This window comes from Eleutherodactylus coqui, chromosome 7 (genome assembly GCF_035609145.1).
Source record: "Eleutherodactylus coqui strain aEleCoq1 chromosome 7, aEleCoq1.hap1, whole genome shotgun sequence".
NCBI classification, from domain to species: domain Eukaryota; kingdom Metazoa; phylum Chordata; class Amphibia; order Anura; family Eleutherodactylidae; genus Eleutherodactylus; species Eleutherodactylus coqui.
In genome coordinates this window covers 89,226,597-89,298,685 of record NC_089843.1, presented here as the reverse complement: position 1 = coordinate 89,298,685, position 72,089 = coordinate 89,226,597, and the positions used below count along the sequence as shown (strand labels likewise).

The following is a 72,089-nucleotide window of genomic DNA, read 5'->3' as shown; positions in this document are numbered from 1 at the left end:
CATAGTAAAAATGTACATACCTTTACAGAGATTGTCGAGGACTTTTACTACTGATGATCTATCCTCAGGATAATTGATTGGACTGCTGCCGTTCAACTATTGATGATCTATCCTGAGTCCCAAAGATCTCCTCTAGATTGATTAAACTTTATTAGTATTCTTACATTATTGCCCTATTATACTGCAGTCATGCAGGTGATGTTCTTTACAGTAATGTGTAATCCACTGATACCACTCTAAGTAATTGCTAAAATCCCTTGGTATGCAGGAGTATGTCAAAGGAAAGCAGGACCAATTGACTTTTTTTCTCGGATACTTTCCATATCACACTATGAGAATATTTCAAAGCTGCTGCAAATTCCAGGATCTGAAATCAATGTATCAATCTCATAGCAAGGAGGAGGATTGACATAACTAGATACGGCTGTGCAGTGTTTTAAATTAGACTTTAAAGAGGCATTACAGATTCAGTAAAGTAAAGTTTATTTATTACTAGAGATGAGCGAGTATACTCGTTTCAAGTAATTACTCGATCGAGCACCGCAATTTTCGAGTACTTCAGTACTCGGGTGAAAAGATTCGGGGGCGCCGGGGCCGGGGGGAGGCGTGGCGGTGCGGGGACCAGGGGGGAGCCCTCTCTCCCTCCCTCTCCCCCCCACTCCCCGCTGCAACCCCCCACTCACCCACGGCGCCCCCCGAATCTTTTCGCCCGAGTACGGAAGTACTCGAAAATCGCGGTACTCGGGCGAAAAAGGGGCGTGGCCGAGTACACTCGCTCATCTCTAATTATTACATAATTGGAAAATTAAACATTCTAAAATATGTTCTGTATCAATTATTTATAGCTTTCAAGATCTGTGCTTGCTGTGATTGTATGAAATCCTACATTGTTTATGACTAGTGATAAAAATCTGTCCAGGCCATGTGATGGACACACAGCTGTATGGATCGTACAAAACATGATTGTTCTCAGTAAGACAAAACCAAATAAATAATCTTGTAGATAGGATACCTTTTAATGGCTTACAAAAATACATGATGTTATAGCGAGCTTTCAAACCTACTTAGGGTTCTTCCTCAGGCTTAAAAGAATAAATCTGAAGAAATGTGTGTGTATAATATATATATGGCACAGACATGATGTGATTAGTTAGCACTTAAAGCAATAGCAGAACAGGATGAGTAGAGGAGTAAATACTTAATTAGTCCACCGATAAGGATGTGAAAGTTTTATGGTCTTTAGGTTACCAGGCCTGTGTGTTACCTGCGCTTCATGTGACTGTCCCAGGGATCTTCTATTAGGTAAAAAAAAAAGTGTGGTACCATGTTAGCCAGTGGAGCAAAATGTGATTGTTCTCAGTAAGAGAAACCAAGTAATCTTGTAGATATTATACCTTTTAATGGCTAACAAAAAAACATGATGTTATAGCGAGCTTTCAAACCTACTCATGGTTCTTCTTCAGGCTTAAATAACATATAATTTGTACTTAAACGATACCAGAACAGGATGAGCAGAGGAGTAAATAACTATGTCACAACATAAAACATATGAAAGTTACAATACTAAATGGCAATTTTAAATCTGTACATCATAGAAGAATTTGGGAGTACAAGTTTATAACCATCATTGATACTCTGAAGAACGGAATGAATCGCGGAGGTGGCTTATTGAATCAGTGGAGAAAATGAGAAATCTGGAGCAGGAATAACACACTGGCCTGGTGACCCCCTAACGCCAATTCAAGAGACCATAAACAAATAACCCAATAACACTGAACAAAAAATGCAGCCTGCAGTACTAGTTGTTCCATTTAAAAAAATGGAAACCAAATGGGATGGAAACAAAAGGAAAGCTGATTTTTAAAAAGACCCCATTGAAATCTTGCATTGCATATATATGATCTGTATACTATGTAATTATATACACACACATATACACACACACACATATATATATATATATATATATACATATATACACACATATATACACACACACACACACACACACACACAGAATATACATACCTTTTCTCATTCCACACAAGTCCTACACCAACTGGAGGACTTACCCACCCCCGGTCAGCTTTTTAGAAATAGAGCTCAGGGGCTAGACAGAGGCTTAGTCTACCCACTAATTGGGACATGTTAAGTCCTCCAATCAACAAATGCAATATAACATAAGGGTAAGTTAAAATGACATACAAACATTTTAATAAAACTATAAAAACAATTTAAAGAAACAAATATTTACATTAACTGTACATACTCTATATAGTGACAACTCTGGGTCACTACACTGTGTATGAAAAGCGAGAGTGTCAATTAGGGGTGGATAAGACCATTCTTCAGGTAGATGGTGAAGGCACTATAGCAGCACTCCCTGCACTCTAAGAAGGTATTGCACCCTTGAAAGGCCAACCCTGCTTGCAGCCACTCTAGTTGCTTCACACAAAAACATCACCACCTTGGTTTGTGCCAGACGCAGGCATGCTGGAACAGGAAAAGATCTTCCCCAAATGGTTGCCACAAAATTGAAAGTGAGAATTGTTTAAAATTTTTTTGATTTGTGCAAAGGCGGCATCCTATGATAGGGTCACATTTTAAGTCACAACCAGTGTCTATGGAAATTGCTTGTGCTTGTTATTATGCACCTATTTGCAGTGGGTGTTGCTGAACCACCTGAACTTAATTAGTAGGGGGGTCCACATACTTTTGAAACACTGTATGTAACCTAAAGTGAAGACTATGTTAATAAATTAATATGCACAGAATTTGAGACCTGAAAACGTCCAGATGGAGGAATAATCCTGGTAGAGCTTCTTCAGCCACCTGTCCCTTGTCCCAGACTTCGTATGGGACCCATTTTCTGTCCAGCTACTCTATGGCAGCCTGACGTAGGCGACTTATGCCAAGAATAGGACTTAAAACTTTGTAATCCCTCACAATCATATAGTTCCTTATAATATAGTTGGTTCAGAGCAGCTCCTGAATGTTTGCTACATAGTAAAGATGTGCATCACAATGTTACATCATTGGAGAGTAGAAGTAATGGCAGATCCCATCTTCCTCCCGAATCCACTAAATAACAAGTAGCCAATCACTCGCTCTGGTTTGTAAGATATTGGCTTTCTAATCAGTGAATACTACGGCTTAGATAAGCAGCGGTTACTATGGTGTCATAGTGAATGTGCAGAAACCTCATTTAAGAGAGCACGTCAAGCAGAACCGGTGCATTTTATCAGTAGCTGAGGAGAAAATTGATTGCTACTTGCCCTTGACATTCACCGTAAGAGTTTTATATTGCGACACTTGCTACTTTTAAAGAACAACTCCAGTCACATATGAAAATCCTCTGGTCTGGTCAGATCCATATACAATGCTGTTGTCTATAGGGAAGTATCATAGTTGGTGCTAGCGCAGTTTTCCATTACTCCTATCTCGTCTTTTATATCCAGGCATGCTATCTTTTCTCCTTATAGACATATATCACATGCTGGCTGCTCATCAGAGGTGTAACTTCACCTTCTTGGGCCCAAATGCAAAATCTGTAACAAGGCCCGTATCTACCATATGCCATTTATAATATTGGCGTCTTCCTACGTTACAATGGGCCCCTTTGGGCTTCCTCATTCACCAGACCCAACTATAGCTAGGCCCCCACTGCTCATAACCATCAGGTAGAATGAAAGCTGCAGACGGACCTCCACTCTATCCAGCTGTGTTCTTATTTGGGCATAAATCCACTAAAATATTTTTGTGAAACCTGCAAAAATGTAGGCCAACATTTAATATGCAACTAATGGCAGTTTTGTGTAAAATGCATCGCTCAACTGTTGCTAGTGATGATATGATATTTTAGTGGTAAACTTTGAGACTTTTCTAGTCAGAATTATTCTTTATAACCAGAGGAAATGGTGCAAATTGCATTTCCTCACTACAAGGGCTTATTCCCAAGTGTACATCGGCCACGTTTTTACGGCCAGGCCATACATGCGACCATCTGATGCATTGGATTCCAATGCACATTTCAGATTGCCAATTTTCGAATGCATAAAAACAGTTGGCCGGAAAAGATAGTTCTGGGCCTATCTTTTCGTCCGGAATAGAGTTGCTGGTCGCAAATACTTCTGTGGGAGCCTATGAGAGCTGCTGGAAAAGGGAGGTGGGGGGGGGGGGAGTTTAGCAGCAACTCGGCTAAACTCCCTCCCCGCCCGACGGTATCTTGGGCTCAATGTATACTCGCCGCACCTGGGCTGTCTGAAAGGCGTGTAAATGGGAGATGCAGCTGTGACGTGGTCACGGCTGCCTCTCGTTCATGCGATTTTCAGCCGTGCTGCGGCCATGACACAGCCGAACTAAGATCACAGTGCCCGTGTGAAGGAGTCCTGAGGGCGTGCAAAATGCACCAAATGTTGTGAAAATTTATCCCTGTGGTTAACTTTCTGTGGTCCATTGCTATCAACTTCATGTTTGTGAAGTGCCACAATCCCATCTTACATGACAGCAGGGAATGACAGGATGGAGTGAAGGCCCATTTAGACGAACAAATGTCAGGCAAACGATGCCCGACACTCGTTCTCGCACATACTCGCTCTCAGGCTGCTGCACAGGAGCTAGTATTGCTGGCTCACAGCGGGTGGCTGCAGGAGATTTCTCTCTTTGCTCTCCCCCACCCCTTTCCATTGACTTAACATAGCGGCCGTTCAGTACTGAACAGCTGCTATTTACACTGAACGATCATCGTTCAGCTCATCGTCCATCGTTCATACTGCATCATTAAACCCATGTGGCCGGCACCATTTCCTACTTCCAAAGCCCTTACAACCCTCCCCAGCAATGTAGTCTTTTTGGCCATAACTCCTCACTTGCTCCACTGAGATTAGTTAAACTGGGTCCAGACGTGGTGGATAATTTCTGCGAGGGATTTTGCTCATTCAGATATTGTAGATAAAAGGTATATTGTATTACACAGCGAAAGACACCATAGGCCAAAACAATCATTAAATAACATACAAATACTCATACATATTTAAGAACTATGGCTGCTTGCTTTCACTTTATTGTCCACTACTGAGCATATGTGGAGCAGCACAACTGTAATCGGAAAATAAATGAGCAAGAGATTTAGTATTACAATGAGGAAGATATAATAGTTGATTTTTCATACTAAACATGCAGAGAGTATTGTGAACATTAGCATTATTCAAATTAGTATTAAAAATCGGACATTTAGATGCAAAAGTACATAACTGGATTAGTAAATGACAGAAAATGAATAATCAATGAGTAGGTTACGTTTTGGTGTGGAGCCGTATAAATTACAATTTGGAATACACTGCAGCAATTGAAACGGCTCCTTTCACAAGCAGGTCTGTTATTATTATATAGAGCAGAGAAACAAAGCTAAAGTGCCTATGGCTTTCCCACCAGCAGATGGAGGTTGTTTTACAGAACATTTTGTTTTTGTTAGGCTACATTTGGAAGATAGATTTGCAAAAAAGATTGAGAGTTTATTGCTGTCTTGTAGATATGATAGCTTTTAATGGCTAACAAAAATACACAATGTTACAGGAAGCTTTCAAACCTACTTAAGGGGTTGTCCTTAACGGGGTTCTGTCATTAAAAAAAACAAAAAAACTATATTTCCCTATTCCTCCCCGGGCAGTCTTCTTACCAGATCTTTACCTCCCTGATCTTCTCCTGGCTCCTCCAGTCCCCCGGGTCACCTCATCTCCAGCTGGCCGGATCCTTTTCTTCCTGTGACGAAGCATACATTGCTGGCATTCTTCTTCCTGCAGGCCAATGTATGCTACATTACTAGTGACAGTGTTCACTGCCTAGCAGGAAATGATGAACCCTCGGCAGCCTGCTTTAGCACGACTGAGCATGCGCGATGTCTCGTCGCTAGCGTTTCATATATTATATGAAAAACTAGTGGCGAGATATCACGCATGCACGCTAAAAGCAGGCTGCCGAGGAATAGTCATTTCCTGCTAGGAAGTAAATGGTATGTCATTCTTAGCGTTCACTGCCCTGCAGGAAATGAACTGTGGCTAATGGACGCTCCAAAACATGAAGAGGAGGATCCGGCCGTCTGGAGGCGATGTGACACGGGGGACTGGAGGAGCCGGGAGAAGATAGGTGAGGTGAAGATCTGGTCAGAAGACTGCCTGGGGAGGAATAGGTAAGTATTGATTTTTTTTTTTTAATGACAAAACCCCTGTAAAAAAGATCAACAATAGTAGACAGACCCCTGCCCATCATCAGGGACACCTGCTGATCAGCTGTTTGCCCAAGCTGTCATGTTCTTGCACTGAGCTGATTTCTATAGGAAGTAGACAGCTCTGTTCTTACTGCAGTGGCTAGGTGCAGTATTGCGGGTAAGGTTTCCATTTATTTAAATACCAAGCCTAGTCACTGCAGTAAGAATGAAGCTGTCTGCTTCTTACAAAAATTAACTCACTATACATGCACACGTGTCAAGAGAAGAACAGATAGGCCATCAATAGTTTATAACTAAAGAACTCCTTTATGTTTCTTCTTTAGGCTTCTAAGAGAATATATCTGAAGAAGCATATATACATATAAAAACACACAAACATGGTGTGATTAATTTGCACTTAAAAACAGCAGCAGAACAGAATAAGTCAATGAGTAAATACTAAAGGCCCATTTAGACGGCAAATGATGCCCGACACTTGTCCCTGCATACACTTGCTCTCGTGCTGCTGCACGGGAGCTAGTATCGCTGGCTCGCACACAGAGCGGCCAGCAGGGGGGCGGGGAGGCTGCAGGAGATTTCACTCCTTGCTCTCCACCACCCCTCTCCATTGACTTAACATAGCGGCTGTTCAATACCGAATGGCTGCTATTTAAACTGAACGATCATCGATCAAGCTCATCGTCCATAGTTTATGCAGCATGACCGATGGACTATGAGCTGATCGATCATCGTTCAGTGTAAATAGCAGCCATTCAGTACTGAACGGCGGCTATGTTATGTCAATTCAGAGGGGCGGGAGAGAGCGAGGAGCGAAATCTCCTCCAGCCACCCCGCTGTGAGCCAGCGATACTAGTTCCTATGCAGCAGCTAGTATGTGCAGGGGTGAGTGTCGGGCATAGTTTACCCAACATTTGTCCCATCTAAATGGGCTTTTAATATTAGTCCACAGATAAGAATGTGAGACATGGCTAACACAACCACTGTATGACTACAAAGAGTTTTTATTATCAGATGAGGCACCTACCATTGTCGTGAACCTTAACTTGACACAAAGCATTAAATAGACAGATAGAACAAAATTTAAATGGGCACTAACTTTTCAAACAATTTGCTTATGTGATTTCCAGTGTGATCTTTAGCAAAACTCCTATGTACCTTATTTACCTAAAATAATGTTTTTATGCTCGCAAATCACTCTAGACTGCTGTTTTCCTTCCACCATCTTGGTCTCCACTGTCTACTCTCACATTATTGACAGGGAACACTATGAAAGCAGAGCAGGGGAATGAGTTATCCTGCTCATTAAAGGGGTTGTCCCGCGCCGAAACGGGGTTTTTTTTTTTTTTTAACCCCCCCCCCGTTCGGCGCGAGACAACCCCGATGCAGGGGTTAAAAAAACAACCCGCACAGCGCTTACCTGAATCCCGGCGGTCCGGCGTCTTCATACTCACCTGCTGAAGATGGCCGCCGGGATCCTCTGTCTCCATGGACCGCAGGGCTTCTGTGCGGTCCATTGCCGATTCCAGCCTCCTGATTGGCTGGAATCGGCACGTGACGGGGCGGAGCTACACGGAGCTACACGGAGCCCCATTCAGAAAAGAAGAAGACCCGGACTGCGCAAGCGTGGCTAATTTGGCCATCGGAGGGCGAAAATTAGTCGGCTCCATGGGAACGAGGACGCCAGCAACGGAGCAGGTAAGTATAAAACTTTTGATAACTTCTGTATGGCTCATAATTAATGCACAATTTACATTACAAAGTGCATTAATATGGCCATACAGAAGTGTATAGACCCACTTGCTGCCGCGGGACAACCCCTTTAAACTGTATGCAAGGAGGAGGGGGAGGGGGAGACATACACAGAGGTGAATGCTGGAGCTAATGCGGAGATATCTGCTGCTGTGTATGCACATGTACACTGCTAAATCTGCTAAGTAGCAATTTACTGCTTTCACTGTAAGAATTCAGACTTTCCCTGAATTTCACTTTAAGGTTTTGTTTAGATTTCACTGATTATGTAATAAAATACTCCTTTTTGGATAGTGCTTTATGCCTTTTCTCTCTCTGCAAGTTTCAGAGTTTCTATCTATCGCACCTTTCTTGCATATGAAATGGGGAGCGGAGGTGTTTTAAACATGCCAAGTGACATACCATATTTTGCAGTGATAATTTTAAGTTTGCAGAAACTGTGATCTTAATGTTTTAAGTGTTAATTCATATTTGCTACATCTATAAATATATTGTTGCTTCAATGATGTCTGGAGTTGTATGAAGAATCCTGCCTATTTAATAAGAGTTCTTTGAAAAGTTTTGTCACCATTTTTAGGGCCACACATAACTAAGATAATAAAGAGTAAAAGAAGAACAAATCTTCAGCATTCACAGCTTATACCATAAAGAGAAGAGGAATATATTAGACGCATTGATTGATATTATTACATTACCATTACAGGGAGGATTGATGAAAAACCTAAGCATAAGGAGCCTCTAACCATAAACATTGATTCAATGCGCGCACATATCTAATACAATTTCTGTGTCCGCTATGTTCTCAGAGTTTTCCTCAAGGCATTCTGGTATCTCATCACGGTCCATCAGGTTCATTGACTTCAAACTAAATAGAACTAGTGGGCTTCTGTGATAGAGAATTTATAATAGCCGCTCCACAGGCCCAGGCAGATACATGAACGACTGCTTAAACATTTTGCACAGAGGTAGAAGTAATGTAATTGAACTATGCTAAATCTATAAAGTACAATATAGAAAAAAATGTTATTTTATAGAATACTTTGTCACGCGTGTTAAAATTAAAAGGGGTTTTCTAACAGTAAAAAAAAATAAAAAATAAAAAAGAACTCTACAGCCAGGGAATGGTTTAAAAAAAATAAAATTATATTATATATATATATATATATATATATATATATACACACACATACATACATACACATACATACACACACATACATACATACATACATACATACACACACACACACACACAGGTCCCCTTTGGCCCAGCACTGGAGCCCTTGTCACAAGCCATTCATGGCAGTATTACTGCTGAAGCTAATAGTTGGCTAACCACCAGTTGTGTGCGCAATGAATGAAACGTGACCACTGCAGGTTCTTCCAGGACCAAAGCGTCGGGGAGTGAGAGGACCTCTAACTGGTGAGTATGGCTATGTTTTTTTGTTTTAATATTGACCCATTCCCTGCCCATAGAATTTATCCTTTCTGTCAGAAAATCCCTTTGACCAGTCAGTCACCAGTAGGGTTAGGATTTTTCAGACGTTGTTATTGATAAAATAGGTTTAATTTATGTATCTGGAGAGGCATCAGTTTCACTAAATTTTTGGCTGATTTTCTATATTTACTTCCTCTTACATAGCTGCTTGTTGAACTGCAAGTTCAGAGCTCAGTGGGCATTCCCCATGAAGTATATTCTCCCACTTCCTCCTCTCAGTGTTGTATGCCTATGTCACTTTCATACTTCCTTTCTCAAACTAAAGCCGTATTTACACAGCAGATATTCTCACGTTCTGTGCAATGTGAGTCGTGCCCAAGAATGTCGGGCACGACTCACTAACCAGCCATGTAAATATGGCCTAGCAATAGGACAATATGAATTATACAAACCTTCACTGTTCACAGATGCTCCTACAATGCCTAGAAGTGGGTTAATAAAAAGAGAAGACTAAGGGTGACTACCCACTAGCGTTTTTTTGTTCTGCTGCGAATTGTCAATGGGACTTTCTAATGTTAAACATTAGAAAGTCTCATTGATAATTGGAAAAAAAACGCAGCGAATTCACACAAAAAAAAAAAACGCTAGTGGGTAGTCACCCTAAGGGAGGCAAGGAAGGAGTAACTGCATGATAACACTACGTACATGTCTGTAGCCACAGAGCAGAAACTGCACTAGCTAGTTCACGTAGGTCTGCATAGGAGTTGTATACCCCAAAGGGTTAGATATTTTTCAAATCGGGACTGTTAGTAAGTTGTTTGGAGTACATAATTTGCATTGCAAAAAAAGTTGTAAAAGCCTGTAAAATAGCTTAGACATAATTGTTGTGGGGTATTCACATAATCATGCAACTTTTTAACATTCTAGAAATTTTAATTGGGTGCCACCAATGGCAAGAAAGTTACCTCACTGAACATGTCTATGGATGGAAATTGTAAGCTTGTCCAGTGAGGTCTAATGACCTTAATGGTTAATATCTGAGGAAACTGCCCAAGGAGTATTCAGCTGCACTGTGATTTTTGAACTTCACAGCAACAAACACGCCAACTTCATGAGAACTGTCACAGTTTCTATGCTAACTGGGAAGCCATGTTAATTCACAGTAAAACCATGTGTTTTTTGCAATGCAGTTCTAGACCACAAGGCAAAAACTCCTGGTTAAACCATACGGTGTAAGTAAATTTTAAAGGGCTGAACAGGAGTAGAACCCATACTTACTGTCCAAGGGGAACCAAGTTGAGAAATACAGATGAAAGTCAAATCAATAAACTTTCCACAGTACAGAATAGATCATCCTATAATTATACATGCAAAAACAGCATTCTAAGCATTTGTATACATAGATAATCTTCCTATACACTTTGCTAGGCTTAGAGAGAGTACTGGTGTTATTGAGTAAGCAAGCGTACGCACTTCTCAAATATCTGACACCGACATTCCCGAAACATTTCCATATGTATCTGAGAACCATGCTGACAGCTCTTTCATGAAAATCAGCTGCCATTGAGGTTTGAAGGGATCATTACCGAAATGGTCTATGAACAAGGAACACAACTCTTAGCAAATGTTTACTAGTCAGTTACATCCATTTTAACTAGGATACGGAATTGAATTTTTCAAAGAGCAAGTTAGATAAGTTCATAGGCACATATATACACTGAAAGCCGAAGGGCCAGAGCTATCACACACACACACACACGACATAGCACAGATATAAATCATGGACAGTCATATTTGGTGAATTTCTGTAAAAAGTAATTTCTAAAACCGTTATATGTTATTATAGAGGTTGTCCACCTGGAAAATCGCTACTGCTTGATAGAAGGGTCTATTGACTATAAGCCGCTTACAAAGGGTCTCCCCATTGAGATCACCAATGATCAAACGCAATCTATGGTGAAACCTGTGAGTAAGCTGCATTCACATGTAATGGATTTAAACATCAGAAAATTCACAATATATTCCATGTAAAATCTTCTGTAGTTGAAAATCCACTAGGTGTGAATGCAGCCTACTTTTAGGCCTCATGTCCACAGGGAAAATCAGGCCTGCCACGGATTCTTCATGCAGAATTCTGCAGCGGGTCTCTCCTTTCCTGCGAACATGAGGCCTAAAAATAAGCATTACTTACTTGCCTAGACGCTGCGCATCTGCCCTCCGTCGCGGCTGGATCTTTTTTCTTCGGCCTGGCGGATGTACTCGGCATGCTGGCAGTCTGCCACACGCAGGCGCCGTGCACCCTTTTTTCCCCCGAACTCCTGCTCTTCCGCGCTGGAGAGCAGGAATTCAGCTGCGGGTGTGCCGCGGATCCGGATGACTTCCATAGGCTTCAATAGAAGCCTGCGGGAGCCGTCCCCGCGGGAGACCCGCACTAAAATGGAGCATGCTGCTGGTGTTTTCCCACACACGCAAACCGTGCCTCAAGGGAAAATGACATCCGCAGGTATTTAATTACCTGCGTGTGTCCAATGCATCCCTATGGGGCGCAGATCACGCATGCGGGCGACCCGCTGCGGATCTGTCCCCGTAGACATGAGGCCTTAAAGTTTTTGAACCAATGTGGGAGAAGCCGTCATTTTTTAGAACCACTTTGGTGTACATATGTTGTTTGACTTTCATTCATCTGCTTTTGGTATGGAGGGAAAAGGGAAGTAAATGGGGAAAAAAAACCTAAACATAATTTCCAAGTCTACTACTGCTTTTTTTTTCTTCAGGTGTCCAACCGAAATGCAGTTAAAATAATGTGTTATCTTTTCTTTATGGTTTGTTACGATTGCAGTAGATTATTCTTTTTTTCTTCTTTTTATTTGTGGTGGGGAGGGGGAGGAGCTTCTGTAGTTTGGCATATTTAGTTGAACTTAGTTTTACTTTTTTTGCCCCACCAGAGGGACTACAAGCCGCAATATTTTGATCTATCGTATAATAATACTTTGGTATATTAAGCCTCTGACATGACCTAATAGGCAATTTCCCCTGATCCTCACTGTCCTTTATCTGGCTGGCAGACAACTGGCTGCAGCAAGAGCCTTCCCCTCTGCTCGACCAAAAATCGGAACAGATCAGCAGCACATACAGTAAGCCCATGTATAATTTCTACCAGTTTGTTCCAGGAACAGGCAGGAGGTGCTGCACACTGACAAAGAGGGCAGCCAAGTTAATACTTTCAACATTAAAAAAAAATTATATATTATATTATATATATACACACACACATTATATATATAATTCACCTATATTGATTCATTTTAATTGAAAGAGGAAAGTAATTACTAATTGGTGTTTCAAAGAAGGGCACCTCTCTTCTGTAAGAGTCTCCCTTTTATTTCAGGGGTTGTAGCTGAGAAAGCATGACATTAAACATTTGGTGACATTTTCTGAAGTCCAGAACAAGAGCAGCCATTGCCAGATGCCCTACCAGCATAACTGGTAATTTTTCAGATTTACTTTTCCTAAATGTAACTGAACTTTTCACAACTTTTGGGACCAGACACAATTGAAAGAACAGATCCTGCTGACTTACATTTAGTAAATCGAAGCAGCGACTGGTTGCTGTATATCCAGGAGGCAGCTTAGTGGAGAGGTGACTATACTTGTTGAGGGCTCGTTCAGATGAGCGTGTTTTTAAGCACTGCTGAGCAGCGCTCAGAATGTGCTTCTATAGGAAACAATAGGTTCCTATAGAAGCGTTCACATGGACGAATTATTAGACATAAGTCGCATGTTGGCTGAGGTGCGTACAAAGATAGGACATGTCCCATCTTTGCTGTGTGTTTCCCATAGGTTTCTATGGGAGCCTTGAAAGCACGCAGCATGCGCCTCGGATCATGTGAATGGGCGACTTCACGGAGCTTGAAGTTGCCCGTTCACACGATCTTTTAAGGACTATAGCAGTGCTTGTCTGAACAAGGCCTAAAGAGGCAGCAAAGCATAGACATCAATGAAGGTGTGCACACGTTTTATAACACAAACTCAAGATACATTAGCTCAGCTCTAGTATACCTTTAAATATAGTCAGATACCAGTTCTATACAGCAAGGCCCATTTTGAATGGGCATATTAAGACAGAATTTTTGCCATCGTAATGCGGATCAGTATCTAGCCCGTCTGTAGATCTATTAACCCAAACTTACATCATCAGTCAAATAAGTTCATCTGAAACTGTCCTGAAAATAATTACAGTGCAGTTACCTTCAGTGATCATAGGTGATTTCATCCGATTGGGGACATCCATTTTTGTTTTTCCTCTATTTGCTGGGCTATTTGGGCCCAGACCGCCATGAAGACTTCTTCGGGCCAAGACTAACCTCTGGATACTCTCTTCATCCTGCCTTTATCTGCATTCTCAGACCACCATGAAGACTTCTTCCAGCCAAGATTAACTTCTGCACACTCGTCTTCCTGCCTCTCACTACACCTCCCACTTAATTAAAATAAAAGCTGAGCTGCCATTTTAAAGACGTTTTTCTTCTTCCAGAGAAGACATTTGAGCCCACACCATGGCCCTCTATAACTTGAGACACAGAACTTTTGCCATGGGTTTTCTGCTTATTTACAGTTTTATCACTGTAAACCTTATAGAGCTGTAATTATAAACCAGGATCATTCCTGCTGAGCGGATTGTTGGCTGTAATTATAGTATTGTCATAAAAACCACAGGTGGCTTCCATTGTCAAAAATCCTAAATACTTATCATCTTGTATTAAGTACAGGCTCCTATCAACGGGTAGTGGCCATGATTATTAGCTTTCCTGCAGGTGCATTAGAACACATGGAGTCACAGATGAATTAATTCTTAAGATTCTGCAGAAATAAATTGTTTGTGATGAATTTTGCAGAGTTATTTATAGCTTTCTTTTTATTATTATTGAAACAATAAGATTGAAATGCAGAGCCAGGGACTGACTGTCAATTCCCAATAAGTATGAAACTGGTAAATGACTGGCTGCAGGAGAAATACTGTCCAATCAGCCCTGGACTGAGGTAGTCAAACTACAAATGACCACTTGTCCATTTGTTTGTATGTATGTAGGTATGTGCTTCTCATGCTCCGCCGCTGGTGACGTCATCGCTTCACCCCCTGGTGACGTCATTGCAGGTCTGACAGTATATATAAAACACAGAGCCTGACCAACAGAAGAAAGAACAAAGTTAGGGATCTTGGAAGGGGTGGACAAAAATAAACACAATGAGAATACAACTAAGCCGTTATTATGTCAGACACAACTCATCAGTCCTGACAGAAGACACTGACCTACCTGCACGCATATTAGCTTTTTACACCCCACCTCCACACCATTTGCAACCTGATTGGTTATTTTGGTTGGCTGATTCTCAGTGATTGGTTGTTTAGGTTGGCTGATTCTCAGTGATTGGTTGTTTAGGTTGGCTGATTCTCAGTGATTGGTTGTTTGGTTTGGCTGATTCTCAGTGATTGGTTATTTGGTTTGGCTGATTCTCAGTGATTGGTTATTTGGTTTGGCTGATTCACGGTGATTGGTTGTTTAGGTTGGCTCAAGTAGAGGTGGTGTTGAATAGGGATATATGCTACCTGCACCACAGAGATCTGGCGGGCTGAAGGACCTGCGATGATGTCATTACTGTGGGAGGAGCCATTCTGAGGTTTGGTAGAAAGTACTGTACGCTGGATAAGACGACAAACTACGAGGACTTGTGATGACGTCACCGTCATGTGATCACCTGTGTAGGTGGAGTCAGGGATCACATAACCGGGGCTGATCACTGTATCCAGGAGATGTGTGTGTTTATGTATAGTCAGCATGGATGTAGGACATGTAGCACACAGCCGCGTTTGTAACAGGCGCAATGCATGTTGCACACAGCCGCGTTTGTAACAGGCACAGGGCATGTTGCACACAGCCACGTTTGTAACAGGCGCAGGGCATGTTGCACACAGCCACGTTTGTAACAGGCGCAGGGCATGTTGCACACAGCCACGTTTGTAACAGGCGCAGGGCATGTTGCACACAGCCACGTTTGTAACAGGCGCAATGCATGTTGCACACAGCCGCGTTTGTAACAGGCACAGGGCATGTTGCACACAGCCGCGTTTGTAACAGGCACAGGGCATGTTGCACACAGCCACGTTTGTAACAGGCGCAGGGCATGTTGCGCACAGCCACGTTTGTAACAGGCGCAGGGCATGTTGCACACAGCCACGTATGTAACAGGCGCAGGGCATGTTGCACACAGCCACGTTTGTAACAGGCGCAGGGCATGTTGCGCACAGCCGCGTTTGTAACAGGCGCAGGGCATGTTGCGCACAGCCGCGTTTGTAACAGGCGCAGGGCATGTTGCGCACAGCCGCGTTTGTAACAGGCGCAGGGCATGTTGCGCACAGCCGCGTTTGTAACAGGCGCAGGGCATGTTGCGCACAGCCGCGTTTGTAACAGGCGCAGGGCATGTTGCGCACAGCCGCGTTTGTAACAGGCGCAGGGCATGTTGCGCACAGCCGCGTTTGTAACAGGCGCAGGGCATGTTGCGCACAGCCGCGTTTGTAACAGGCGCAGGGCAAGTAGCACATAGCCGTGTTTGTAACAGGCACAGGGCATGTTGCACACAGCCGCGTTTGTAACAGGCGCAGGGCATGTTGCACACAGCCACGTTTGTAACAGGCGCAGGGCATGTTGCGCACAGCCACGTTTGTAACAGGCGCAGGGCATGTTGCACACAGCCACGTTTGTAACAGGCGCAATGCATGTTGCACACAGCCGCGTTTGTAACAGGCGCAATGCATGTTGCACACAGCCGCGTTTGTAACAGGCACAGGGCATGTTGCACACAGCCGCGTTTGTAACAGGCACAGGGCATGTTGCACACAGCCGCGTTTGTAACAGGCGCAGGGCATGTTGCACACAGCCACGTATGTAACAGGCGCAGGGCATGTTGCACACAGCCGCGTTTGTAACAGGCGCAGGGCATGTTGCGCACAGCCGCGTTTGTAACAGGCGCAGGGCATGTTGCGCACAGCCGCGTTTGTAACAGGCGCAGGGCATGTTGCGCACAGCCGCGTTTGTAACAGGCGCAGGGCATGTTGCGCACAGCCGCGTTTGTAACAGGCGCAGGGCATGTTGCGCACAGCCGCGTTTGTAACAGGCGCAGGGCAAGTAGCACATAGCTGTGTTTGTAACAGGCGCAGGGCATGTTGCGCACAGCCGCGTTTGTAACAGGCGCAGGGCATGTTGCGCACAGCCGCGTTTGTAACAGGCGCAGGGCAAGTAGCACATAGCTGTGTTTGTAACAGGCGCAGGGCATGTTGCGCACAGCCGCGTTTGTAACAGGCGCAGGGCATGTTGCGCACAGCCGCGTTTGTAACAGGCGCAGGGCAAGTAGCACATAGCTGTGTTTGTAACAGGCGCAGGGCATGTTGCGCACAGCCGCGTTTGTAACAGGCGCAGGGCATGTTGCGCACAGCCGCGTTTGTAACAGGCGCAGGGCAAGTAGCACATAGCTGTGTTTGTAACAGGCGCAGGGCATGTAGCACATAGCTGTGTCCGTCAGGCGCATGGCATTAGACAGGAAAAATCCATCATGTTGAGCCTTTATTTCCACTGTAGGCTGCCCTTAGTCAATAGTCTACCATGCTTTAGAGTACTGTTGAATTCCACTGAAATTGGTAATACTGTTTCTTTAATAAATCCAACATATTTTGCACACTGTACAGAGGTGGTTATCAAAATACAACAAGCAGTAGTAACCAGTGAGCCACCATGCTGCACGATAGCCATCTAAACTAAACATCCATACTCCATGGCCAACGTTGTGGTAACACTTTAATTACTGGGTTTGGCTATTGCACCCACTGCCAATATTAAGCAAATAAAACTACAGTAGAATGGTCAATAAGGACAAACTACGTGGCCCACATCAAGAAAAAAAAAAAGGCCAGTCTAGGTAAAAGGAGTTCCTGGGAGGGATCTGTAGCAATTTTTTTAAAAGGCACATGGTAAGCTTTTGCACTACTTCTACCTCTTCTACTTAACCCCTTAGTGACGAAGCCTGTTTGCGCCTTAGTGACGGAGCTAAATTTTGGAAATCTGACATGCGTCGTTCAACGTAGCATAACTCCGTAAAGGCTTTACATATCCCAGTGATTCTGACATTGTTTTTTCGCCACATGTTGTACTTCATTTAGGTTGTAAAAAGAGACCAATATAATTTGTGTATATTTATTAAAAGTACCAATATTGGGAACATTTTGAAAAAAGTGTCATTTTTTCACATTTTCAACCGTAATATCTCAAATATGTCCAAACATACTGTACAAATTTTTGATAAGATATGTATTTCCATCTGTTTACTTTATTCTGAATGCACACTTGAAAAACGTTTGTGTTTTTTTTTTAACCATTTAGAGGACGTACAAATTTAACATTACTTTTCAGCATTTTGAGGAGCACTTTGTTTTCCTGCACCAAGCCAAGTTTGCAAAGGCTCATAAGTATCAGAATAATAGATACCCCCACAAATGACCCCATTTTAAAAACTACACCCCTTAATGTATTCACTGAGGGGTGTCATGAGTATTTTGACCCCACCAGTTTTTTTCAGGAATTAGTTCAATTTAGGGGAGAAAAAAATAAAATTTCATATTTTTGCAAATATGTCATTTTAAAGACATATTTTTTTCCTATAGTTTACATGAAAATGAGGATTTACACCGCAAAATGGATACCCCCATTTCTCCTGTGTTCAGAAACATACCCATTGTGGCCCTAATCTTATGTCTGGATGCACAACGGGAGCCAAAATGAAAGGAGCAGTCGGTGTCTTTCAGAACATAAATTTTGCTTGAAGGCGTTTTAGGCCCCATAGCACTTTTGTAGAGCTCTTGAGTGGCCAAAACCAAAGAGAACCCCCACAAGTGACCCCATTTTGAAAACTAGACCCCTTAACGAATTTATCTAGGGGTGTACTGCCCATTTTGACCCCACAGTTTTTGAATGAATTCAAGCCAAGCAAAAGGAAAAAATTGTGATTTTCGTTTTTTTGTCAATTCTGTCATTTTAAAAACTGTTTTTTTGGTACAGCACACACATGAATGAAGACTTGCACCCCAAAGTGGATACCCCTGTTTCTCCCGTGTTCAGAGACATACCCATTGTGGCCCTAATCTTTTGTCTGGATGCACAACGGGGCCCAAAAGGAAAGGAGCAGTCGGTGGCTTTCAGAACAGAAATTTAGCATGAAGGCGATTTAGGCCCCATTGCCCACTTGTAGAGCCCTTGAGTGGCCAAAACGATAGAGAACCCCCACAAATGATCCCATTTTGAAAACTAGACCCCCTAACGAATTTATCTAGGGGTGTACTGTGTATTTTTACCCTACAATTTTTGAATAAATCTAAGCAAAGCAGTAGGAAAAAAAATACAATTTTCATTTTTTTGGCAGTTGTATCAATTTAAAAACAGCTTTTTTTGTACAGCACACATAGGAATGAAGACTTTCACCCCAAAATGGATACCCCTGTTTGTCCTGTGTTCAGAACCATACCCCTTGTGGCCCTAATCTACTTAAAGGACACATGGCTAGGTCTATATTGGAAGGAGCACCCGTTGGATTTTAGGGTACAACGGAATAAATTCCAGGCCCCATTGCCCACTTATAGAGCCATTGAGCGTCCAAAACGATAAAGAACCCCCACAAATGACCCCATTTTAAAAACTAGACCCCTTAACGAATTCATCTAGGGGTGTATTGCGTATTTTGACGCCACAGTATTTGAATAAATTTAAGCAAAGCAGAAGGAAAAAATTACGATTTTCATTTTTTGGCAATTTTGTCAATTTAAAAACTTTTTTTTTTTGTACAGTGTACATAGGAACGAAGACCTTCACCCCAAAATAGATACCCCCGTTTGTCCCGTGTTCAAAAACATACCCATTGTGGCCCTAATCTACTTACAGGAAACATGGCAAGGCCTGTAATGGAGGGAACACCCGTTGGATTGCAGGGCACAACTGAATAAATCCCAGGCCCCATTGCTCATCATTTGTACGGAATAAAAATTGACTCCCTAAAAATCCCCCCCCCCCGCACACACACTCCGCGCCCTTTTCGGCGTTCCCCAAATCTTAGATAAAAGTAATAACGTGAACTGTGTAGTATTTCCAAAGACGGGTAATTATGGAGGCTGGTTGGGATGGGCACATAGGGCAAGAAAACCGTGTATCCCCCCTCCTCTCATGCTTTTTGGGGGTCATTTTTTGACCTCAGTAGCGGGTATGGGGTGTAAAAAGTGGCGTTCCGTGAGTCTTTGTAAGCTTGATGAGGTGCGGCGGTCTCACACAGAAGGCGCTCAACAAGCTGCTCCTGGAACTGCAGGAAGGTGAACGTTCCTGGGACTCCTTGTAAAATACGTATTACAGGTAGCGGTCTGAATAACGCCGGGCTCACGCAGCCGTAGGTGGAATCAGCTTGCGGAGGCCCACAGCGGATCCCAGCTGTGAGCCCGGCTGTGACCCAGCGTACGGCCGCGTAATGTACTGCGCATAACTGCCTACTCACACAGGCAGTCATTCGCAGTACACATTTTTTTTTTGTAGTTTGTATTTCCCGCACCATCGCTTAGCGATGACACGGGTATCCGCAGCCCGTATACAAGGTAGTTGCGTATGGGCAGCGGGTATATCCACGACCATGGAGCACAATGGGCTCTATGTTGCCGATATCCGCAGTAAAATAGAACCTGCTGCGTTCTCTTTTCTGCGAGTGGATTACGCAATTCCAACCCACTAATGTGAGCGGAATTGTGTAATCCAATGTGATTGATCTTCGTATTACCGCGGATCAGACGCATGCGGAATCCATAATTCCTATCCGGTCATGTGAGACCGGCCAAAGGTAGATCGCTACCTTTTTTTCACGTGACCGGGGACCGCTCAACGAGGCCACCCGTCACTGCTCCATGCTCTCGGGAGCAAGGAGATTTTAAGTTTTCTGGGCTCCCCGACTCCTGCGCATGTGTCCGGTGTTTTGCCGGCGGTCGCATGCGCAGAATACGGGAAAGTTCACGGAAGAAGATTGCGTTGGGGTGCAAATACGGAGGCCTCCGGTAAAAAGTTTCATCTCCTCTCACCGATCGCATCGGTGAGGAGAGATGAACCTTCCCCTTTTTTTAACTTTTACGTGATCGCCATTATTCTTTGGATAACGGCGAACACGTGACGAGGAACCGCTCACCGCGGCCCCCTGTGAAATCTCCAGGCTCTCGGCTAAGTTTTGTAGCCAGGAGCAGGGAGATTTTCAATTACCACGACTTTTGCGCATGCGCCTGCCATATTGGCGACAGGCGCGTGCGCAGAAGCTGGGGTGAGGTCCGCGGATAAATCCGCGGGCCTTAGGTATGTCATTTCATCCTCCCTCACGGATCCGTGGGGGGAGATGAAACGCAAGCTTTTTTTTTAAACTTTTTAAAACTTTTTACCTTTTTTTTTTTTTACTTTTTGCACTTTTTTTTTACTTTACATGATCAGTGTCATCCATTGGATGACAGTGATCATGTCCCCAGTGACATCCCTCTGCTCTTGGCTACACATGGCAGCCAGGAGCAGAGCAATTTTGAATTTCCCGGGGCTCGAGCCCCTCTGTGCACGCGCCCGATGTCAATCATCGGGCGCGCATGCGCAGACGGGGATTTCGGGTCCTGGGACATCGCAGAGGACCGGGGGTGAGTATTTTCACCTCCCCTCATGGATCGGATCCATGAGGGGTGGTGAAACTTTACTTTTCTTTTACTTTTTCAACTTTTTCGCGATCACCGCTATCCAATGGATATCGGTGATCGCGGGCCCGGGGACCGCTTACAGTGGTCCCCGGTAACACCTCCTGGTTCCCCGCTACCTTCAGGAGCCGGGAGATTTTAAATTTGCCGGCGACACCCAGGCTTCTGCGCGTGACGTCATCGTTTGGCGCGCATGCGCAGAAGGCCGCCGGCGGGTCCGGGAGGACCAGATCTCCGGGGGACACCGCCGACAAGCCGTGTGAGTATTTTCCGCTGCCGTGATGGATCCGATCCATCAGAGCAGCTGAATTACTACTTTTTTTTCACTGTTTTGTTTACTTTTTTGCGATCGGCGCTATCCATTGCATAGCGCCGATCGCAATACCGGGGGGGACTGCCCGCAGCCTGGGATCACAGCTCCATGCTGTTGGCTACCTGCGGGCACCGACAGCATGGAGCTGTCACGTCCTCAGGCAAGTGGGCATTAATCCAAAGAGGATGCATAAAACTACGTCCTCTAGGATTAAAGCCCACTTACTGAGGACGTAGTTTCCCGATGGGGCGGTCGTTAAGGGGTTAAAGCAACCTTCCTGTCCTGGACAACAAAGATGGATGCACCGCTTCTCTGACTACCAGATGAACACCGTGCATTAGTATGCATCATTAGTCTAAGACACTATATGCTGCTTTGATTGGTCAGTTGTGCCCATGTGAGTTAGCATTGGCCAGACAGAGTAGCGTGTAGGGTCTTAAAATACAGAGAGAGGGTGTTTCCATCTTTGTTTGTCCAGGACTGGAGGGTTGCGTCAATAAATCTGGCCTAAAGTACATGTACGTGGAGACCAGATCCACCTTCCAGCAGAGCAATGACAAATGTTGCAAATATTGCTGCTGAAATATCACACTTCATAATATTTTAGCTGCATGGTTTATGGCAAAAAACTAGCCCACATTGGCACATCCTTTGCCAATACTTTGTCTAATGCATGTCATGCAAGACTGACAAAGGCTTGGTACAAAAGCTCACAGAACAGGACCCATAACTGCAAAAGCAAATATACAATTTATGATAATCTGTGACCAATGTGAAGTATCCCATCCACCCACCAAATCAGCCAATTGTGAGAGGTCAATAACTACATACAGGCAAGGCAACAATTTCATAGAAAATATTTAATCATCACAATCGACCAATCTCTAAAAGGCAACAAACTCATCCTGCCCAATAAAATACAAAACACAGTGAAGAATGTATATGCAGAAGTTTCAGAAATTCTACAATGTGGCTACTGAGGAATCAGAATTTCAGCAAACTCTACAAATGTTAGGCGATTTGGAATAGGGATTCTGCTTTTCTATTAAAATAAATGATATTAATAGGAGGAAATCTGTTTGGACAGATTGAAGGCTTAACTGAAGACATGGGATGTATCAAGATGAAGAGCACATCTGTCAAGGAGCATTTCCTGCAATCCCAATAGAAGCGGGCGCTCTCTGTAGAACGGTCGTCAAGTAGACGTCATTTGGCCTTTCATGTGAGTGTTGAAATGTCTCTGTTTCGGCATCTTATTTCTATCACAGTTCATTGTGATTGAGCCCATCTTTAGACACGCGGCTTGTTAAGTCCTGGAGATGCTTCTTTACCTGCATGGAATGAGAACACAGATGTATCCTAAGAGTTATTTTACGTAATTCTCTGGATCCGACTGACTGCTATGGAGGGAAGGTGAGCCAAGCTGGAGAATAAATGTGACAAGTGCAGTGAACGAAAAGCATAAAAAGGGAGGAATGAAGAAGTAATGAATGAAGAATGATTTATTAACAAGAGACATTAAAGGGGTTGTCAGAGTATAAAATCCTATTATTTTTGTTGTAACCCTCTCCAATCCACTGTCTGACGTCTAAAGACATTATGATTTAAAGCTGTACAGCTTTCAATGTTGGAAGATGTCCATTGGGGTTCTCTTACAGAATATCGGCAGCCTCTCTGCTGTCAGAGCCTAATCCAATGTGTCACCTCATGCAGTACCAGCTTTAGCCAGCAGATAGCACTGTTGTATAACTGAAAAAGAATAAGCCCCCTAGGAAAACCAGAAAACAAATTGGATTGGGAAGGGTAAATGGCCAGGCATGTGAAAAAAAAAAAAAAACTAAATAAAAGGAACAAGAAACAGCAGAGCAGCTCCAGTAAAGACTTTGCTGTAAGCACAAACCAGAAGTTAGGCGATTTCTGCAGCCAATCAGAGGCGGCAACGTCACCACCCATTTTCTTGGCATCAGCGCTCACATTCTGGGCGCCACAAATTCGGAATAGTGACCTTGCGGCCTCTGATTGGCTACTGTGGTCACCTGACTTCAGGTCTGTGCCGATGGCGGGATCTTCACCGTAGCCACTCCAATGTTTAACGGGGAATGAAGAGAGGCAAGTATTGCTTCTTTTGATATTTTAATCACATGCTTGGCCATTTATTTTTTTTCATTAAAACATTGAAAGACTGCAGCTGCATCCGCCCCTATCTTGTCCATTTTTATTTGGTCTTGCAACATACTACTGTTATAGGGAGGAAGAACAGATTACCCAACCAGACTAATGTTATGGGGTATTCCAGATTACACAGCTAGACTGTTGCTATAGGGGGATGGTCTAGACTACACATATTCCTGTCATACGAGGTGTTCCAGGAGTGCTATAGACTATACAACTTCAGTTACTTTTTCTTGCAAGTGAACCCTTTCAAATGACATTGATTTCTGCAATAATTACCGATATGTGATCTGACTGTTTGTTATTCAGGGCACAAGACGATTGTACCGTTCAAGTATTTGATGGAGTAACCATCCATCATGGAGGGAAAAAAGGGAACCTTTGTGTTAAGGACTCGCCAAGGGCCAATTTGCAAAAGGTGTTTCAATTAAGGGGATGAGATTGGAAGCATGGGTTTTACAGGTACTCTACCCATTAAAGACAGGGTACTGACAACGGTTCTGTTTTAACTTTAAGGAAGATTAGTTAGTGTGAACCCATGCCTCAATGCAAAGAAGTTCAGAAGACCTCAGAAGACTGCTATAGAGATGAATAATGATGGAAAAGTCTACAAAAGCACTACTACAAAGAAATCTGTGTACATAAATCCACCGTTTGAAAAATTATCTGTCAGAAGGAGAAAATAGAGAATTTTTGCAATGCTGCCTTGAAATGGACATCTTAATATCACTCCAGGCACACAATAAGCAATCCTGGAAGAACCCAAGGGAAACAGCAAAACAGCAAAAGACCTAGAGGAGACTCTAAAACTACAAAAACCTCTGGTCATGTGTCCACTATTGGAAAAACACTGGCATTCATGAAAGAATACAACAAAAGGAAGCCGCTGTTGTCCAAAAAAAAAATCCAAAAAAGGCAAAAAGAAAAAAAATATATATATTATTGCTGGTATCTCAAGTTTCTCAAGACCATCTAGATGTTCCAGAGTGCCTTTCAGAAAGTGGAAATTTGTAGCATAAATGCACAATGCTGTGTTTGGAGAAAGAAAAAACAAATTAAGTGTACACCAGCGGAAAGACTTCATCGCACCTCGGTATCATGGTTTGCTGCCTCAGGGCTTGGATGCCTTGCAATCATTGAGGGAACAAAACGTATCACAACATTTTACAGGAGAATGTAAAGGGCAGCAGTCCAGCTAAGGCCTTATGCACACGACCGTGACGGGCTCCGCAAGCGAAATACCGCAGTGGAGTCCGTCACGGCGCCCCCCCAAAGACCCAATACTTACCTCCAGATCTGCTGCCCAAAATCCTGCATGACGCTCCGGCGCGCATGCGCAGTACAGCGCATGACGTACCGGAAGTGTCATATGACGCGCAAGTGGTGTCAGATGACCCGCCGGCAGCGTCATATGATGCGTCCAGCGGTGGGCGCGGTGCATATTCACGCCATATAGCGTGACGGGCGGCTTCCATTGACTACAATGGAAGCCGTCCGCGCGTATAACCATAGCAAATAGGACATGCTGTGGGTAATTTCATGCTGCAGAATTCCGCGGTGGAGAATTATATCATCACATTTATTTTGCACTCTGAACACTGTAAAAGGGAAATCTAAAAAAAGGGGCAGAATTTTTTCCCCCCCAATCCTCTGAAAAAAAAAAAAAGTTAAACAATTATGTGTACCTAAAAATGATACCATTAAAAAAAACCAAAACAAGCTCTCATATGGCTTTGTCAATAGGAAAATTTAAAAAAAAAAAAGTTTAAAATAGCTCTAGGAATGTGACGATGAAGAAAAAAATTAAAAGTTAGTTTGTCAATAACCTGCCAAAAGGCTTGGTTACTAAGGTGTTAATCACGCCATAGCTCTGCTTTGTTGTGTTTAATGTACATACGTTTCATCAGCTATAATCTATGACCCCAACCTGATCAAGAGGCCCATGTAGCTTCTAAAGCTTGCAAGTATATTTTTTCTGGTTAGCCAATAAAGGCATCATGTCTGTAATATTTGTCTTTTTTTTTTTAATACAACAGTATTTAACCTCTTCACGACCGCTGATGGGAAATTTACATTGAGCGGTTGTGAAGGGTGTATGGAGCGTTCTCGGTAGCAAAGTCCGCTCCGCACCCGAAGTCTATCAGCTTCTTCTGACAGCTGCTGTGGCATGGCTAGATAGGAAACATTAAAAAAATAGCTATATACTGCAATACTGAGGTATTAAAGTATACAGTGCGAGCGATCAAAGGTTCGCAAAGTTAAGTCCCTGTGATAATATGTCATTTTTACTGCACTGTGAATGCCATACAAAAATAAACCCCCAAAAATGGCACAATTGTTTTTTTTACATTTCTCCCCACTTAAGAATTTCAGAACGTTTTTCCATACATTATATGGCACATTAAATGGTACCATTAAAAACAAACCATCATATGGTCAGGTCAATGGAGAAATTAAAAAGTTCTGACTCTTGGAATGTGGGGACAAAAAAACAAAAATGAAAAAATCTCTAGTCCTGAAATGCTTAACAGCGATTTCAAAATATATGTCATAAGTCAGAGCCCTGGCCTCAACCCCATCGAGAAGCTGTTGCACGATTTTGAAAGGGCTGTGCACGCAAGGCATCCCTGAAATACTGATGAACACATTTGCAAAGTGGAAAATCCCTGAAAACTGTGCAAATCAGATTTACAGCTACAGGAAGCATTTGGGCGATGCTGGTAAAGGGGGTTCTGGGGGGGAGGATCTACAGGTTATTAAATTCAAGGGTTTATTTAAGATCCTGCTACACGGAGCGAGAAATTAGTAGAATAAGTGAACTATGAGTCGTTTGCTTTAAAATGCTGTCAATTATCTACATCTGCTATCAGCAGATGTAGATAATTGGTTTGATTTTTTCTCATTCACTTGATCATTGGTCATTCAGGGCACTATACCAGTGAATGTGAGCAACCGACGTATTACACGGACATATTACGTGAAAAATACACTGCACCGCGGAATTCCGATGGTCGGCAGAAGTCCTTGGAAGGACTTCTAATAGCTTAAATAGCAGCAGCCCAGGTAAACTCCATTCCCCTCTCTTTTTCCCCCCCTCTTTTCCCCCCAGCCCTCATAGGAGTCTATGGGAGCTTCCAGCATTTTTCGTCAAAAGATAGGGCAGCGTTACAAAAATCGGCAATGTTCATACCAGATTTTATTAGCAATCAATACAGAAATTCAAGTAATCCCAAAGGGTTTACTTACTTTCTCTTGCAAGTGTATACTGACGTTATAAGGGGTGCTCCAGACTATATAAGAAACACGTTACATAACTAGCAATGAGAAGGTGAAATGTAAAATCCAGTAAGAGGTGCATATAGTAAATCTCTGTACACTCACACCATGACCGCAAACAATTTTAGAATGGCAGCTGCTCTTTCAATTATCAGGATTATGACAAGGTAAATACGGCACATTAATAATGCAAGTCCCTATTAAGTACATCGACCACATCAGACAAATGTCAGGAGCTGGAGAACATCTTACTGGTGGTGAATACCGATGGAGTTTTCTGTTGGACATTCAAGATAATAACCCAGAGTGTCCTCCTTTATGAGCTACAGTAGAAAATGTATTTATCACCTATAAACTTACAAGGGCACAAACTTTTCAGACAACTTATTCTCATCTACTAGATTGCGTTACGCTTATCATTTCTGTAATATACTTTCATGTTGTTGCTTTACCACTGTAAAGGAACAGTGATATTGGAGATTGGAGCTGTAGTTAGATTATTTACATATTCACTGTGCATTCTGGGAAAAGTGAAGAGTCACTGCGAGCGGGAAGATTGCTGGGTTTAGCCGGGTCTAGTTGCTTGGAGGACAAATCGCCAGACCAGAGATTGGAGCTCCAGGAAGATAATTTACACATTGCCCGACATCGCCAGACCGTTTTTACACTTTGTAGCTTATAGGTTATGAATCTTCACTACAATTCTTGACTTTTAGAAGTTTGGACGTGGACATCAACTGATGTTGATGGAAGAGGTAAGAAGCTATATGGTGAGCTACAAAGTATGCTATATGTTTACAGACCTACCAGAGGAAAAGCCAAACTTCACCTGCCAGAAATCCAAGCTTGTGTCTTTACTATGAAAAGGTGCAAAGTCTTAAGGAGAGAATAGCCTCATTGAAACTCATTAAGGAAGGTGAGGATTTCCTTGATAAAGCAGAAAAAAAGTCTTCAGAATGTCGAAGGAAAAGAAATGTCCAGTGTCCCTGCAGAAGCACAGAAATGGAAGCATGTGACCCAAAGAAGCAGGAGGATCAGGAGTCAGCCAGCACCCATACTGCTCAGGAACCGGTACGAGCTTCTCATGCAGGGGGGCCTGGTACTGGTTCCTGAGCAGAAGGAGAAAGGGGTACAGCAAGAAATGACTCTACCCACAAAGAACCGCCTAGCAAACACCGAGAATCCTCTTGGATGGAGAAAAAGAAATGTTGTGAAAAAGAAAAGGAGACTGGTGGATGTGGGGGATTCCCTATTGAGAGGAACAGAGGCCGCTTGTCTGCAGACCTGACACCTCACGAGAGTCGTGCTGCCTTTCAGGTGCACAAATCAAAGAGGTGTCCGATAGGCTGTCAAGACTCTTCAGTCCTACAGAGCACCACCCATTGCTACTAAAAAAAAAAGAAAAGAAGGACCTTGCAACTATCTGTAGAGACTTTGAAGACCTTGGCAGGAAAGTGAAGGAACTAGGAGCACAGGTGGTCTTCTAATCCATCCTCCGAATGGATGGCCATGGAATAAGGAGATAGAGCAGGATTCTAGAGGTAAACAACTGGCTAGGTTCATGGTGCCGTCAGCAAAGATTTGGATTTCTAGACCATGGAGTGAATTACCTATGCGACAGACTGCTTGCTAGAGACGGGTTGCACCTTACAAAGACAGTAAAGCATATATTTGGTGGGTGCCTTGCTTCACTCATCAGGAGAGCCAGGTAAAAATACATACAGCGAATACATTTAAGAACCTTGCTATTAGAAGTGTAAAGAAAGAACAAAGACAAAAAATTTTAGAAGGAAAGTAGAGGAGCAAGAGACACTGATCACAAACTAAAATGTTTTTACTCAAATGCACAGAGCATGGGAAACAAACAACGAGAATTGGAGCTCCTAACACAGGAAGAGAAATATGATGTCATAGGCATCACAGAAACTTGGTGGGATGATACACAAGATTGGAATACAAGGCTTGAAGAATACAACCCTTTTATAGGAAATAGACCTAGTGAAAGAGGGGGTGTTGTATGTTAGAAAAGCATACGTCTCTACAGAAATTCAAGCGTCAAAACAATGGTAGTTTTGTAAAGAAAAAAAACCCTGCTTGGGTAAGAACACAAGGAGAGAACAACAGAAAGGACGCCGTGGTAGGTAGGCATTTACTATAGGCCGTCTGGACAAGTAGAAGATACGATGAGGGAACACTTAGCTAACTTCAATGAGTTTAAGTCTCGAGGTCCAGATGAATTAAATTCTGAGATACTGAACAAAGCAGCGGAGGTAATTGTTGAACCACTCACTGTATTCTTAGCAAATTAATGCAGAACAGGAGAAGTCCCAGTAGATTGCAAAAGAGCAAAATGTTGTTCCCCCCCCAAAAAAAGTTGATCCAGGAATCCACAGGCCTGTGAGCCTGACTTCTATACTGGGAAAGATCTTTGAACAAATTATTAAAGAAAATTCTGCAAGTACTTGGATGAGAATGGATTAATTAACCAGAGCCAGCATGGATTTGTAACAAACAAGTCATGCCAGATGAATCTAATTTCCTTCTATGACAGAATCAACAACTGGGTTGATCAAAGAAATGCGGTAGATATAGTATATCTTGACTTTAGTAAAGCAGTTGACAAAGTATCTCATACCATCCTTCTTGGAAAAAAAATGACCAAATATGGGATTGACAAGGCAACTGTTACTGTGTTTCCACGAAAAAAAGACACTGTCTTATATTAATTTTTGCCCCAAAGATGCAGTGTTCTATTTTCAGGAAGGAGGGAGGGGGGGTCCCGATGCCTCCTAATGATCTTCGGTGGCGCTGCGGCAAACTACGTCCTCCCAGTCTGACAGCTGAGCTTCTTCCTGGTAATAGGGCTTTGAATACCCCGCCTCCAGCAAAGTGAGCGCTGTGATTGGCTAGCTGGGGCTGGATTAGCCAATCATAGCCACTCAGTGAATGACATTCCATTTTTCTTCCCATTTCACCACACTTATAAATTTTTTCTTTCCAGCATATTCAATTGTTCGATTGAAGAAAGGAACTAGCACTGATAAAGAAGCCCTGAGATGGCCATGTCAATGGAAAAATAAAGCAGTTATGATTTTTTGAAAACAAGGGTAACAAACAAAATAAAAGAATGGTTCAGGAGTGAAGGGATTAATATTGATGCAATATTATTTAAGAAAGTTTAGGTTCTCCTGTTGACTGTTATTGGTTCCGCAATGTCCATTTGTTTCCAAAATGAACGTGGTTGAGGCCTTAGAGGGACGATGTGGAAGGAGGCAGAAGACTGCCATAGCCCTTTTGTTTTTAGAGAAGTCTGCAGTTGAAGCCAACTAATCAAGCATTTATGCAAACGCATACATATATGTTACATACAATTTAACAAACAAAATAACCCAACTGTTGTGTACAGACCTTGTAACCCAGTTGCTTGAACTTATCAGTAAGGGCATTATGCTTCTCGGTGCTTTTCTTCAGATGCTCCACATCTCCAGTCCCTGCGATGTGTTTCAGCTTCTCATGCGAGATCTCAAGCTGCTTCTGATAATGTTGATGTTTCTCAATTTTTGTTTCGAAATGTTTTAGCTCCTCCTAAATCAAAAAACAATATTTTTATTTATACGCATTAATTTCTATATAAAATCTGTATTATATAACAGAATAACATAAGGACTGCTCATGTGACTCCAGGCAGCAGGGGTCTCATTAATGATCTGCAGTACAGCAAGTTTAGTTACATCCCTTTACCTTGAATGATTCCAGTTCGCTCTGAGAAAAGTTTGCAGTCCTTGCCAGGTCCCACAAGTCATTTACTCTTGGCTCATTAAAATCTGAAATAATAGGACAAAGGAGGACAATTATGGGCAAGATTTGACAATCAACACACATCCAGATACTGTGCAATCTATTTCCAAACAAACAGCATTTCAGAATCTTTGTAAGACAAGTATTGCATTAGTCCAGAGTTGCACTTAATTTTGCAAAATTGGAAATTAAAATTAACAAGCACCCCCTGCTAGTTCAGCGTCTGTATCGAGCTTGTACTCTGAGGTGTAGTCCCTAAATCAGGAACATTACAGTAACCGGATATATCCTTCTGGATTGGGAGTGCAGCTCAGCGGTTACAAAAGTTGTGTGTTGACATGGTGTAGACTAGCTCCAGCAGAATTATGAATGTAGCTCTGGAGTGCAACATGGGATTTGACTCAGGATCAACAGAAAATATGTAATGTATTTACAAAGGGACTCAAACGTAAGAAGAATATGAGAACTGTAAATGGAATACTCACCTCTCTCACCACTGTAACCTTCATGACTTATTTTCCGAAGACGGTCAAAGCCTTGGTTTATGCTTCGCAGTTTCTCTTTTAGATCTGTATGTTTGTTGTGCAGGTCTTCAGCCTTGATCTCATTTTCATCAGGACTAATAACATTTTTGTGGATTTCTGTTACCAAGAAGGAAAAATTTAAAAAAATGAAAGCATGAACCATGTGTCCATTCTGTTGTGTCACATTAGCTTTGCTGAACGCCTTTCTGAAGGAACTCAAGAGTTGACCATTATTGTACAATTTGGGTTTCCCCTAATTTTATTTGCCCCTAAAGTATGGGCTGACCAATTGGATTTGCTTACTGCACTTACATCATATAAATTCAACTTTCAAATGACAAGTGACTATTAATGCAACCTATCTACATGGATTATAATACAGAATCCATTCAAGACCTTATGTGTTCTAAGCAGAAGGAATTCCACAGTACATACATAAGAACAAAAGAAGAGCCAACAAGTAACAGATTGGTTGCTAGAGACTAGTTACTTGCCAACTCAATGGTGGAAGGAAGGGCTTCAAATAATCTTGGAGCTACCTGCAGACTGAAAAATGCGGTTGCTTTCTAAATTAACAAAAAAAGCTTTATCAGAGATACTAAGGCTGCACCTTTCATCAGCAGAGGACTCCATTCGTGCTAGTGGAAGAGGTAAAAAAAAATAAGAGCTTCAACAACTTTGGGGTTAAGGAAAGAAAAAGACAAAAAGTTTGACAAAATGTTGCATATATGAAAGAAAATTTCCACAAAAAAAAAAAAAAGGCAACTTTTCAGATCCCTGCTAGTAGATGGTGAGAGGTGAGGGGAAGAGCTTCAAGATATATTCCGCATAAGGAATAAAATGGTTAAAAATAAAATACTCAAAAATATTTTTAAAAGGACGTCAGTCAGCATCCCTGCAGCTACTAAACCAGTAGAAAGGAAGGGACACTGGCATGGGACACATGCTATACATACAGCTGTGTTCAGCATTATTGGCACCCTTTATTAGTATAAAAATATCTTTAGAAACAAGTGGATATGTACTGTATTATTAGATTATTTTAACCCTTTCCAATCCAGGGTCGGACTTCATCCGACATTGAGATTTCCCTGCATAGCTCCACTGTTGCATGAGGTCTGCCACACGTTTCTAACACTATGCAGAAGAGAGCTGCGATGTTGGAGTTCTTTTCTATATATGTATATTACAGCATGCAGAGGAGAGCTGTGATGTCGGACCATTCTCCTGTATATTGTAAGTTATATATCACACAGCTCTCTTCTGTATATTACAGTATGCAGAGAGATCTGACATCGCAGCTCTCCTCTGCTTACTGTAATATTCAGAAGAGAGCTCTGATGATCGACCTCTCCTGCATACGGCCCCCTGCACTTGGGCGGAAATTCCGCGGTGGGATTTTCTGCAGAATTTCCACCTGTGGTAGCTGCCATAGCATTGCATTAGAAAACATAATCCTAGGCAGACGGATGCGATTTTTCCACATGAAAACACGCACGGAAAACAATTCGCGGCATGCTCTATTTCTGTGCGGGTCTTGCAGAGGCCCGCACAGAAATGTCAGTGGTGACGGGCCGGCTCCTCTCTCTGCATGCGCCGGCTGGACAGCAGCCGGCACATAGCGGAGAATGAAGACACCGGGAGTGGGTAAGCTGCAGGCCTCTGCAGGGGCACGGGTCTGCATCCCGCTGCGAGAATTCTAGCAGCGGGATCCGACCCGGCCGTCTGCAGGCGGCCTACCGGTAGTATAATATATTAACTGACTTGATTTTTTAAGAAAATTGCTAATAAAAGCATGACGGTTCATTTTTATGCGTTTGTTTAGTAATTCCAAGGAATTCACAACGCACTTTCCCAAACAAAATAAATAAGCATCGGGGAGGGGGCGGGTGGCAGGGAAATTGGATTAGAAAGAATGTCCATATACACTGCTCAAAAAATTAAGGGAACACTTAAGCACCACAGTGTAAGGCCCAATGTCCACGTGCGGATTTTAATGATAAGATACGTGTTTGTCTCCTGCGCGGGACATCTGCACCTCTTGCCGCCCATAGGGATGCATTAGCATCCACACGGCAAGTAAAAGCATGCGGACGTGATTTTTTCCCAGCGTGCAGATCGCACACATGGGAAGAAATTGCAGCATCCTCCATTTGCCTGCGGATCCCGCAACGGCTTCTATTGAAGTCAATGGAAGCTGTCCCCGCCGCGGCACACCCACAGCTGTCACTGTGACTGTGCCACAGGAAAGCAGGAGATTCAAAATAGAAAAAAAAAAAAAATGGCACTACACATGTGAGTCAGCCGATGCGCCCAGACAGATCTGCCGAGCTGAAGAAAGAAGATCCGCGCGGAGGAGAGACACGCGCTGGATCCCGAGAGGTAACAAGCTGCTTTTTTCCTGTCATGTCCGCGGGCACGCACGGGTACCACTGATTAAGCAGTGGAATCCATGAGCGCATGTAGACATAAGGCCTAACCCAAAGCTACTTACTGGCTGTTACCCCCCAATAGCCACATTAAATTTAGAAAAGCCCTCCTGTAACTGTTACTTTATTGTAGATTTTAATTTTATAGTTCATATAAAAATATATTAAATAACAACTAAATTTTAGCCTTAAAGGGGTTGTCCCGCGGCCGCAAGTGGGGTTATACACTTCTGTATGGCCATATTAATGCACTTTGTAATGTACATCGTGCATTAAATATGAGCCATACAGAAGTTATACACTTACCTCCTCCGGTGCTGGCGTCCCCGTCTCCATGGCGCCGACTAAAGCTGCCTTCTCCTTCCATTAGACGCGCTTGCGCTGTCCGGTCTTCTGCTCTGTTGAATGGGGCCGCTCCGGCGCGCTCGCACCGCACATGTCTTCTGCGCATGCATTACTTTTGCACAGGATTTTTGTTGTTACAGAAAAATACATTTCTCATTGCATTCGTTGGGGAACAGAGAGACCTCTGCTGCCACTAGAAGGTGACACCAGGTACAAAAAAAAGTAGTATTAGTTTCTCCCACCAGTTATGCCCCTCCTGCAGGCATGGAGCTAAATCAGTTTGTATACAAGCACTAGGAGAGAAAAGGTTAGCTTAGAAGTAAACGGAAATATACCATATCAGGAAGAAAATTAAAGAACAAACAATTGGGTGCGTGCTGTGTCCCCCAATGAATATGACAAAAAATGGATTTAACGCCAAGTAGCAAAAAACGGGAATTTTTTCTTACCGATAATTCCCTTTCTGGAAGACATCATGACAGCATACGCTGGAGGTTGCTCACCTGCTGACCTGAAGGGACAGGAAGAGGCAGAATATAAAAAGCACCTCCCCTCCACCAACACCAGTGCGTTCCAAATGACCACAGTGACCAGTTACTTAACCAGAAGGTGTGTTTTTATTGACATCACACACCTCAGAAAACAAAGTTAAAGCATACACATTACCTCATGTGTTGGACAAACTAGGGTAACCATGTTGGTAAGGGGGGGAAAAAAGCCCGTATGCTGTCATGATGTCTTCCAGAAAGGGAATTATCGGTAAGAAAAAATTCCCGTTTTCCCCATGACATCATGACAGCATACGCTGGAGGAATACCAAATAAGTGGCATGGGCTTTTTAGGGAGGGATTACGGCTTGGAGCACCTTCCTACCGAAGGATGCGTCCTGACTATATTTAAAGTCCAGCCTATAATGTTTGATGAAAGTATGGCCTGAAGTCCATGTGGCTGCGTTACAGATTTGCTCAATCGATGCGTGCGCTCTCTCCGCCCAAGAGGATGCCACCGCTCTCGTTGAGTGGGCCTTCAATCCTTCTGGAGGGGGGATGCCCTTGGCCTTGTAAGCCTCCTGGATGGCTCTCCTGAGCCACCTGGCGATCGCATCTTTAGAAGCGGCCTTTCCTTTGGCCTGCCCCTGAAATTGAACGAAAAGTTTGTCAGACTTCCTGAAACTTTCTGTTGCCTCGAGGTACGCTAGTACCGCTCTTTTGACGTCTATATTATGGAGCTTTTGTTCTTTTGCATTTTTGAAATTTTGGCAAAAGGCTGGAATAACTATTGGTTGGCCCCTGTGGAAATCTGACAATACTTTAGGCTGGAAGGATGGGTCTAAAGAAAAAACTATTTTGTCCGGGTGGATAGGCATATATGGGGCCCTTCGTGAGAGGGCCTGGATTTCCCCCACGCGTCTGGCTGACGTAACTGCCACAAGCAGGGCTACCTTGTATGTCAGCCAGGCGATGGATAGATCCGTAATCGGTTCAAATGGGGGGGGTCGCATAAGGCCTGAAGGACTATGGTTAGATCCCAGGGTGGTGCCGTGGCCCGTGTGAATGGATGTAATCTGCTCGCCCCTCTAAGAAATCTCCTAATCCACCTGTGCTCCGCTAGCGCGAGATCGAAGAATGCCCCCAAGGCCGCAATTTGGACTTTGAGCGTATTCGGACTCAAACCTTTATCCAGGCCCGCCTGGAGAAAATCTAAGATTTTCCGGACGTCTGGCTGATCCAGCTGCTGGATGTCCTGGCCTAACCACTCCGAAAATTTTTTCCAGACTTTGGAGTAGATTTTGTGTGTCGAGGGTTTAAGGCTCTCGCTAATGGTGGAAATAACCTTAGGGGAAAGACCCTTTCCTAGGAACTTTACCCGCTCAAGCTCCAGGCCGTAAGCCTGAACTTGTGAACTTCCGGGTAAAGAAGAGGGCCCTGCGACAGTAGGTCCGGTCTTGTTGGAAGGTGGAAGGGCTCTCCCACTGACAGGGATCTCAGGAGGGGGAACCACGGTCTTTTGGGCCAATATGGTGCTACAAAAATTACTGTTAGGGTTGACTGCAGTAATTTCCTTAGCAGAAGCGGGATTAGTGGTAGAGGGGGAAAGGCATACGCTAGGTCCCAATCCCAGGGGTGAGAGAGAGCGTCCGTGCCCAGGGCCTGTTTCTCTGCGCCTCTGGAAAAGAAAAGCCGGCATTTGGTGTTTGCGCTTGACGCAAAGAGGTCTACTTCTGGTACCCCCCACTTCTCCACAAGAAGGCTGAACACCTCTGGATGGAGTTCCCACTCTCCTGGGTCCACTTTCCTTCTGCTTAAAAAGTCCGCGGCTGAGTTCTCGGCTCCTCTTATATGAAAGGCCGATAGGGACTTTGTTGTGCCTTCCGCCCATTGAAGGATCCGCCCCGCCAGTCGTTGTAGTGGAGGATTCCTGGTGGTACCCTGGTGGCGAATGAGTGATACTGTTGTCATATTGTCTGAGAAGATCCTCACATGTTTCGCCACTAATCGTGTTTGCAGGCTACGCAGGGATTTCCATACAGCTTTAAGCTCCCTAAAGTTCGATGAGCTAGCTTTCTCGTGAACGTCCCAGGCCCCCTGTACATAACCGCCTTCAAAGTGGGCCCCCCACCCTTTGGCGCTGGCATCGGTCGTGATTATTACGGCCGGGTCCAAATTCCAATCGGATGCCTGAGACAGGTTGTCCGACGACACCCACCAACGGAGTGAAGCTCTGGCTTCCGCAGAAATAGGGATTGTCTGATCAAGCGAAGCCTGCAACTTGTCCCAATTCTGGAGAATTAGTGACTGGAGTCCGCGACTGTGGAATTGGGCCCAGGGGACCACGCCGATGCACGAAGTCATTAGTCCCAGGATCCGCATTGCGTCTCTTATCGTTACCCTATGTTTTTTATATAGGTTGGAACATTCCTCTATGATAAGATGTTTTCTTAGGGGAGGAAGGGACGAATTTTGTAGACTGGAATCCAGGATGACACCCAGGAATTTCTTCCTGGTTTCTGGCTCCATGTTGGATTTTGACTCGTTAACAATCCAGCCAAGCTCCTTAAATAATTGCAATGTGGACTCCAAGTGTGATCTCAGAGCAGACGGGGAATCTGCCACCAACAGGAAGTCGTCTAAGTAGGGGATGATCATGACACCCTGATTTCGTAAGAAGGCCACCATTTCCATCACGACCTTGGAAAAAATTCGCGGAGCCGAGGAGATTCCAAATGGTAGGCAGACGAACTGGAAGTGGCGGATTTCCCCCTCCACCCTCAGCGCAAACCTCAGAAATGTTTGTGAGTTGGCGTAAATAGGGATATGAAAATAGGCATCCTTAAGGTCTATTGTAGCCATTACGTTATCCCTGGCAATTAAAGGAGTTGCAGTTCTAATGGTTTCCATTTTGAATCTCCTATATTCAATGAATTTATTCAGTTGTTTTAAATTGATAATGGTGCGGTGGGAGCCGTCTGGTTTGGGAACCAGAAAGAGGGGGGAATAGAAACCTTTTCCCTGTTCCTTCTTAGGGACTGGGATAATTGCGCCGAGACCCTGCAGGTTCCGTACGCCCTCCAACAGAGCCTGTTCTAGGCCTGGAGACTGGGTTGGGGTTATCATAAACCTGTCCGGGGGACGGGATAGTAGCTCGATCCTGTACCCCTCCGCCACTAGGTGCAGTACCCACTCATTAGTTGTAATACTACGCCAGCTATTGGCACAGCGAGTCAGTCTACCCCCTACCGGGCCCGAAAGTATGGGCTGAGGGACAAAAGTTAAAGTCTTACCCCTTCCGCCCTTTGGATAAGACCATCTTCCGGTCTTTCCCTTCCCGGCGTACGTAGACGAGGGATGAGGGGTGAAGGGTCTCTTGGGTGGTCTGGTGGCAGGCAGTCCGTGACTCTTGTCAGCTGCTTTCTCCAGCAGACGATCCAGGTCTGGTCCGAATATACGCCCGCCCCGGAACGGTAGGGTACATAGCCTATTTTTGGACGCTGCGTCCCCTGACCACTCTTTCACCCACACTGCCCTTCTGGCGGTGTTCGATAGAGCTGCCATGCGGGCTCCGAGGCAGACTGTTTCCATCGAAGCATCTGCCAGGAACCCTGTTGCCATTCGCAGCAGAGGGATGCCGCTTGCGAACTCCTCCCTAGGGGCTTTTTGGTCGACTAGGGCTGCGAATTGGTCCAACCAGATTGCCATGGAACGAGCCACGGAAGTGGCCGCGATGTTAGCTTTCATGATGAGACCGGAAGTAGACCAGGCTTTACGCATGGATGTGTCCACCTTATGGTCCAACGGGTCCTTTAAGTGGGACGTATCCTCAAAGGGCAATCCGGATTTTCTGGATACCATGGCAATTGCAGTATCGACTTTAGGTATCTCGTCCAAAAAGGACACTTCATCTCCCGGAAATAACAGGCGTTCTTTAAATTCCCTGGGGATTAGCGGAGCCTGATCCACGCTCTCCCACTCATTTAGAATCAGCTGCTTGAGTGTGGCGTTTACGGGGAATGAAGATTTTTGTTGCGGGAGTAACCCCGCGAACATATCCTCCTGGACTGTGCGGGGTTGCTGCACATCTTCCTCCACCTGCATGGTCCTGCGTACTGCTTTTAGCAGTTGATCCATGTCCGCGGTAGAGAAAAGATATTTCTTGTCCTCCTGCGTCACTTCCCCGTCAAAATCCACATTTTCCGCTATGTCGGAGTCAGACTCAGACACCGCCGGAACCGACCTGCGTGTAACCCCGGAAGGCCCAGGTTGGAGGTCTGAGAGGGAGGACTGCACTTCTTCTCGGACGACTGACCGAATTTCGGCCATAAGGGAAGTTTTTTCCTCCTGCATAATTTTTGCGGAGCAGGTAGCGCATAACGTTTTGGTGCAGGAGTCGTCGAGTTTGGTTAGACATACTGGACATTTTTTACTCCTGCGTCTAGCCTCCCTCGGTTTTTGAGTATCCCTGTCCTGTAAGACAAGGGAAACTCTGTTAGTCGGGAAGTGTATGTAGTGCAGGTGTAGGTTGGTCCACTGGACCACTTACAGTTAGGAGGGTCTCTGGGTCCTCTCTGGTCGACATCTTGCGCCTTGCAGGAACGCTTCCTGTGCTTAGGATCGTTCCTTAGCGTGGAGAAACACCACCAGCTGATGCAGGGGCAGCAGATTTTTGAATTTGGCGCCGGCTGCGCCAGGCCACGCCCCCTTTGCGGAGCGTCTGACGTCACCGCGCTGTATCCGAAGCCACGCCCCCTGGAGCGCTCCTGTCGGCCCTGGACCCGGAGATGGCGGCCGCCGCCGTAATGACGGCCGCAGTGGTGCCGGCAGCCCGTACTTGGACCCCGGCCCACCGGAGATGGCGGCCGCCGCCCGAAATGACGGCCGCAGTGGTGCCGGCAACCCGTACTTGGGCCCCGGCCCACGCAGTCCCCGGAAAGCTCCCAGATGGGGTCCTTCCCACTGGGTTTGCCGGGGCTGCCCGAAAGATCCACGCCGCCGCTTCGCCGGTAAGTCCTCCTCCGGCATGGGACAGCGTTGCTGGAGTTCTGCCGCTGCTGTCCTGAAGGGACAGGAAAAACACTGGTGTTGGTGGAGGGGAGGTGCTTTTTATATTCTGCCTCTTCCTGTCCCTTCAGGTCAGCAGGTGAGCAACCTCCAGCGTATGCTGTCATGATGTCATTGGAAATCCTGTTTTCTCCTCCATGTCATTGGGGGCCACAGCACCCACCCAATTCGATATATATATATATAGAGGCTGTGCTGCTCTAGTCCACTTTGCCTTCTTGCAGGAAGGAGTAACTGTGTCTCATGCAGCACTATTTGCTCTCCCCTCTTGGAGACAAACAGGGGACCTTTGTCAACCCCATTTCCCACCCCATTTTTCCAAGGGGAAAAAAAATAAAACTAGGAAATCTGCCTCCTACAGACACAAAGCTAAAAGCAGATTTAGCTCAGTGCCTGCAGGAGGGGCATGGCTGGTGGGAGGAACTAACTCTTTTTTTGTACTTAGGCCTCCCTCACACAGGCGTTTGCAGAAATGCAGTGTTTTTCAACTCTGCCTTTACTGCAGATTCAGCCCGGTTTCAGCAGCGCTGGCATTCTTTATGCCAGCATTTTGGCTAGGTTTTCAGCTGTGCTGAAAATGCAGCCAAGGATGCTACAAAAAAAAAAAAAAAAAAGGATCAATACTCACCTAGCAGCTGCCGACCAGGTGCCGGATGCTGATCTCTGCCTCTGCTCCAGGCTTCCCCTGCACTGACAGATGATTTATTGCTGTAAGCGAGGTTTGAGAACCCTGCCTCTAGCAATAGATTGCTGTGATTGGTTGCCGGGTCTGATTGGGCATCGAGCTAGCACTGAGAACCAATTACAGCAATCTATTGCTGGAGGCGGGGTTTCTCAATTTTCACTTACAGCAATAGATCTGTCAGTGCAAGGGAAGCCCAGAGCAGCGGCAGAGACCAGCGGCCAGGGTCCGAACAGCACCTGCAAGGTAAGTATTGCTTCCCCCCCCCCACCCTCTATCTAGTGTACATAGGACTGATTTTCGGGTCAGGACTTTTATTGCAAGCCTCCCCCACCCCCGAAAATTGGTGTGCAGTTAACGCTGCCAAAAACGCACCAAATTTTGCCGCATTTTCGGCAGTGCTGAAGCCGCTGCCATTCGTTACAGTGGGCAATGCAGGGCTGAAAACGCTCAAAAATAGAACATGCATCGCTGTCAAAGCACAGTGTTAAAGATGCTGCGTTTGCAGCCTTGTGTGAACAGCCCTATTGAAATTAATAGGTGCATTGTACAGGGTTTAGTACAGCGCTGAAAACACCTGTGTGAGGGACGCCTTAGTGTCGCCTCCTAGTGGCAGCAGCTATTCACAAGCTCTCAGTGACCCCCAATGGCACAGGTGAGATTTTATTTATTTATTCATTTTAAAACAAGAAAAATTTCATGTAGCACCACATTCCAGGACCAGAGCATTTTTAAATTTCTGCTGAGAGAGCCGTGTGTGGGCCTGTTTTTTGCAGGACGACTTTAGTTGTTATTGATACTATTTTGGAGGTATATACGACTTTTTGATTATCTTTTATGTCTGCTTTACCAAAGTGAGATGAACAGAAAATGGCTATTTTAATTTTAGGGGTTTTTTTTAAATTGAATTTACTATGCCGAAAAAAATAATGTATTATTTAGTAATATGGGTTGTTGTGAATGTGACAATACCGATTATGGGTAGGGCTTTTTATTAAGTCTTTTTTCTTCTCTCGCACAAGGCTTTAAATATTGAAACTTTGAAAACTGTATTTGTGTAAAAAACGTTTAGATGCCGCGGTCAGCAATGAAAGCGGCATATGCAGTGTTGAACAGTATAGAGCGGATTAATTAGAGGAGCAAAGCCTCATTTTCACTCCTTGTCTAGGAAAACACAACAAAAAAACACAACAACTGAAAACGGTCGGGTGTTCAAGAGGTTAATCAGATTTTCAATTTTGCAGCATTTTTTTTCACTCCGGTTTCTACCAATTTTTATGTGTTGTGCTTTTCTGAGATACATATATATATATATATATATATATATATATATATATATATACACATACACACATATATATATATATATATATACATATACATACATATATATATACATACATACATATACATACACACACACACGCACACATATGTGTGTATATTACACACACACACGCAGTTTCACTAACCACTTTATTTCACGTTTAACATGGCGTACTTAATATTTAGGGGTGCCAATAATGTTGACGACAACTGCACCTCCTTCGTTGCTCAGCCACTGTCAAGAGTCCCAAAATTTACTATAGCTCTTCAAACAACCATGTACCATATGTAAATCATACTTGTTCACTGCTGAATAGTGGCCTTGGGCTTTCTGCAGTAAGTGATCATCAACACCTTTCCCCCCGGCTCTTGGTTGATGACTAAAGTATGATGCTAGCAGACAATCAAGAGCCAGGAGGAGTTGATGATTGCTTACGGTAGAAAGCCCAAGACCAACATCCAGCAACCACTTATCAAACTACTCTAGCGTGGCTTTCAAGGTTCCTTCGGTGTGTTGAGTAATGGGTCCGAGTTCATATCGTGCTACTGGTTTAGTAGCTGCAGGAACACCGATAGATGTCCTTTAACAAACAAGGGATCGGGCCACTGAGATGGTCTTGACTTCTCGTGTTGCTACTAAATGTCCGTTTGCTTCTAAAACAAATGTCAGTTAAGGCGGTGGATTAAGTCTCTGAGAGAATCTTTTGCCAGCGGCTTAACTAAAACCCTTTCAGACCTTTACTTTGTCATCATCACCTGCACCTCGCCCTGAAAAGAGCAAGCACTATTCATCAGAATCCTCCTGCAAACATCAAGGAAAACAGCGAGATTATTCTGAGGTTTTCACCAAGCACCTCCAGCACGATAGGTTTTTGATCTTTCCATGAAAGCTTTATATTCAGGCTTTTAAATGGTTTCTCTGCTGACAAATCTCCGAGATTCTGTCTGATGCTTTACCTCCACAAACAAAAACTACTCCGACACGTACGCGCCAAACCTGATTGTAATTGTATTTTAATGCAATCCTTCAATCTGAGAACATGCACTGAGCAAGACGATTAATTAAATAGTATTTTCTGCAAGAATCACAAAGGTGTCTGCATCAATAGAAATTATGGATGAAACGGCAAGGAGATTAAAATGTGCTCCGGGGGTTGTAAAGTTAGCAGCTTACAACTTCTGGACGGTGTGAGCACAATTTATGAAGAACCACTTCATTTTATAGATGGAGCCGAGCTGCTGGTTCTTGTGCGCAGTGCAATAACTCACTGAATTGGGTTAATTCATTAGGTTTACCTGCAAGAGAACACATTGTGGATGGATTCACACATTTCACGCATTTTCCAGGGTTTCTAACTTGTATTTTTTTCACTGCTGACCCGCTGCTTTGTTAAAGGTGTGAAAACTGGCTGGAAGAATGACGTGCTTTAAACCATTATTCTCAAGTTACTCTCACGACTTCTATGTTTTTGATACTCCTTTTTGCAAGTATTTTTGGTGGCTTTTTTTATTATACATTTAACCCTTTCCAATCCACTGTCTGACGACATTCTGATTGGAGGCTGTACAGTTCCGATGTCGGAAGACGTCCGGCAGGGTATTCTTAGTCTAGGTTACTGGCCGCTCTGTTGTCAGGGGCCTCTCCAGCATGTCCCATACCGCAGTACTAGCTCTAGCCAGGAGATGGCGCCATTGTATAATGGCAGAAAGAGAAAGCCCCCTAGGAAACCCTGAATGCAAAATTGGATTGCGAAGAGTTAAAACATGTATTTTACTGCCATGTTTCAAGTCCTGTAACATAGTATGTAAGGCAGAAAAAACAAACAAACATACACTACCGTTCAAAAGTTTGGGGTCACATTGAAATGTCCTTATTTTTGAAGGAAAAGCACTGTACTTTTCAATGAAGATAACTTTAAACTAGTCCTAACTTTAAACAAATGCACTCTATACATTGCTAATGTGGTAAATGACTATTCTAGCTGCAAATGCCTGTTTTTTTGTGCAAAATCTACAAAGGTGAATAGAGGCCCATTTCCAGCAACTATCACTCCAGTGTTCTAATGGTACAATGTGTTTGCTCATTGGCTCAGAAGGCTAATTGATGATTAGAAAACCCTTGTGCAATCATGTTCACACATCTGAAAACAGTCTAGCTCGTTACAGAAGCTACAAAACTGACCTTCCTGTGAGCAGATTGAGTTTCTGGAGCATCACATTTGTGGGGTCAATTAAACGCTCAAAATGGCCAGAAAAAGAGAACTTTCATCTGAAACTCGACAGTCTATTCTTGTTCTTAGAAATGAAGGCTATTCCATGCGAGAAATTGCTAAGAAATTGAAGATTTCCTACAACGGTGTGTACTACTCCCTTCAGAGGACAGCACAAACAGGCTCTAACCAGAGTAGAAAAAGAAGTGGGAGGCCGCGTTGCACAACTAAGCAAGAAGATAAGCACATTAGAGTCTCTAGTTTGAGAAACAGACGCCTCACAGGTACCCAACTGGCATCTTCATTAAATAGTACCCGCAAAACACCAGTGTCAACATCTACAGTGAAGAGGCGGCTGCGGGATTTTGGGCTTCAGGGCAGAGTGGCAAAGAAAAAGCCATATCTGAGACTGGCCAATAAAAGAAAAAGATTAAGATGGGCAAAAGAACACAGACATTGGACAGAGGAAGACTGGAAAAAAGTGTTGTGGACGGATGAATCCAAGTTTGAGGTGTTTGGATCACAAAGAAGAACGTTTGTGAGACGCAGAACAAATGAAAAGATGCTGGAAGAATGCCTGACGCCATCTGTTAAGCATGGTGGAGGTAATGTGATGGTCTGGGGTTGCTTTGGTGCTGGTAAGGTGGGAGATTTGTACAGGGTAAAAGGGATTCTGAAGAAGGAAGGCTATCACTCCATTTGGCAACGCCATGCCATACCCAGTGGACAGCGCTTGATTGGAACCAATTTCATCCTACAACAGGACAATGACCCTAAACACACCTCCAAATTGTGCAAGAACCATTTACAGCAGAAGCAGGCAGCTGGTATTCTATCGGTAATGGAGTGGCTAGCGCAGTCACCAGATCTGAACCCCATTGAGCTGTTGTGGGAGCAGCTTGACCGTATGGTACGCCAGAAGTGCCCATCCAACCAATCCAACTTGTGGGAGATGCTTCTAGAAGCGTGGGGTGCAATTTCACAAGCTTACCTCAACAGATTAACAGCTAGAATGTCAAAGGTGTGCAATGCTGGAATTGCTGCAAAAGGAGGATTCTTTGACGAAAGCAAAGTTTGATGTAAAAACAATGTTATTTCACATACAAATCATTATTTCTAACCTTGTCAATGTCTTGGCTCTATTGTCTATTCATTTCACAACGCATGGTGGGGAATAAGTGAGACTTTTCATGGAAAACACAAAATTGTTTGGGTGACCCCAAACTTTTGAACGGTAGTGTATGTCCATCCAGTTCAGCCTATTACCCTACAATGTTGGGGGAAGACAAAAAAAAAAAAAACCTATAGAGAAAGAAGCCTGTTCAAGAACTCCAGAAGAAACGCCATACTTTAAGGGCTCATGTCCACGGGCAAAATGAGATTTAAAATCCGCAGCGGATCTCCCGCGCGCGGATCCGCACCCCATAGGGATGCATTGACCACCCGCGGGTAGATAAATACCCGCGGATGGTCAATAAAAAGGAATTTAAAAAATCTGGAGCATGAAAAAAAACGTGCCATGCTCCATTTTAGTGCGGATCACGCTCCGGATGGCCCCCATAGACCTCTATGGGTGTGGGAGATCCGCTGCGGATTGTAAATACTAATTTATCGGGTGCATGAGATCCGCTGCGGATTTAACCCCTTCCCGCTCCAGGACGTACCGGTACGTCCTCGGAGCATGGTACTTACCGCAACAGGACATACCGGTACGTCCTGGGGATAGTGCGAGATCACATAAGATCCCGCGCTATCCTGCAGCAGGAGCCGGCTGTCAGTCATGGCCGGCGTCCCGCTGCAACAGCGGGGGAGCGATGCCCCCCCCCGCTGTTAACCCCTTCCCTGCTGCGATCTAAGTAGATCGCGACAGGGAAAGAGTTGACAGAGAGATCGCGCTCCCTCGGTGTCTCCGGCCGGCTCTCGCGATGTCATCGCGAGAGCCCGGCCTGTCGCCATGGCAACAGGACGCCAGACACTGGCGTCCTGTATTGCCTGTGCCTATAATCGCTGTATAGGCGATAAGGCATGGGAGAGCAGTAGCTCTGCCATGCCTTATGACAGCGATCATAGGCACAGTGCTGCAAGTCCCTCAGAGGGACTCAAATAGTGTAAAAGAAAAGAAAAGAAAAATGTAAAAAAAATGTAAAAAAACACCTTTTTTTATGCTTTTTCTAATATTAGCATAAAAAAAGGGAAAAAAAATTAAAACCCCACATATTGGGTATTGACACGTCCGTAACGACGTGTACAAAAAGTTGAACATGCTTTTTATTTTGTACGACAAAAAGCGTAAAAAAACACGCTAAAAAACAGAGGCAAAATGCTAATTTTTAGCATTTTGCCTCCCAAAAAATGCTATAAAAGTGATCAAAAAAGCCGTACATTCCCCTAAATGGTACCAATACAAACTACAGCTCATTTCGCAAAAAATAAGCCCACATAGAGCTCCGTATTTAGAAAAATAAAAAAGTTACAGGACTTTGAATGCAGCTTTTTTTTCACGCGCAGATGCAAAAATGCCATCCGCGTGCATACACGCGTGAAAAAAAACGCATCCGCGTGTCATCCGCATGCAATAAAATACTATTTTAAGCTCATCCGCACTGCATCCGCTGCCCAAATCCGCGTTACAAATCCGGAGCAGATTTGATTTTCCCCGTGGACATGAGGCCTAAGGCCTCATGTCCACGGGGAAAATCAGATCCGCTGCAGATTCTACATGTAGAATCTGCAGCGGGTCCCTCCTGCCCCGCGGACATGAGCGCCGAAAATAAGAATTTAAAAGTATTTACCATCCGGCGCGGGCGGAGAAGATCAGCTGTTCCTCACGGCCGGATCTTCATTTTCGGCCGGCGGATGAATTCCTGACGCCGGCGGCACGTCGCCGGCACGTCGCCGACGTGCCGCGCGCATGCGCCGGGCACATCCGCCGAGCCGAAGCAAGGAAGATGCGGCCGTGAGGAACAGCTGATCTTCTCCGCCCGCGCCGGATGGTAAATACTTTAAATTCCTATTTTAGGTCTCCCGCGGATCCGGACGGCTTCCATAGGCTTCAATAGAAGCCCGCGGGAGCCGTCCCCGCGGGAGACCCGCATGAAAATGGAGCATGGTCCGGATTTTTCCATGCTCCATTTTTTTTTAAATCCCTTTTATTGACGATCCGCGGGTATTTATCTACCCGCGGGTGGTCAATGCATCCCTATGGGATGCGGATCCGCATGCGGGAGATCCGCTGCGGATCTTAAATCATATTTTGCCCGTGGACATGAGCCCTAAGGGCTCATGTCCACGGGGAAAATAGGATTTAGGATCCGCAGTGGATTTCCTGCATGCGGATCCGCACCCCATAGGGATGCATTGACCACCTGCGGGTACATAAATACCCGCGGATCGTCAATAAAAGTGATTTAAAAAAAAATGGAGCATGAAAAAATCTGGACCATGCTCCATTTTCATGCGGGTCTCCCGCGGGGACGGCTCCCGCGGGCTTCTATTGAAGCCTATGGAAGCCGTCCGGATCAGCGGGAGACCTAAAATAGGAATTTAAAGCATTTACTCACCCGCAGCGGACCGCTAAGCTCTGCTCTTCCTCACGGCCGCATCTCCCTTGCTTCGGCTCGGCGGATGTGCCCGGCGCATGCGCGCGGCACGTCGACGACGTGCCGGCGACGTGCCGCCAGCGTCAGGAATTCATCCGCCGGCCGAAAATGAAGATCCGGCCGTGAGGAAGAGCAGAGCTTCGTCGCCCGCGCCGGATAGGTAAATTCTTTTAAATTGCTATTTTCGGCGCTCATGTCCGCGGGGCAGGAGGGACCCGCTGCAGATTCTCCATGGAGAATCTGCAGCGGATCTGATTTTCCCCGTGGACATGAGGCCTAAGTGTTTTGCATTTGGGTGAAATAAACAAAAAAACCCTCCAAACTCTGAAAATGCTTTCCATGTGGGCTAATCAATAATGTGTTATGAACATTAAAGTAATGTCTGGCTGCAGCACAATTTTTTACTTTAAAAAGCAGGAAAAAAAAGAAGAACAAAAGCTTTTATCATAATGCCTTCTTCTTACAAAGAAATGTCCTTGTATTTGTGCTTCTAGATATCTTGGCATTTATGTACTAAAAGGTCCTATTTATAAGGCCCCAAGACCTTGGAAATGGAACATCATGTAAGAATTCTCAGCTAGCAGGCACATGAATACACAATTATGGATACATGCATGTGTATGAAACTATAACTTTGCTAGGATATGTTGCATTTTGCCGGGGTGAGGTAGCTCGTTATCAACTCCTGACAAGTGCTAGAAATTTTGCTATATAAAACCATGCAATAATAAAAGCACTTCAGAAGAGCTTGGAAACACCATTTGATTATTTCTCATTCTTTTCTTCTCTGATGCATCAAATAATTATCATCATTTAGGCATACCTGATGGAGAAGGCTACAATACCTGTTGAGTATCACCTAGATTAAAGGATTCCTCCAACAAAGTAATAGTGTCACAGCCCAAAGAAAAATCCAGTCAGTCACATTTATCGCATAACCTATTGCATAGGTGATAAAGTATCTGTGGTTAACGAGCACAGAGACTTAATGAACCTCCTGGGCCTCAATGCAAAATCTGTAACAACCTACTATGTGCCACCACCAATTGTTTGTACAGGAGACCCAGCCTACTGCCCTTTCACTACCAGCATTAATGTGGTGGGAAGTTTGTATTTGAGCGACAGTCAGCATGCACACTACTGCTCTACACAACTCTATGGGAATTTTAGGTGCTCCCTTAACTCATTCAGCTGCATGGAGCAGTAACATTCAACCCAAACAACCGTCTCCTCACCACAGCTATGCTCCTAATGGGGTAAGCGGGGTCTCAGCAGCCAGAATCTCACCAGTCAAAACTATTACCCATATAGTAGACAAGTGTTACCAACTGTAATACCACTTTATGTACCAATGCCAACCCCAGCTCAGCTAAATCAATACTCACAATGTTTCTATAACTAATAAAAAAGTGAGTGGAAATGCAAATGCATATATTTGATGCAGTAGTTACAACAACTAGTTATGAGAATTTTAGAGCACTAGTTTTTTAAAATCATCTCTCACATTTTTTTTACTTCTCACTATAGAACACTTGCATTGCAGATACAGGAGTTTAGAAGCATACAGTTTACATGCTACTGTGTAAATTACAAGAGTACACTGGAATAAAAAGTGGGTTGTGAATGTGTTCATGGATTTGTATTGGAAGAAGCTCTTGACTAGTAAAAGTAAATAGGACTTGTGATCATTTGTATAACCTGTAACAAAAGAGAGCATACCAACAAAGATGTGAGCAAGCCTACAATACCAACCGAAATACCAGATCTACCACCTGACCATGTGAAGGGTCATTATAACATAACTGCTAATTTCTCCTCTGCATATTAAAGTTAACGTTTATCACCATTAACACCTTCAGTGGCAGGTTTATCATTACCATGTCAGCTCAGCAAGCCCCGGAGATTTTCCTGAGTTAATTCGAAGTGGCAAACGTGTACAGTGGCACAATAACAGTGTGTCCTGGCCAGCATTTCAGCACTAGAGCTGTCCATGGAAATCTTCTGGGGTTTAACTGCATGGTCAGTGCAGCAAGCCCCGGAGATTTTCTGGGCCTGCCACTAAAGGGGTTAATGTACTTAATCATTGTCAAAGTCAGTGTTCTATACTCCTTGCAGATATTCTCATTCCTGGTTCTGACACTCAGAAACTACTATAACAAGCTAAATTTGCAATTACATGCATAAAGATATCCTTGTACAAGTGAGGACTATATTATGGAAACAATTGTAAGGGGAGGCATATTGCGGGACAAGACACACTTCCTGCCTTGTAACCCTCCTTTAATTTAGCACTTTAACGATTTTTGCAGTCCATTCATACGGCCAACCCTACCTTCAGTCCTGCTCACAGTGTCAAGCAATATACTGTACTCATTGGTCTTCTCCTTATGATGGAGGAACTCCCGCCACAGGTTATCCAACTCCTCTTCGGAAAACTTTCCAGATGTCCTTGCCTAGGAAAGAAAGCGCACATTATAAATCTCATGTGACAGGACTATGGTAGTAAAGAGTGATTTCCCAATTTTAAGTTCCTTAAAAGGAACCAGTCATGTTGAATATACAATCTAGTCTGCAGACAGTACAGCTAAGCAGATTGATATAGTTTTATGGGGGGGGGGGGGGAATCTGTAAATCTTGAAATGTATTGATTCTTATTAAATCTGAGCAGAGGTCAGTGAGTGGGGTTGCATGTGCCATATAAGTAGGCATTCAGAGATAATGGTCAACCATTGAGTTACTCCACCCACTGGACTCTGCCCAGCGTTAACTGGGAATTTAACTAGTAAAATACAAGTTATACTGAATCTTTTCCTAAAAAAGAACTATATCTTATTCTGCGCAGCTCCTCCTGCTCTATACTAAGTTGCCAGCTTACTGGACACCATCTTCAGCATGACAGGTTAACTTTCACATCACCGCAGAGGTAGGTTTTTATAGCGCTTCAGACCTCACCTTGTTCCATAGCTTCTCTAACCGAGGATCATTTAACACATCGTTCTCCGTGCCGTCTTTAATATAATTATTATCTTCTGTCTGTGTATTCTTTTTGCCATCTAATCCATACTTGGCCAGTATTACTAAAATGCAAAAAATAACAATACGGGGTACAATATTAAGAACTTTGACCAACTCTACTCTACTTTTATTTTAGATAACATAGAAAAGAAAAAATAAATCTTTAGGCGATTTTTGCAAAAGCAAATTACAGGCACATTTATGCACCAATAATATGGATAAATATCCAAGTTTGACCATGGGTCTACTGACTCGAACACAGAGCACCATATGCATCTATGGTGCTCAGAGTTCGGGTCAAGCTGACTCACATTCAAGCAGGGGCACTTATCCATATTATGGGCGCATATGCTTGTGTGAAACTACCCTAAAATGTACCAGTAATATTTTCCCAATATTGAGGCTCGATTGGCTTTGCGGTATTTGCTACAACGTAATGTGTCAGAGAGGGACAGAGCAGCTACTTGAGCCTCTACTATGACAGAAGGTGGCTATCTGGTTACCTTAGACCAGCTTTTCCCCAACATGTCTCATTTTCTGGATCTCCAAAGTATTGCGCCATTGTCCATGGCAATGAGCTGTGTCAGAAGAACCCATTTTATACTACAAACAGCTTCTCCTCATAGCGCACCCGCTCACACCTCAAACCTAATGCACTGCGAGAAGCCGTTGGCAGAGTAGGACAGCTTCTCTTGACACAGCGTGCCATCAGGGATAGCAGCAGGAGTGAGAAGATTTATACAACACCCCAGTGGTGGGACAGACATATTGGGGCACACAGAAGAACTGGGATTATATTAAATAAAATGCAGTTATTAATGAAAATGGAACTGTGTATTGCCAATAGTGTGTCTACAGCTGTTCTAGAGAGAACAGCAGCAGATGCAGCTGGATGGAGCTCCCTGAACTGCTATGCAGTGAGGTGAAGATGGATTTCTCAGCCCTGTCTTCACCTAACTGCACAGCTAAAGTGAAGTTTACTAAGTATAATGCACAGAATAGGCTGATAAAACCCTTACACAAAAATGATTAAAAATGTCCGATCTGTACATTGAAATAAAAAAGTGTAGGTACTCAGTTTAAAGAGACAGTATCACCTATATTTCAGTACTAATAGCAATGCATGTTCAATTTCATCTGTTTTTATTTTTTGATTGTATAATTTTTATTCTATTGTCTGTATGTGATTTTGGAGGGAGGCATCTCACCTGAGCTGCAGTTAACTGCATTTACATATACTTTGCAGCAGTCTAATTGCTATATAGGGAAGGTCAAATTGTGGAAGGGCAGGTGAATAATAAAGTGATCAGTTTACATTCTAAGAATTGTACTTTATTGAAGGTTTATTAAGAAACGTTATATTTTATTTTACCTACTTCTGTATTCCAATATAACCCAAATATACAGGTTAAACTCTAAGATGAAATACAAATTAAACGAGAAGTACCATTCAGAGATCGGCGGAGTTTCGCCTCTTTTTCTCCATCGTCGTCTAATCCTTCTGCCTTCAGCTTTTTCCAGTTCAGCTCATCCTTCTCTTGTATTTTCAGATCACTGTGAAGTTCAGCTAATTTTACAGGAGAAAACTGGAGCTAAAAGAGATACAGACCACAAAAATAAAATAAATAAAAAAAAAAAAAAAAAAGAAAAAGCTTAAGAGTTACAAGTTACCCAGAATAATGCAATCAAGTCTCTGAAAATCATGTAGGGTAAAAGTAGTATGAGGGCGACAATCAGCTGTTTGTGTCCCAACAGGGGACAAAGCTCAAGTCGGCCTACCGGTAAATGTATACATAATACCCCACCAAGAGAACTCTATGCAGATGTCACACAGTACATGGATGCTTTGGCTTGGCATGTTTCATCGGATGCCATGTTATGAAGCCAATACGTTTGTATCCATCTGCAGTTAACTGTACTTTTTATCTCTGTGTGCATGTGTTTGTATACGGTCTCTTCTCCCACTCTTCATCCAGTGACTTGTTCCCGCGTTACATAAATCGCACTTTTCCAGTGTAAGGGCTCCTGCACACTTGCGTTTTCCTTGCGTGTTTTTTCCACGCGAGATCACAGCGTTTTCATGCGATTGTCAATGGGACTTTCTAATGTTAATAACGCATCGCAAGTTTGTCCTGTGCTATTTTTGTGCATTGCGTTTTTAACATTAGAAAGTCCCATTGACAATCGCGTGAAAAAAAATGCACAAGAAAAACGCAAGTGTGCAGGAACTCTTACACAATCATGTATAACAACGCGTTCTGCAACTTTCTAATATACTTTTGTGTTTCCTTTCCTCATATTTTTACACACACACACACACACACAGTTTTTGAAATAAATTACTTTTCTCCCACCTCACATTTTCACAAATTTGGTGTGGCCAGATGTTAGCTGTGGCTCAATATGGAATTAGTGGAGTTTTCTCTAAAACACTGTATGCTGTAGGCAACTGGTGGTAACTTTTCCATATGTTCCCTTATATGCTTTGCAAAAAATAAAAATATAAAAAAGGAAAGAAAACGTCAAAAGTGTCTGGAAAAAACATAAACAGGTACTGCTGCGTGGCGCTTCCCCTACCACAGGAATCAGTGGCTTTGATAGTGGCTGAGTTAAGCCATGCCCCTATGGGGGACTCCTGTGCACAATGGGGCATGAGCTGAAAAGTCCACAATTCCAGCGGAGAGGAGGTGGAGAGCGCTCCAGTAAGACGCACAGAGGTGAAGGTTCAATTCCCCTGCTCAACAGACCAGCAGCAAAGAGTGGGGAAAGTGGCAGGGGCACCATGTTTCTAGTGAAATGCCATGCATTAGGCACAGGAGGTGCCATTTTGGAGCAGCGGCATGTTAGGCAAAAAGGAGGGTCTGCCCCTGGCTACTTGGTGGCGGCTTATTGGCCGCCTATAAGGATAATTGGAGCTGCGTCACTGCAGCTGAGTGAGAGACACAGATGCAGCATCAGGATGAGAGTCAGCTGTAATTGGGCCCAGCTACACCAGAAAACACAGGAAGTGGCAGAGGCCATCTCCGGAGGGCTGCCGAGGCCCAGTGAAAGACACAAGGGTCCCTGATGATCTAGGGACTGAAAAGCGAAAACAGATAGATAAATGGCCAGATCATTTGGGTGAAGTGCCCCACACCGTGTGGGAGGAGAATTGCCACAGACACTGCAGATAAAGAGGGAAGCAATGTATATGATGTTATGTAAACTGCTTAGAATGAGAGATGCAATGCCACAGTAAACCCACACGCACACGGGCGGATTTGAATTGCGGAATCCAGAGCAGGCGGCTACCTTCTGATTCCGCAGCAAATACCGCCCATAGCAGGCAAAAGTGATTCTTCATGCACACGAGCGGAAACCAAAGTCCGACCCATGGATTATGTGGGAAAAGCAGGAGTTTAGGAAAAAAAAATGTGTACTGCGCAAGTCCGATGGCGAGCCGTGCGGACCATCCACAGTATGGAAAAGACGCTAGCGGACGCTAGCTGGGCGTAGGGTCTGATTCCGCTGTGGGCTACAGCTTCTATATGTTTCCCTGGTTACACTCATATCTTCCCTTTTGCCCTTTTCTAGATTACCAAGACGACATGACTGCAGGGTGGGGGGACTACACAGTGACTGTTTGTAGTCTGTAGCCAGGGATACATATATATCTACATAGGAGCTAGACACAAAACAGTAGGAGATCGTGTAACCAAGAGCATTTATAAAGTTGCTTTAATTTTTGTTAATGCGAGTTATTATGCATCAGTGCAATAAAAGAAAAAAAAAAGAAAACCTATTACCAGATTGTAGGTCAGGATGAAACTTGAACTGGACCTACATTATCACATATGAGGCTTGTTGTTTTAGAAGTCTAGTGACAGAATGGTTGCAATGTTGTTTTCTACGTTTTTGGATTGTTTGGTCAAAAATCAAGCATGTATCTTTTGTAATATTTGTGTGTTTGTCAATTTATTTTCAGTTTTCCTCAAGACAACAACATGAGTCTTAAAGGGGTTGTCTCGCGGCAAACATCAAATGTTTACATTACCCCATTCCCCCTGTCACCCCCCTGGCACAAAATAGCAATTTAAAGCGTTTTTTAAACCGCTTGCTACTCACCGATCCGACGAAATATGGAGTTATAAAAATCTTCTCCCTAAGATGGCCGCCGGTCCTTTCCCAGGGATGCACTGCGGTTTTCTCCCATGGTGCACCGCGGGTGTTCTCCCATGGTGCACCATGGGCTCTGTGCGTTCCATTGCCGATTCCAGCCTCCTGATTGGCTGGAATTGGCACACGTGACGGGGCGGAGCTACGATGACGACGCGGTGACCAGCTCTCCGGCACGAGCGGCCCCATTCACCAGCCAGAAGCACGGACTGCGCAAGCGCGTCTAAAAACGCCAGAAGACATCAGAATTAGATGGATCCATGGAGACGGGGACGCTAGCAACGGAGCAGGTAAGTGAATAACTTCTGTATGGCTCATAATTAATGCACGATGTATATTACAAAGTGCATTAATATGGCCATACAGAAGTGTATACCCCCACTTGCTGCCGCGAGACAACCCCTTTAAGGGAGAAAATAGAAAACCCCAGCACCTGCAAGAGTTACTTCCGGGGTCCTGCCCTGCTCCAGCACTGTATGTGATGTGTTACATGACATTCTAAAAAAACATTACATTTCAAACCAAATCTGAACACCAAATCCTCACTGCCATTTCCAATAAAAGCAGACTGACATTTTAAGAGGAAGTGAAGGTCTTCAACAAACTCAGTGTCCAAGCAACATCAGACTAAGAGAAGACAAGGACACTGTATAAAGTACATGAATATATGAAGGCGCCATCAGGAAGGCGTGTGTGTTCTGTGTGATACGGAGGAATTGTGTATTATACGTTACAATCAGACAGCCCATAAGCTCTCCTGTCCCTTTCATATTTGCCTTCCTCATGAAATAGTTGTTCAGAAGTCTAGTTTTAAGGCCCATTTAGACACAACGATTCTCGCTCAAAATTCGCTCAAAGCTGTCTTTTGAGCGATAACCATTGCATCTAAATGCACAGACATTGTGCAGTTTTCGTGCATGATTCGTTCCTCGCTCAATTCTAGTTTTTTTAGAATTGAGTGACGAACTCTTATCAGCAGTGCAGGCTATTATCATTGACAGCAGCACTGATAAGATTCTTACAGCCTGTCTCCCGCTGGTAGTTCACAGCGGGACGTGAGCTGTAAGCATGGAAAACAATGCAGCTGTTTGCTTAGGCAAAACAGCTGTATTGTTCGCCGAGGGATAGCGGTGGTGTCCTGCTCTGCCTGCATAGCTCTTTAGTAGCTCATTAGCTACTATAGACTATGCAAAGATGATCGCTCAAAACTGTCACTCAAACTGTTGGTTGAGCGATCATCTTTCAGTGTAAATGGGGTTTTATAGAACTCTGTATTGTGCCGTTCCCCTACTACGCACCTGAAACTGTATGAATATATTCACAACGGAGAGTGACCATCCCTCATTAATGGGGCATCCCTACATAGTCTTACAACAATTGGACAGTAGCAGACCATGGTGATACTGAATTGACAACTGGATGTTACCATTCACCTTTTGGTCCGGAAAACAAATCGCAGCATGCTCCATTTTTCTGCGGATTCCATTGAAGTCAATGGAAGCCATCCGTTCCATGGCACACCCACAGCAGACACTGCAGAAGCGCAGCGGAAGCAGGAGTTTGAAACACAAAAACTCCTACAGCACATGCATACCGGAACACATCCACCGCGCTAAAGAACAAAGATCCAGCCGGGATGCAGAATACCCGCACAGACCCGGAACCGGTAAAATAAGGTCCTCGGAAGTGGACAGGTTGGAGCAGAATCCAACCCACCAGTGGACATGAGGCCTTAGGCTGCCTTCACACATCTGAGAGTCTCGTGGTCATATACATGAGCCATGTTTTTGTGCATGGCACCAAGATGTGATGCGATGCGGGAAACAAATCGCGGCACGTTCTATCTTGCTGCATGCTTTCACATCGAGCGTCCAGCGCTGTCAATGGGGCTGACAGCAGCAGTGCTGGACCTGTTGAAAGTGATCCCTGGGGCTTTCACACGCTGTGGAGTGTGATATAGGGGCGGAATTTATGGCCGCATGTCTCGTTCGCCTGTGTGATGTTAGCCTTATAAGGCAAGAGGCTCCAAAATTGTTATTTTATGGGGACTAGAAGGATTTACTTAAATAGACATATCAAGAAAGCGGACAGCTTCTAATTAAAAGGACAGCAAAAGGTGGAGCAAGAGTTATGTCGGATGCGCATAGGGTTATTATGGAGCGGGGCTGGCAGCCAAGCCAGTACCATATGTGGCGAGGATCGGCTGTCCCTGACAGCTAGCTTCCGGAGATAACTCTGATCGCAACTGTTAATGATTCAGGGTCCTTTTAGACGAGACGACTGTTGGGCGCTTAAGTGCCGGCAGTCATCCCACTGATTGTCGCTCATGTCTGCCCGCCTCGGTTCACAGTAAGGGCTTTTACCCACTATTTTTTTTTAAACGCTGCAATATCGCTGTGTTTTTCTTCAATTGGACTTTTTAATGTTAAAATCGCATCACACAAAAATTGCAAGTTTGCGCTTTTACGATTTTTGTGCAATTTTAACATTAGAAAGTCCCATTGCAAGAAAAAAAAAAAAAAGCTAGTGGGTAAAAGCCCTAAACAGACAGTTCATAGATCAACAATTACTTGTTTACACCAGCCAATTGTCTTTGATTTTTATGCCTTCCTAAACTAAATGAGAAGCAAATGAATTAGCATTCAGTCACTGGCAGCATTTGAACTAAAGGATTATCATTCCGTTTCGCAGCATCCAGAGAAATAAACGATAATCGGTCCATTTAAAAGCCCTTTTAGATGCTGCTGTCAATTCTGACAGCAGGAGTGCGTTCCGTCTGTCACCAGAATAGCTGGCCCGCGATGAGATTGTAGGCGGCCGTTCCTATGGCACAGCATCTTGTGAAGGTCCCAGGGCTTCCATGTATTGCAGCCTATTAAGCCTGGCTAGTAAAGGGGTTTTCTCACTTGAATTCAATGGGAATTGCGCCTGCAATACCAACCCGGGCAGCTGCGCTATGGTCAGCGCTTTCCGTTTCCTGCCCTATCCGCAATGATAAATGCATCAGAATCAGCTGACCGATGAGGGTCCTGAGCAGCGGACCCCTGCTGATCATCTATTGATGACCTGTCGGGTGGATAGAATGCCTGCAGAAATACAATATACCGAAGTATACTGTATAAGCAATCAAAAAAATTGCTAATTCAAGTTCTCTATGGGGACAAAAAGACTTAAAAGTGGTTTGCAGTACTTTGACTATATAATCGTAATAGAAGAATATCTATGTGGTGGCACCGAATCTGCCCCGAGGGCTCTGCGACAGGTATATTGCACACAATGGAAGTATAGTTACATTGAAAGTTTATGTAGCATCTACTATTTTTCTCCTTTGGTCTGTGTAATAAATATAGTTCAATCCTTCAGGGACAATTCGACAGCCGGTAATTTTATATCTTTATGTTGGAACAACCCCTTCTGTGCCGCTGCCATGAAACAATGCCACCTTTCTCAGGAAAGCATATCTATAGGTAATTAGAATAGGAAGCATAGAGGGATTGCTTGCAAAGCACAGACTGAAACTTGGCTTCCGTTCCACACTCAAACATGAGACCAAACAACTCCTCCAAGGGAAGGTTCACAAAAGCTTCCATTCCCTGCGGAATATGCATCGCAAAGGGGGAAATCTGCAGTTCACAAAGGAAATGCTGCAGACTTAAAATCTACAACATAAGTCAATCCTGCACGGCTGTTCTGCATGATGTGGATGAGATTTGGTAAATCTCATAGACATGAGCTTGGATTGTAAATGCTGTGGATTTCCTGCTCCACGTGAACATATCCTAATTATCTCACCATTGTCCGAGTTTCTACAGTGCACTGCTAGCAAAATCCTGAACCTCGCTATGTATGCGATTTGTGAAGAAACCCCCCAGAGGATCTGTATATAGTTTTGTGACATTTTGTCTAAACTTATACTGAGAAATGTGCATTTCTGCTGGAAAGTTGGATCTTCCTGTAAAACAATGACAAGCCCCATGTCTTTGGGGATGTGAAGCTAATCATTTAGCCTTTTTTAACGAGAAATATGCAAATCAGTAACTTAAGAGTTAATAATTACATCCTCTGGCTTTTGAGTAGACATGCATTGTGTATTATCACATCTGTGAAGATCATGGTGGTCAATGTAAGAGGACAGGGTCTCTCCTGCTTGGCTGTTCTGCACATACTACATTATCACGCAGCTTTCAGATGAGCGCGTTATAACCATAATATAGAGCTAAAGTAAATCAATGTATATTCTCACATAAATGTATTTTTTATGGCCGTGTTTTTAAAAACATAGCAGGACCTATTTTTTTGTCCTTTTTGCCTCCATATTCCTGTTTTTCTATTAGGATCGGTATGAGGCCGGCTTCACACGGCCAGGCTGAATTCCACATGCCTCTGTGAAATGTATGCAAATGGAAAGATGGAACATTGAAACTGCATTTCTTCTGAATTTTCTTGTGGATCTTCTCAGAACTGGTGAGAATAAAACCCCTGTGTTAAAAAAAAAAAAGAAAAAAAGAAAAAGGGGGAGGTATAAGAAGACAGAGCATAGGCACGCAGCAGTCTATGGTTAATGTATTATGGTTTAGTGGCATTGAGGCAACTTACACACTGAGGGCTTATTCCGACCTGTGTATATCGTCTGGTTTTCACGCCCAGCCGATATACACTGTCCCTCTCTGCAGCGGGGAGGAGGTAGGCCAGGCCAGGAGCAGTGCAAGGAGCTCCCGCCCACCCCACCCCCTTCGCCCCTCACCACTATTTGCAATGGGAGGGGACGGGGCGGAACTTAGCTCTGCCCCCCCCCTCCCATTGCAAACCCGTCCAATATACGCACATCGGAATAAGGCCTGAGTTCGTAGTATAACATATTGCTTTATGTGCTGATCGCTCCTGCAGCATTCGTCACACATATGCATGCCCCCCCCCCCCCCCTTCCATAATGGAGACCTGTTGGGCTGGTCTACAGTTGGGTAACAGATGCTACCAGACTGTATATCTATAGATTAACATCTGTCAAAGGTATATGTCCGGAAATTCTCCCAATGTCCTGCATATCTCTGATTGACACTTGAAAAAGTGGTGTGCAAGTAGTCGAATCCATAGCCCAGCTGTGTGCACAAGGCTGAAGTCTTCTAGCATTTTGAAAAGAGGACACAAAAGCAAAAAAATTAATTGTAATTTCGGTTTGATAAATCCTACAATCCACTCCGTCCAGATGACACTTTTCATACACTCAGCTATAAACTTTGCAATAGTCAATTGCTCAATAGTCACAGAAAAGACAACTCTTATTTCTTATGCAATGTACATTATGTAAGAGGTCGGTTATGGGCAGCAACTACTTCAACAAGTACATTTTGGACACAGGGTCAAGAAGAGGGGAAAGAGAAACCGACATTTGTTCAATGACTTTTCCAGTGATGCATAAATAATAATGTAAAACTAATAGATTTTGGTTCGGTGTTAGCCAGTGGAGCAAAATGTGATTGCTCTCAGTAAGAGACAAGTAATCTTGTAGATATGACACCTTTTAGGCCTCTTTCACATGGGCAACAGGAATATCGCATCTGTGTTGGGGGCTTTGAAATATAAGTCCTATTCTGAAAATAACCCCAAGTTGCATTAAACAAACAAAAAAAACATCACCTAACAGGCGCTGTCAGCTCTGCCGCAAGTCTCCTCTGAAATGGTACGGTTGTATCTCGTCACCACCGGAAGTAGGGGTAGAGACAAGATTTAGGTTGCTTGACAGGCCGGTGACGCCCCCAGGAGCTGATTGGCTGATGCAGTTGCTCACTGTCCCTGAACCTGCCCTGGTATTTGGGCGTCTGTGGTCCTCCATCTCCCCGGCGTGGGAGTGAGTGATTGCCTCCCATCTACAGACCTTGAGGCAGGAGATCCCCGGCTGTTCTGCTTGCTCCTGACCGCGGTGTCAGTGTGGCTGCTACCCCTGCTTTCAGTGCTCTCTATACTGCCGTCCCCACTGTCAGTGTGGTCCCCGCAGTTGCACTCCCTGCTTCACTGTCGGCTGTACCATGGAGGGACAGACGGCAGAGGGCTTGAGGATGTGAGCAGTTAGCAGAAGTGCGAACGGGGTTGTCAAACCCCTCGCTTCCGGTGGTGTCAAGATACAATAATATCCTCTGCAACTTCTGGCACACTTTTCTGTAGTATGCAGCCAGTGCTTCAAAATCCCTGTATCCACGCGATTTTATCATGGGCATCAGAAATGCGATGCAAGATTATTCTTGCAAAAAAAAAAAAGAAAATTGCCCATGTGACACTAGCCCAAGGGCATGTCAATAGCTAGCGGAACATATAATAGGGCAGGGAGCACACTTAGGCCCTCGTCAGGCGAGCGTGTGTTTTGCGCTCACATAATGCACACTTCTAAAAGAAGCAATGGGTTCCTATAGAAGCGTTCATATACGTGGAAACTGAAGCTCAAAACAACGCACACCTAAAAAGGATAGGACATAGGTGCGCGCTGTGCAGGAGTTTCCATTGACTCCTATGGGAGCAGGAGTTCATGGAAACTCCTGCACAGGAAATAGCGTCACCACTGCTTACAGCAGGGCATTTAAAAGGTACTTCTGTCCAGAAACACCTTTTGAAGGTCCCGCTGATAACCCCTTAGACCCCACAGGGATGAGGGGACTCCCCAAGGGTTCTGTTAATCCCCCCAGGGAGTCCCCTCATCACTGAAACTGTGACAGCACTGTCACTGAGGGGTCTGCAGCGGAGACGAAAGAATCCCCTGCCACAGAGGACAGCGATGCCCCCCCCCCATTGCTTTCAATGGGAAAGGCGCTGCTGCTGCCCTATTGAAAGCAATTGGATGATTGCAACCCCTGCAGTGATGATTTTCTGGGGGAAGAGGGGCTTGAAATAAAAGCCCTTTCCTGAAAATCATCCTTAGCTGTTGAAAAAAAAAAGTTAACTCCACTAGAAGCGCTGTCCATCTCTTCTCCCCATGCCTGGCAGTCTTCTTCTGTATTCTGGTAGCCAGGGATTGAAAAATCCCTGCATCCAGAAAGCACTGCCTCTGATTGGCTGAGCACTGTGACCAATCAGAGGCAGCGCTCGGCCATTTATTGGCGCGCAAAAAACACGCTCATCTTAATGAGGCCTTAGGCTGCTCTTAATTAGTCTGTAAAGCCACTTTCACACAGCCTAGAAAATCGTGCAATATTTGTGCATTGCGAGACCCGCAAACATGAACCATATTCTTTTGAATGGGGTCATATACATGAGCGATTTTTCTTCCCACGTGTGCAGGAAAAAAAGAGTTGTGGCATGTCCTAGCTTTGAGCGTTTCCTCGGCACGCATCACCCATTATTTTCAATTGGGCCAGCAAAAGCATCGCACGGCGTGTGAGGTGCACACAAGGTTTCCCATTGAAAACAATGGTAAACACTTGGCGATGCTCACCGAAGAACTGCTACTTCCTTGAAGCGATGCAAGGCCTTTTTGAAATTAGCCTAATACAGGTTCGTTCCCAGCCTGACCTGAACTTCATGCACCATAGGAATCTATGATGGTCAGAGTTTGGGTCAGGAGACCACGGTCAGGCTAGGAGGCACGTCTGTATCCTGGACACATCAACGCAGCTGGAATACGCTCCTGTGTCTACAGTTTTAGGGTCCGTCCTCACAGGCAAAATTGTTGTGGAACGTCTGCAGTGCAAAGTCCTCATTAAAAAAAAAACAAAAAAAAAAAAACAACACATTGTGGAGCAGAATTTAGTCCAACATTCACCCCCTTATTTGAAGCAATGGAATCTGCTCCGAACGTTCGCTACTCGAGATGAGCGAACGTGCTCGGCCCCGCCCCTTTTTCGCCCGAATACCGCGATTTTCGAGTACTTCACTACTCGGGTGAAAAGTACTCGGGTGCGCCGGGGGGCGGGGAGAGGCGTGGCGGCGTGGGGGGTAGCAGCGGGGAACAGGGGGGAGCCCTCTCTCTCTCTCCCCCTCTCCCCCCCACTCCCCGCTGCAACCCCCCGCGCCGCCACGGCGACCCCCGAATTTTTTCACCCGAGTACGGAAGTACTCGAAAATCGCGGTATTCGGGCGAAAAAGGGGCGTGGCCGAGCACGTTCGCTCATCTCTATTCGCTACTTTAAATCGGCCTGCTGCGATTGATATTCGACACCACTTGCTCATTTACACAAGTGGTTTTCTTTCTGATTTTTAAAATCTCATTCACTTTTCTGCTACTGTAAATGCCACAAACTTTCTGTTTGGAGGGTCCGCATGGAAGATTCCGCCCAGTGTGGACATATATCTTAAGGCGTCTTCAGAATGGTAGAAAAACGCGGGATTTTCTCACGATGCGAGATTGAGTGAAAGCGCATGATGATGGAACCAATAATTTTCAATGGTTTTATTCTTATTTGCAATGTTTTGACTCCTGAAATGCTGCGTGGAAAATTTTGCAGCATCTCCTTTCTTTTGGTGATATCGCCCATTGTTTATAATAAGGCCGGTGGCAGCAGCTCCTACTGAAAACAATGGGAGAACATTGCGGCAGGGATGAAGGAACCCCCGTGTGAAAACGCCTCGCACTCTGGGGATTTCAGAAGGATTGCGGGGGTGATATTGGTCCGTGTGAATCACAGCCCAATATTGCCTCCGCCAGCGTGCAGGCGCCCTGACAGCTGAGAGTACGCTACAAATGTATCCACTCTAGACAAGCCTTCTGTGAGCTCTACAGCCGCACTCCACAGTGATACATTGTAACAAACTAGCAGAACTGGAGAGAGATTACTAGAGTTAGTTTTTTTACACGGACTGGGTAGAATTGTAGCAAAACCTCAGCTGTTGGGTGTATTAGGTTAGTGTTGTTTCACATCTACACTTGTGTTTCCGCTTTTCTTCCCCGTCAGGGAGCAGGAAAGGGGGATCCCCACGGCCAAACAGCTCCATCTCAGGATGGAGCTGAACAGCACCGAGCGGACCCTCTGACTATAAGGGGGTCCGTTCGGTTTCTGCCCAGCTGCCCGGCTTTGGGATGGAAGAAAAAGCGCCGCGGGCAGCACTTTTACTTCCAGTATTTTGAGCCCGATTTGCGGCGGAGGGTCCAACGTAAACGTGAAACCGGCTTTATATCCGCAGCAGCAGATTTGTAGCTGCAATTCAAGTTTTGCTGTAATAATTTCTGTAATTATCCCAATCATCTGAGTTTTTTTAAGCTCCTCCCAGATGAGCGGGACGGGGCCAGAAATCACTGCAACGGAACTGCAGCGTGCAGGTGTGTTATGGCTGAGAACAAGCCTCGGTCTTGGGTCTGTGCCAGCTTCAGCCTGTGGATGGAAGATGCTGTTCACACTTTCCAGCAGGGCTGCAGGTAGCTTCCTGGATACGAGCGGCGGCTGAGCGCCATTGTGCACTAGCGCATTTTGCATTCTGTTTACCTGTTCAGCTGAGGGAGCAGCAAGATGAAGAGAAAACGTTTCAGCTTTCCTGTCCATAGTAATGCATTAAACTGAAGACCTTCAGTCACAATCAGTTTTCTGCCTCTATTCGAGTTTCTTTGTTTTTTAGACTGTCTCAAGTTTTAAAAAAAAACTAACAAAAACATGTGATTTAAAAAAAAAACAACTTTATATATTGTCATCTGGGGACAGCAAAACACAGACAGCCATCAGCTTTCATTCATTCTTCATTCTATTTTTAGTCACAGAGACGGAAAAAGTCTATAGACTAAATTATTTGGCCCTTGTCACAGTTATAGACTAAAATGTATATACTTTAATGGAAAATTAAACTTAAAAACATGAATGGGCTCACACACATGCGATACGCATGTGTGTGAGCCCATTCATGTTCATTCTATTTTTGTATCAGGTTTTATTTGTGGGCATGTGCAGAGGACGGTACAAGAGCAGAAGATAAAAAAGTGGATCCATCTAAAATGCTCAGAAACTGAAATGAACAGAAAGCATGCCCTCTGGGGGTTTTGGATCCAAAAAAAAGGGATGCTCTCTGTTCATTTCTGTTTTATACACTTCCGTTTTTGTAAAACAGGATCCGCTGAAAATAACAAAACCGCTAGCAGGAATTAGGGCCATCCGCACGGTTATATGGTCATCCGTGAAATTCACGCTTTTTACTCCCACAAATGGATGAAGACGTAGCATCTGACGGACCCGGAGGCTATAGTGGGTTACACATAGTCAAGCACTGGACACGGTCACTGGGTTTTGCAAAGCATACGCTTCTGGGCAGTTTTTGTGCGGGTCTGAAGAGCGTAGCCTACTGCGCTTCTCGGGTCCACAAAAAAATGTAATATTTATATTATATATATATATACACACACACACACACACACACACACACATATTTTTTTATTATTATATAAAAACTATAGAAACGTGTATATATATATATATATATATATATATATATATATATTTTTTTTTTTTTTTTTTTTTTTTTTCCTAACACCGCAGTCAATGGAAAACGTTTGAAAACATATGGCTGAGTGTTCCCATACGCTTAACATATACGGTTTTTGGGGATCAAGGTGAGGGGGGAGAAGGTGTTGAGCCACAAAACTTTGTTAAGAAAGAAAAAAAAAAAAAAAAGAAAAGAAAAGTTCACAGTGAGAAGTGGATATATTTTTCATCCTAAAGATGGATCAAAAGTACACGGCGCATACAACTTTAAAGAGTAAATGTATGCTTGAGATGACCCCCCCCCCCCCCCCCTCCATATACAAATCTCGCATACGTGAAAGTGCGGACAGGCTTCTTGCTCTCAAAATTACTGGAGTTTACGGATGCCTTTTCTGAAAATCCCTTTTAAGTGAATGGAATCATCCGGGTCAATTTAGAAACAGATCATAACTTGAGAACAGAAAACAGGACAGCAGTGGGAACAGGAGGTCTCTATTCCCCGACAGCAAGCAGAGGTCTTTAGAAATTGAAAACAGTTAACAAAGCTCCCCATTAATGAACCTCCTATTGCATCTCTGCCCACAGCGGCCCCCACGTCGGTACTCACTCTCTGCGCCTTCTCCCACACTTGATTCAGCCTCTGTATCCGGAACTCTACCACCTCCTCGTCCGCCCGGTTCTCATTCGCCGCTCGGGAATATTTGCCAACCCCGGCCCGGACACCGAGCAGCGGAACGGAGCAAAGTAGCAGCACTAAGCGGCACAGCGGGCCAGACATGTCAACAGGGTGAAGCAGGTGAGCACAAGGACACCGCAGCCGCCGCCGCTGCTCAATGTTAGGCCCGACAAGCGAGTTGCTGATTGGTCAACTTCTGACCCGGAACACGAACTGTCTGTTCATTGGCTGTTGGCAAGCACGTGTACCCGCCCACTGTAGATCGTTAACTCTATCAGTGCTTCAGTGCTGTGCTGCATTCCTTAGGCATCATTAAGCTGTCTCTTGTTGCCCATAGCAACCAATCACAACTCAGCTTTCATCTGTAAAGAGCACTATCAGAAATGAAAGCTGAACCGTGATTGGTTGCTATGGGCAACAAATACAGTTTTTGTTTTAGATAGTTTTATAATTCTTTCCATGCTGTAGCAGATACAAGGATGAGGATGAGGTGTACAGATCTTGTAACCTACATGAGCATATGGGGAAAATGCTGGATAATCTGTGTATAGGTGCCGCAGTTTCCCATAGCAACCAGTTACATGGCAGCATTCATTTTACAATATGAGAACTGTAATCTGCCTGTAACAACTTCCATGTGCGCCAATTTTTGTCATGCTGCGACCAGTGCAAAACATCAAACAAAAACACTGCAGCTCTGTTAAATCATGGCAAAAATGCCAGAGCTTTCTGGAATCACGCCATTTTTGGAGTAGCTTCACAAAACCACAGCATTTTTGTGCTACTTGCAGCGCAAAGACCACAAAACGTGTACACAAAATGGATGTCACACCATTCACATGTAGCTGCTTTGCTGCAGATTTTGCTGTGGATTTGAATGTCGATTTGCAGCAGATTTCGCCCGTAGGTGGGGTCCACATGGGGTGCAATTGCAGAATTTCCGTGTAGACCCGCCACATGGAAATACCGCAGCATTTACAGTAGCAGGAAAGTGGACAAGATTTTGAACATCTTGTCCATAAATTGCGGTAGCAACCCGCAAAAAACCCGTGCGGAAATTGACTTGCGGCGCGGATTTCAATTCTACAGCATGTCAATTTTATTGTCGTCACCGTTGCAGAATTCACTCCTTCTCAATGAGGGAATGAACTCCGCACATTGCGGAAGGTCCGCAGCTTGAAATCCGCTTAAAAATAGAACATGCTGCGATTTTTCCTTCGCCAGCGGAGAATCACAATTGGTTTCTGTTCGTGTGCAGGAAAAAGCGGTTTTCAATAGCATGTTATGGGCGGTATTTGCTGCGGAATCCGGAAGCGGACGCAAATATGCTTGTGTGCGGCCAGCCTTAATAACACTGCCATATAATTCCAAGGTAATAATACCATATATAGTGCTAAAATATCTGCAGTATCCAAATAATACCGAAATGTGGTTCCCATGTAAGCGATTGTTCACACTACGGTTATTGATTTCTATTCCTCTATTCTGTTTTTGGAGCAGAGAAACAAAAATCCATCTGAAAGCAGTCCGGGCTACTTGTTCTGTTTTGAAAATGGAAGTGAAACACAATGGAATCAAACGGAAACATTTCTGTTTTGTTTTTTTTAAACACATTGAAACATATTGGGGGGGGGGGGGGGGGGGATGTGGGGACCAGAGTGTTTTGATCCTAAAGGACCAGGCACTTTTTAGCAATTTTACCCATGTGGGCTATTTTTTAATAACTTTTTTTCACAGAATTTTTTTTCCTTTTTTAACATTTTTTTTAATAGAAGAGTTTTTTTTTAATATAGTTCTTTATTTTTAAAATTATTATATTTAAGTTAAAATAAAGCACAGGAATGGATTCACCATTCTGTTTCAGGTGTTTTGATATATAATTTATTTAATCTTAGATGACGGGGTGGATATAGCGATGTTTTATGTTGACGTTGGCAGTGGGTCGTTTCCTTTTTTTTATATATATTTTTCTTTTATTTAATTTAAAAAAAAAATTTTTTTGTAACAATTTTTTTTACCATCTATGACCCCCATGACGTAATATATGACCTCTGAGGGACATTCACACTGTATTTTTTTTTTATTTCACACTTTCCCACTGAAACTGTGGCATCCATAGAAGTCCCAGTTACAGGAAACAACATGACAGTCACTGTCAGAGCTAAATTGGGGTCTGCCAAGACCCTGCAGCTCTAACTTGCTGGGGGTCGTCAGCGATCACGTGATCGCCAGATCTCATGCAGGAAACAGCTATGATGCTTCCTGCATTCTCTACGTAGCTCTTATAGAGCACTATGAATCCTATAAAAGGGAAGTCAGAAGTGATTAAAAACCGCTTTTGCCTTCTCCTTCGAGTCCTCGGCTGTGTCCGAAGAAAGAAGATTCGGCCGTGACGGGGGAGACCCGCGCCGCGTACGGACAGGTGATTAAATGTATTTTTTGCTTCATGTCTGCGGGCAGAGCAGGAATCTGCTGCAGGATTCTGCACTCAGAATCCGTGCGTGCCCGTGGACATGAGGCCTTAGGCAATTGCCAAGTTCGTCAATCCTTAAAACTGGCTCTGTCTGCCAAAGGGGCTTATGGTCCCTCTCAAGTTCTAGAGCCTGGGTGTGACTGCTACCTTTGCACCTCTGTTTCAATCAAGGGACCTATTACACAGGACAGAATAGGCCGTATGATGCACTACAAGTTGTGGTAAATTCCGCAATTCTGCATCAAGATCCACAACTATATTTGCAGATTTTAGGGCTCCTTCACATGAGCGTCATTTTTAACGCTGCGTAGGAACGTCAAAAAATTGCATCCAAAAGAACCAATGGGTTCTTTCATATGAATGATTGTTTGACAAGCCAAAAAAATATCAATTGACGGCGTAATAGTCCTATCTTTTGATGGCCCAACCCCGGCGGTTCCCATAGACTATGTGAGCCGGCAAAGGGAGATGAATGGAGTCCCCACACCATGGGAATGAAGGGAGTTCTCTGCCGCAACGAGGAAGAGAGTCCTTCGACGAAAGAATGAAGGGAGTACCCCACCCCGGGGATAAAGGGAATCCCTGCAGTGGGTGATTCTCTTCATTCCTGCGGCGGGGGACTCCCTTCATCTCTGTGGGGACTCTCTTAATTTCTGTGGGGACTCTCTTCATCTCCGCAGGTAAGGGAGTCCCCATGGGGATTTGCTTCATTGTTCTGGTGGCCGAGGGATTTCAGAGCTGCGGCATTAGTGCACTGCAAAGAAAAAGGGGGACGAAAGACTCCCTTTGCAGTAAAAAACCTCCGCACTATCGACTGCTTATGAATACAAGTAATTTATTGCCCCATCAGGGAAAATCGGATAAAATCCAATAACAAAAACATAAAAGATCGCCAGAACGTGGATAGAGGGTACTCTCACCCACTGACCAGCTGCAGGTACAAATGCAACGCGTTTCTGCGCTCTAATGGCGCCTTTCTCAATGCTTGTATTCATAAGAAGTCGAGAGCTTGGAGGTTTTTTACTGCTCAGGCAGTCTTTCCTCTCCCTTTTTCTTTGGGTTATCACCCCTCCAGCCATCAGTGTTGGGGGTCCCTCTGCTGCCGCCTGAATCCTTGGATCAATAGAGGACCAGGAGTAGTGATTTCTGTTGGTTTACAAGTGGACCTGGACTACAGGTGCTGAGCGGGTAGAATCCCTACATCTAGGGGTCTCCGCTCAGTGCTAGGTGAGTCTATACTTTTATACAGAGTACTTTGTGTATACACATTTCATCTGAAGATCCATCTGGCGCTTTCCTGCTTATTCTATATTAGTGCATTGCAAGATGCCACAGGTTGCGGCTATTCTTCATTCACATGATTCAATGCTCCAATAGCCGCACTGTTTTAGCGTGGCTATTGGAGCGTTAAACTGACGCCCATGTAAAAAGAAGCCTAAGGGCGCCCACCCACTGGCGATTTTTTTCCCTGCGAAATTCGCAGCATTTTTTTCTCTGCAGGGGTCTATGGGACTTGTAATGTTAAAATCGCGATCGCGCAAAATCGCGATTTCGCGGTAAATTGCGATTTTGCGCGATCGCGATTTTAACATTACAAGTCCCATAGACCCCTGCAGAGAAAAAAATGCTGCGAATTTCGCAGGGAAAAAAATCGCCAGTGGGTAGGCGCCCTTAGTGTGGAATTCCGCGGCTACAAATTTGGCTGCGTCCTGCATCATAATTCCATCCCGTGTGAAAGGTCCCAAACTCTTCATGAAGGGAGGCCAGACCCTTGTTGTAGGTGATTTCTACCTTTTTTGCAAACATTGCCCTGAATAACATCACAGTCCACCTGACCTCTCCAATCCCTGTAAGAGGTTTTCTGACAAGTTGTTATCCTGACAAATGGTAGATTTCAGCATCATTGGCAAAGTATTGCAGATTTGATTTTTTTCATAAAAGTAATAACTTTCTGTCTTTATCTGTATTATACGTTGAAAGCTTGAAATTGTTTTCCAAACAAATTCAATTTAGCACTCTGATATTATTCCAGATACTGAAAGAATTTTTTTTCTCTTTAAACAAAGCCAAAGACAGATAGTGCTGCAACAAAACATTTACACTTTCATCAGGGATACTCTTATTTGTCCCGTGGAGACATTTAAAGGGACTTTATCATGTTTGTGCTTCTTATCACAACTTAATTAACTTTCATTGTCACCCCCAAATTATGGAGTACACAGAAGAGAGGTCGTCCTATAGCAAATAGTATGGCAACAGGTTTTGCCTCCCAATACAGAAGGATCTGTTGTTTCTTATGGGCACTGTGCTATATAGGTACAGCACTGGTAAGTAGGTGCTAATGATGTAAGGTTTAACAGAAATAGAAAAAGAGGATATGTCCACTTGCTATTGGCTGGCATGGGGTCAGTTGGCCGCACACTATTTAGCATATAGTGGTAACTGAAGCGTCTTGGAGCCCACTTTGGATACCCATTGCAGCATTATAAACAGGGGCTGCTGCATGGAAATGTGGTCTTGGACATGCCTTCCCACAGTAAAAACAGATAGCTTTTATACAAAAAGGGAACATAATGAGTCAACCCCTTTAATTTGACTCTCCAGTTATAAACGTACTGTAGGCCATCTTGCTCTTGGATTAGGAAGCCAATGGAGTTTTTCCTTGTGGCATGATGGTTGCCACTATAATGGTTACTACTCGTTGCGCTGATTGAGTACTTAATAGCTGTGACCAACCTCCACTCATAAAAGTAACATGTTTAAGGGCCTTTTTGCACTGCTGCAATGAGCCCCAATCGACCTTTTTGCAGATTGATCAGCTCTATTTACATGGAGCGATTAGCACGACTGTACAGTATGTGCCCGAACCATTAATAGGATCAATCAGGCACATTGCTGTTTATACAGGACGATGTGTTGCCGACAACAGATGATTTTGGTTGCTGCATAAAGATGCAATCACCCAAGAAACAAGCATTAGCTTGTTGGTTGGGTAATTGGATCTACCTTCACAAGGGCAGATGATTGAGTGAATGATTACTTGGATGAACATTTGTTTTTGATATTCTGTCTGTCAGGTTGGGTAGTCTTCATGATATGGGTTATCATGCTGCGATGGCTAATGAGCAGCTTCTTGTAATTTAGTTAACGACTCTGCTCTCAACAAATCAAGCCCTTTCCATGAGGAGTGGTTTTACTTCTTACAAATTGCTTATGTGAACCTCATAGAATAATAGAATCATAGAATGGTAGAGTTGGAAGGGACCTCCAGGGTCATCGGGTCCAACCCCCTGATCAGTGAGATATTTGTCCAGCCTTTGTTTGAACATTTCCATTGAAGGACAACTCACCACCTCCCGTGGTAACCTGTTCCATTCATTGATCACCCTCACTGCCAGAATGTTTTTTCTAATATTTAATGTGTGTCTCCTCCCTTTCAGTTTCATCCCATTGCTTCTAGTCTTTCCTTGTACAAATGAGAATTGGGCTGATCCCTCTGCACTGTGACAGTCCTTCAGATATTTTCAGACAGCTATTAAGTCTCCTCTCAGCCTTCTTTTTTGCAAGCTAGGCATTCCCAGATCCTTTAACCATTCCTCATAGGACATGATTTGTAGACCGCTCACCATGTTGGTAACTCTTCTTTGAACTTGCTCCAGTTTGTCTATGTATTTTTTAAAGTGGGGTGCCCAGAAATGGACACAGTATTCCAGATGAGGTCTGACTAAGGAAGAGTAGAGAGGGGATAATTACCTCACGTGATCTAGACTCTATGCTTCTCTTAATACATCCCGGAATTGTGTTTGCCTTTTTAGCTGCTGCATCACATTGTTGACTCATGTTCAGTCTATGATCTATTAGTATACCCAAGTCTTTTTCACATGTGTGCCTGCTTAGCCCACTTCCTCCCATTCTGTATGTGTTCAAGCTTTTCTAG

The 72,089-nt window shown here is 44.1% G+C and overlaps 2 protein-coding genes across 2 annotated transcripts; both read right to left on the bottom strand.

Moving 5' to 3' along the window:
* Positions 1-22,366: 22,366 nt before the first annotated feature.
* Positions 22,367-65,862, bottom strand: LRPAP1 (LDL receptor related protein associated protein 1). The gene is made up of 8 exons (XM_066573352.1): positions 65,611-65,862; positions 51,905-52,049; positions 50,395-50,519; positions 49,775-49,895; positions 31,258-31,413; positions 30,716-30,798; positions 30,383-30,559; positions 22,367-22,857 (listed from the first exon to the last, which is right to left on the bottom strand). The coding sequence occupies exons 1-8, from the start codon at positions 65,779-65,781 to the stop codon at positions 22,789-22,791; spliced, it is 1,047 nt and encodes a 348-aa protein (XP_066429449.1). The 5' UTR covers positions 65,782-65,862; the 3' UTR covers positions 22,367-22,788.
* LOC136572614 (uncharacterized) lies at positions 35,493-39,252 on the bottom strand. The gene is made up of 2 exons (XM_066573343.1): positions 39,108-39,252; positions 35,493-39,031 (listed from the first exon to the last, which is right to left on the bottom strand). Exons 1-2 carry the CDS (start codon positions 39,141-39,143, stop codon positions 35,933-35,935), a joined length of 3,135 nt encoding a protein of 1,044 aa, XP_066429440.1. The 5' UTR covers positions 39,144-39,252; the 3' UTR covers positions 35,493-35,932.
* Positions 65,863-72,089: the final 6,227 nt, after the last annotated feature.

Excerpts from the sequence above, each read along its gene's own strand:
- LRPAP1 (XM_066573352.1), bottom strand. The coding sequence starts at position 65,781 with ATGTCTGGCCCGCTGTGCCGCTTAGTGCTGCTACTTTGCTCCGTTCCG. Across the intron at positions 30,560-30,715 it reads GCGAACTGGAATCATTCAAG|GAGGAGCTAAAACATTTCGA; the intron begins GTAAAGGGATGT and ends TTTTTGATTTAG. Across the intron at positions 22,858-30,382 it reads TCAAGCAACTGGGTTACAAG|GTAAAGAAGCATCTCCAGGA; the intron begins GTCTGTACACAA and ends CATTCCATGCAG.
- LOC136572614 (XM_066573343.1), bottom strand. The coding sequence starts at position 39,143 with ATGTCGACCAGAGAGGACCCAGAGACCCTCCTAACT. Across the intron at positions 39,032-39,107 it reads ACCCAGAGACCCTCCTAACT|GACAGGGATACTCAAAAACC; the intron begins GTAAGTGGTCCA and ends CTTGTCTTACAG.